The 72,089-nt window shown below is 37.0% G+C and overlaps 1 long non-coding RNA gene across 3 annotated transcripts; it reads right to left on the bottom strand.

Annotated features, from left to right (window-relative positions):
- Nucleotides 1–12,877: 12,877 nt before the first annotated feature.
- LOC113326656 lies at nucleotides 12,878–18,419 on the bottom strand. 3 transcript variants are annotated; one of them, XR_003348452.1, is made up of 9 exons: nucleotides 17,844–18,419; nucleotides 16,549–16,618; nucleotides 16,048–16,388; nucleotides 15,898–15,975; nucleotides 15,337–15,787; nucleotides 15,103–15,256; nucleotides 14,322–15,023; nucleotides 13,891–14,242; nucleotides 12,878–13,322 (listed from the first exon to the last, which is right to left on the bottom strand). It is a non-coding gene; the product is annotated as an uncharacterized LOC113326656 (long non-coding RNA). The 3 variants fall into 3 exon arrangements; XR_003348450.1 differs by having other exon boundaries at nucleotides 16,549–18,419; XR_003348453.1 differs by lacking the exon at nucleotides 16,549–16,618.
- Nucleotides 18,420–72,089: the final 53,670 nt, after the last annotated feature.

Raw genomic sequence — 72,089 nt, 5'->3', positions numbered from 1 at the left:
AGAAGACATGACGTTGGATCAGCTAAGGGAGACGCTCCGCCTTGAGAGGGAGCGAGACAGGGATCTAGCAGAGCAACATGCCCGATTGACGAGACAAAACAGGAGTACATAGCCTTGGAAGAAGAGCAGAGGCAAGTTAGCGAAGTGGCACCGATTCCAGCGAAAGAAGGAAATTTAAGCCTATTACCAAGGACAGTGCATGTCATGGAGAATGATTCGAAACATGAAAAGGGAGAGCCTTCAACTCCAGTCCCAGCAAAGCTTGTAGATGTATCAAGTGGAGATCAAGAATGGATCGATCAACAAAGGTATGAGGAGTCAAGACGAAGGAATTACGAGCCACGAAGTTACAATACAGGGTATCAACAAAGGAATAATCAAGGACCTAGATTCGGAGAGCGGAGACAAAATGCACCAGATTTCGAGGATTTGAAGCTCCCTAGGCTTAACACGACTGTGGAAAAGGTATGGGAGGAAATAGTATTAACAGAGGAGATCCCACCACCACCCAATTTGGGAAGAGAGCCACCCCCAGGGACCAGGAGTCATCAGTTCTGTAGATATCATCGTTTTCACGGGCACCACACAAGGGACTGTCGAAACATACGACGAATTATACTTCGTCTGATAGAACAGGGAAAACTTGTACATTTTCTGGAAGGGTATGTGCCACCACCACCGCTACCACTTCGTGACAATCAGCAGATATACCGAATTGAAATAGATCGGGGAGCACAAAATCCGAATTGTAATACGATAATACATGCAGCTAAGAGCATCCAAAATTTCCATGACAATATACTTAAAAGAGTACATAAGAGGGACTTCGAAGGCAATGATATATTCAATGTTACAATAAGAGAACCATTATAGGAATGGTATAAAAGAGAAATAACATTCTCAGCAAAGGATGAACCCGAAGGAGGAAATTTTCACACAAACCCCTTGGTTGTGACCCTGAATTTTGGGAAGTACTCAAAGTGGGAAGAAGATCAAGTTGAAAAGAAGAAAATCTGAGCAATTGACAGGATCTTGGTGGATACGTGGAGCTCGTTCGATATACTCTTTTATCACAGCTTTAGAACCATGGGGTACAAAGACTCGGATCTCGTGCCATCAACGTACAACATATATGGGTTTAACGGAGTTATATCTAAGCCGAAAGGAGAACTAATTGTAAAAAAATTTGCTGGCGAGCTGGAAATGAAAGTCATAGTCTGCGTGATAGACATAGACTCACCATACAATGCTCTCATAGGGAGACCATGGATACACGGGATAAAAGGGATTGCATCTACATATCATCAAGAAATACGATTTCCCATGCCAAGTGCGATTGGAGAGATAAGAGGGGATCTCATGTACGCGCAAGATTGCAGCCAGAAGGATGTCCATAACTATGAGGAGAAACGAAGAAAGAAAATCGAGCAAATGAAGAAGGCGTACGAAGAAAGAAGAGCGGAGCAACTGATGTTGTTAACAATCGGGACATGTGAAGAGTTGGACGCAACACGGAGGGACTTAGACGAGGAGAAAAAAATGACGAGTGATGGTGAGAAGGAGCGCGAGATGACTCCAGAAAAAAGATTTCAAGCTGAGGTAAAGCAAAGTGGAAAGGAAAGGAAAGGAAAAACGGATGAAAGAAGCGAGGCCTCGAGAAGTGAGAAAGAAACCCCTACCGTTAAAGAAAAACGAGCCCCGCGAGGAGGAGCAAAGATAAACACTTCTAAGTATAAAAGAACATTGAAACAAGAGGCTGATGAAAGCGTTGAGTTCCATGACTCTAAAGGTAAAGGGAAAAGGGATTACGAAGAAGAAGAAATGGATCGACTGAAGGAGGAACTCTACCAAGAAAAACGAAAGAGGGAAGACTTAGTGAAGGAACGCATAAGGTTGGAAAGACAAAATGAGAAGCTTATAATCAAGAACAATCATTTAAAAAGGAAGCAAGAGGGGAGTAGTGCACACAGAGGAGAATATGTTCCGAAAAGAATAGCTGAAGGATATCGCGACTACCGGCGAGATAACAAGGTACGAGAGGAACAAAACGAACGAGAAGACTTAAAGAAAGCCATAGAGAATCAGAGAAAGAGAGTATTTAATGCAGCAATCGATGGTGTCCGGAAGGACAATAAACAGTACCCAAATAATAGAAAAGGCAATTGGGCCGCAATCCAAACTAGTGCACAAATGCGCAAGAAGTGAACCATGCAAACCAGAAATAACAACATCGTTTTCGTTAAGGAAAAGATAAAATGAAAATCTGCAAAGTCTAGTGGCGAGATGGGAAGCGATCTGCGGAGAACTAAAAGGAAGGAGTTCAGGGGAAGATTTAGTGCGCTCATTCATCTATGCGTTGCCAACTAGGCATCCTTTATTCACGACGTTATTTAAGATCAGAAACGAAGTGCAAATGAAGGAATTAAAAAGATATCAGTATGAGAACATTTTCATGGAAGAAGCACACTGATAATCAAGGAAGAGTGATAGAAGCCAGATAAATGTACTTAATTCAATCTATCAATTGATAATGTATCAAATTTCAAAAGAATAGCAATGAAATTTCCATAAATTTTGATAAATCGTATCATGAATATGAATTTCACAAGATCAAAGTAAGACCTCACATTAGGAGGCAAATAATATTCATAAAGTAAACAGTTTCTAGGGAAACTTAATACCTTCGCCTAGGAAGGATGAGAATCCACGGCATGCACCCTAGTTCGCATGAAAGTGCAAGAGGCAAGACCTAACGCATGTCGTGAACAACTCTCAGAGAGATAAGCTAGGGGCAATGATACGACCTATCCGCTGAGGGTCCATTTTTATGATGACCTTCAGTAAGGGGTGCAGAAATATGACCAAGGCGCCGACGTATTCGGTTGAGCTGCGGGCGCCTGGGACATCTGGAGCGTTAGCGGACATGTCCGTATGACAAGTCTTGGATACGATGCACTCGATCTCAAAGAAACCTCACTTAGGGTGTGGCTTCGTAACCCCAAACCATATCGGCGAAAGTGATAAGAAGTCACGAAAACAACTGACTGTCGTAATAACTGGATAGGAGGAGACCAACATGCATGTTAGGGTTAATCTCCTTTAAGAGGCAATCAGGGGAAATATAAATGGATTGCACCCTCCATATTAGGGAGCTATGTGACCAAAAAAGACGACAATGTCATGGGGCTAATGTTCATGGGAACAGCTAGACCTGTCGCATTGTCGCCGAAAAAAAAAATAAGAAAAAAAAAAGATTAAGACGATGTAGATTGATTATTATTCTCAAGGGTAATAAGAGCCTGATATTTCGTCGAATTAAAATCCTTCAAAATGAATGAGGCAAAATAAGACCTTAATTAGGAGGCGCGCTAAGACCTTGTATAAAGTAACATATAAAAATCAGAATGTGAATAAGAACTAAAGGCGGTAAGATATTTCTTGGAAGGTAAAGGCAATAAGATGGCAAAGGTAAGGCTATCAGAACTGAAGGCGGCGAGATAATATTTTTACATTTTATGTTCAACATTATCCTTGCGAGGCTTAGCGTTTCGTCCCGACGAGAAAGGCAAGAGGCAAAAACAAGAGCAAATAACATAAGAAAGTTTAAAACAAAGACCACATGAGGAATGCATGCGAAACATAAGATAAGATGTTTCATGAACCCAAAGGAAGGGAAGCATTTGGAAAGGTTAAGGTAAAGATGGGAGGTATCAATTATCTCTACACCATACCTCAGAAACACACAAAAGAATAAGAGGCAAGTATATACTTTAAATTTCATTATTCTTTTGAATGTTTCTTCGGTAAGTATATACTTGGAGAAATAGAAAATTATAATATTGAATAAATATATACTTAGAAAAATAGAAAATAACACAAAACTCAATCAAAATACTACCCAAAGAAGTTAAAATGTTTGTCCCCCAAGCTTTGGGAGAACCCAGAAAGAAAAATTATTTCTAAAGAAGTCAGACGTAAAACCAAAATGATTGAAGAAAATTAAAGCTACTGCTGAGGGAGGGCGTCATCAGTAACGATTGTCTCTGGAATTTCATCACGCGATCCACTAAGACCAACACCATTACTAGAAGAAGCGTCCTTGGACTCTTCTTCCACGACTTTCGTGTCATCAGCCTTATGCTCATCGCAATCTTCACACTAGTGGATAATTAGTTTTTTACCACTTCCTGGGCTTTTCAAAAACAACTGTTATTGGGCTGAAGTACTTACCCATGCTGTCATTCACAGTTGTTTTATTAAAAAAAAATTAAAAAAAAATTAAACTAGTTTCAATATCAGTTGTTTTATAGAGGCGAATTTTTGGTGGTCTCTAGGTAGCTTTTGTCTGAGTTGTAAAACGACTGTGAGCAGAAGAAGATTCTATGATGCATGTTTTTGGCGGGATTTTTCGCGCCAGAAGCAATGGTTAGATGATGAGCCTAAATGGATCAACGGTGACAGATGAGAATCCTCGTTTCTATCGACTGTATATATTTCTTCTCTCTCACCTTTATCTTTTACGTTTATCTCACTTGTTCTTACACATGAAAGAAAATTCACAGACAAAAAAAAAATCAAAGAGAGAAAAATGACTTCAGATTGAAAAATACCCTGACTAACAAGTGATTCAAAACCCTATTTCTCTTTTATATCCGTAAACCCTTGTTCTCAAAACCCTATTTTTGTTCGGTGTCTATAAACCCCTTTTCTCAAACCCTAGTTCTCTTCGTATCTTCAAAATCCCTTTTCTTCATAACCCTATCTTCGATTTCAATTCTCATCAGGTAAAGTTATGGTTTTAGAAAGTCAATTTTTTTGTTTTGTTTTCAATTTATTTGATGTTAGGGTTTGAATCTAATTTTTGTGTTTTTTTTTTTTGAATGTAGAAGTCCTTCAGGTGCAGATTAATCTTCAGGTATAACAACTCCTTCACTTTGATTCTATTTGATTTGAATTTGGTAGAGGTTAATTTCGTGATAGATTGTCCAGTTCTTGTCTTCAATTTCTCTGTTAGGGTTTTAATTGAAGTTCCTTTGTTTTTAATATTGTGTAGAAGAGGTGTAGTAATTTCTCAAAGATCTCCAGGTATAACATCTCGATCAAATATTTGTTTTAATTTTTCTATGGTTTCAGAATCTTGAATAGCTTTTCATACTTTACTTTGATTCGTGTTTAGTGTGTTATCATGATGTTCTTATAGTTGAATTAGGATCTTTTTCATGTTCTTACAGTTGGCTTTTGATTTTGTGACGAAACCTCATGTTCTACTTTGAGGTAGTTGTGTTCAAGTTCTTAAATTGTGTTTGTATAGCATGGATTGATTTATATTGATGTTCTTCTTCATTCTATCATGATTTGTTACGATTTAGTTGCATAGATAGAAAGATTATTTGCAGATGTGTAAGAAGTGATTGTTTGTAATTTAGTTTTGTACTTAATATGATTTTCATAAGTTGCTTTGAACCACTGTTGCATTGTTTAAATGTATATGGTTAGATATCAATCTCTTACATGTAGGTTTTGTGTCATGATATTGTGTACCACTGCTGCAGTTTTTGTATTGTTGCTTATTATGGGTTTTTTGATCAGATAATATGGCTAGGGGACCTAGAAGTAGCAGCATATCTCGTCGGTCTGGAACTCCTACCACAAATCAACCTACCTGGACTCCTTTGGTTGATACACGAAGGTCTCCATCTACTAATGTTTCAGATAGTCATGGAAGAAGATCGAATTCAAGTGGAGGGTCTGGGTCTCATCCATCGTCTCAGGGTGAACATTCTCCTAGTGGAGGTTAAGAGCCGTGGCATGAGGCTCTATGTCAGTCAAATAGTGATAGTGAACCTGAAATTAGTGAAGAAAGCATGATTGGTAATGTAGCTGTTTTATCTTACTTCCCTAAATATGTTACTTATTTCAAATTTTCTTAGAAATTTTAATGATTTTGTATTGTTCTGTATAGGTGATGATCAGCGTCTGCCAATTGATTTTAATGACATAGGCCAACCTATAGGACCTACCAAAAAGACGTATGCCACCAAGCTGGGGAAAATAACCAGAAATATCGTCCCACCATCTATTAAAAGTTGGAAGCAAGTTCCTCTGCCATTGAAGGAAGAAATCTGGAGGAGTCTCTCCAATGCATACATGGTTCCTGAATATCTCAAGGCCAAAGCTTTGAAAATGGCAAATCTGTTATGGAAGAATGCCAAGACTAAACTAAGGGCGATGTGTGATGACTGTTCCAGTGTTGCTGAAATGAGAAAAAGGATACCCAAAAATTTGAAAAAAGAGGATGGGGATGCCTTCGTTGATATTGTGAGTAAAGGCGAAGATAAGGAGGTTAGGGAAAGAATGAAGAGAGCAAGGTCAAAGCTAAAAGCTGCACACAGTACCGGTAGGCGTGGTATTGCACAACGCCGACATGAAATGGAACAAGCAAGTCCTACTGGTAAGGTATTAAGGGTTGACCTGTACCTGGGTACACATGTGTACCAAGAAATGTCTGAAGAGGACCGTCTACACTTCGATCCCCTATCTTATGAAGTAACATCAAGAGATTATGTTGTAAGTTCTATGTTCAATGAATAAATTAGATTCACTAGTTCCGCTATTTGTTATCGTCTTATGCATAATGTTGGCTATATTGTGCAGCAAAAGGTGAGGGAGTTGAATGAAACAGATGAGTTTAGAGGTGAGACTGATCTAGATAAGGATGCAGTTGCGAAGGTGGGTTGAGCTGATTATATATTGTTGTTTTAGAGATGAATTTATATTGCTTTATCGTATAATAAAATTTTTACTAACTAATTTTATATATCTGATGATAGGTACTTGGCCGTGATGGAAGGGGTGTTGTTCGAGGCTTTGGAGGTGGGGTCTCAAAGACTGAGTTACGTGCATCTGCAGTTAGTAGAGAGCTGTTGCGTAAGGAGAAATTGAAGACTGCTGCTGTAGAAAATCGTTTCCGTAATCTTGAGGAGACTGTTGAGGAGCTAAGATCCTTAAGTGTCAGCCCTGGCACCAACAATGCTAATAATACTCAGGTCATATATTCTTAGCACCTTTAGTTAGCACTAGAAAACAATGAATGAACATCGGTCTGAATTAAACTAAAATGATTAACTTAGAACAATTAGTTTGGATTGTTTCTTATTATTGGATGTTTTTCTGTTTATAGCCAATGAATGTGGATGGTCAAAGAGTCCAGTATGTTGTATTAAGGAATATGCGCAAGGGTGCAGTTGCATTCGGACGTATTGATAGGAGTGCTGATGAAAATGATGATTTTTATTTTCTCGTCCTCATTGATGAAGTAGTGATACTCAATGAGCCGCTCTGCGTTGGAGAAGGAACTCTTTCTAGTGTGAAACATGGTGACAAGATTTTGTGGCCCAAGCACTCTGTTGGACCTTGGCTAGTAGTACTTGATGCATATTTTTGAAGTTGAAGGTTTCTGGTAGTTTAAGTGAATATTTTGGAGCTTTTTGGGACTTTTGGGGGTATACAAAGGGATGTTGTGAAGTATATGGGGAACATGTAACTATCTTGAAGAAATATATGGATATGGTTTAAGTATTTTGGGACAGTTGATACGGTGCGAGTATTTTTGGATCTAACTTGTGGTTTTGAGTCTCTTCTCTTCTTTTGTAGTCTCTTCTCTTCTTTTGTAAAGAATAAATTCAAAACTTAATCTTAATTATCGGATAATTTACAAGTTTAATGGTTTATTATGTAGCTTCAGCAGGTTTTATAGCCCTGCTATTATCTAATGAAATATTCTGATGGTCACTTATAACTTGTTCAATGTCAGGAACTTCTGTAAATGTGCTTGTACTTTAAATTGCAGTTTTCAGATTATAAGTTACTGAAAATCCAGTAGTTGCAGTTTGTATTTAAGTTTGACTTGTAGATTAAAAATGCATTCATATATCAATTTCAGTGCCTGCTGTTTATAAATTACTGAAATCCAGTAGTTGCAGTTTGTATCTTAGTTTGGCTTTATAGATTACAGATCCCATTATTTGTAGTATGTCCAGTGATCTCAAAATTTGAGTATCAGATGGACTGATTGTAGTTGGACATTATAAATTTAGATAGAAAATTCTCAAAGTTAAAGTGATTGTAGTTGTTCACTGTAACTATGAGCTTTAGTTTCTTCTTAATGTGAAACTACAATCAGTCTTAAGGTGTTGGCCAATTTCAGTTACGATTAGGTACTAACCAATTTCAGTTGCAATCAATTTTACAATTTTCCCAACATGATCCGATATATCATCCCACATGGAAAGGAGATTCAGCCCATTCAGGTGATGCTGAGTCATCTGACTCAAGTTAGACTATTATAGTCATAGTCAGGTTTTTAAACAAATCTGTAAAGAAAAACTAGACCTTATCTCGTCTTTCTCTCTCATTCTCATCTGAGAAACATTTTCTTCTCATTCTCTCTTAGATTTTGAAGATAATCAACGACACCTACTTGAGAGAAATTTATTAGGGTTGCGTATTTACTAGTCAGGTTTTGATTTCAGAGGATTTATGAAGGCTCAACAACTCAGAGCACAGTATCAGATCTCAAATCTCCTGCTCTTACATTAGAGTATGTACTTGAGTTCAAGATTATTAGGGCATATACTTAGTTCAACTTTATAATTTGTTATAGATTAATTGATTTCTATTTCAGTTGGAAACCCTTGTTAAATTCTGAGTTAATTAGGTATTTGAACTGATTTTATGTTTCTTAAATTTGGGGGTTCTGTCAAATTAAAATTGTTCTTTTACTTCTCTTCTCTTTGCCAGTTCATGGCTAGGATAATATGAGCGGAATTCTTAGGATGATTTAGATCCTGCTTCTATGTATCCTTTTTTTGGGTTAAAACTACTCCACTAGGTGAAAATAGATTTCTAATTCTTAATTGATTTCAGTTGGAAACCCTAGATAAATTCTGAGTTAATTAGGCTTTTGAACTGATTTTATATGTTTCTTAAATATGGGGGTTCTTTCAAATTAAATAATATGACTAGAATTTGTATTTGTATATATCACTGGGTTCTGCTTTATGTCCTTTTCTTACTATCTTGATCAATTACAGTTATAGAACTGATTGCTTTTGTCATTTATTTGTAGATGTCAGGACGTCGTATAAATCCTCCTTGTAAAGAATGGTTCACTGCACGTAAGGGTTCACCGAGATTTATTGAAGGTGTTAAATCTTTCATTCAATTTACAGCTGACAGTCTTGGGGAAGATATAAATCAATTTCATTGTCCTTGCATGAAATGCCAGAATTATAATAGTCGTCCAAAAACTCTTGATGAAATACATGGGGATATTCTTGATCATGGGTTCGATGTGACATACCGAACGTGGATCCATCATGGTGAGAAACCTCGTGAGAATAATTCCACTGTTAGAGCTTCCGCGTTACCCACTAATAATGTTGTGAGTGAAGCTTCTTTTCCGAGAATGGTTGACTTGTTCTTAGACACACTAGGTCGCACTGAGCTTGGTAACCATGAAAATGGTGTTATTGATGAAGATGGTTCAAATGCTAATGTTGAAGAAGGTTCTGGTGCTAATGTAGAAGGTGGTGCTGGTGCTAGTGTTGAAGATGGTGTCGATTACGATTTCAGAAAGAGGATGTTGGATGCATTACAACCCCTGTATCCAGATTGTGGTGGTGAACATACAAAACTGTCGACAATGTTTGAGCTGCTTAGTTTGAAAGCAAGGTATCAGTGTTCCAATGTTTTTTTTACAGAATTATTAAAAAATTTGAAAACTATTTTACCGGAAGGGAATACGTTAACATCTACATGTTCTAAAGCTAAGGGTATGCTCAAGCCATTTAACTTGCCGGTCGAGATTATCCATGCTTGCTCTAAGGATTGCATACTTTATCGAAAGGAGTGTGCTGATTATGAAGAGTGTCCTAAATGTCATGCAAGTAGATGGCAAGTACCTCCTGAAGGAAGTGATCCAAATGCTAGAAAAGTGCCAGTGAAGAAACTAAGGTTTTTCCCAATTACTAAAAGGTTACAGCGTTGATATGGTACTCCATGGATTGCTGAGCAGATGTACTATCACTCTAATGTTGAAGAAAATATTACACACATGCGACATCCTGTGGATTCTTCTTCTTGGAAGTCAATTGATAGGAAGTGGCTTGAGTTTGCTGCTGAGAAACGTAATGTGCGTCTAGGACTAGCCACTGATGGTTTTAATCCTTTTGGAATGATGACTACACACAGTACTTGGCCCGTCATGGTTTTTCCTTTTAACCTTCCCCCAACAGTATGCACGTCAAAATATTTTACACTGTTAGCACTACTTATTCCTGGTCCAAGTGGTCCCAATAGCAACATTGATGTTTATTTGCAGCCCTTAATTGATGAGTTAATTGAGTTATGGTTAAAAGGAAAGCTAACGTATGATGCGCACACAAAGACTTCCTTTACAATGAAAGCAATTTTAATGTGGTGTATACATGACTATCCGGCTTATGCGTATATGTCTGGTCTGCGAACATCTGGAAAATTTGGTTGTCCGGCATGTGGTGAAGATACTGAGGCTCTGAGGCTGAAATGGGGTAATAAGTTTGCATACATGGGTCATAGAAGATTTTAGAGATCGGTCTCACCCTTACAGACGTGAAACCGACAAGTTCAATGGATTTAAGGAAGATAGGGGTGCACCAATTCGTTTGAGTGGCGTTGAATTGTTTGATAGGACAGCAACAACAAACAAGGAATTCGGGAAGATGGTAAAGCGGTCACTAGTTGATTCTCCGTATTCGAAGAGATCAATTCTATACAATCTGCCATATTGGAAGGTAAGTGAATATGTGGTTATTTTCCAGCATTTGCTAACTTTAATAATTATGTTCTTGTTATTTATAAGTTTTGCTAACTTAGTTAATCTTAACTTTAGTTTCTGCAACTTCGTCATAATATGGATGTGATGCATGTAGAAAAGAACTTTGCAGAGAACATGTTTGGGACTTTCATGAACCACAAGGATAAGTCTAAGGATGGGGATCCAGCGCGCAAGGATTTGGAACTGCTGAACTTAAAACCTGACTTGTGGTTGACGGAAACAAATGGTAAAGTAGAACGCCCCCCAGCTCCTTATTGCTTGCCTAAGAATGAAAGAGAACTAGTCTGTAAAACTTTTAGCAAACTGAAAGTTCCTATTGGTTATAGTGGAAACTGGAAAAAGAAAGTGGATATGAAAGAGTTACAATTTAAGTGTTTGAAGTCCCACGACTACCACATGCTTATGCAGGGTTTGATGCCAATTTTTCTAATGTATTGTTTCAAAGATCATAAGCTTTTGCGTGTGGCAATACGTCAATTGTCATTGTTTTTCAAAGTTCTTTGTTCTAAGGTTATTGATCGTGAAGCACTTCGTCTAATGCACGAACGTGTTGTGGAGTCTTTATGTGTGTTTGAGATGTACTTCCCACGGGCTTTTTTTGTTACGATGACTCATCTTATCGCACATTTGGCCGAAGAGGCACTAACATTGGGACCAGTTCAATTTAGGTGGATGTACCCTTTTGAGAGGTATACTTCTTTAATTGTTGATACTTTCAGTTTCATTATTACTTTATGAACTTATGTATACCTTACATATATATAATTGTGTTACTAATTGCATGTGCAGGATGATAAGAACCTACAAGGTTTATGGTCGGAACAAAAACTATATTGAAGGGTCAATAACTGCACAATATGAGGTCGATGAAGGAGCGCGCCATTGGATGGAGTTCATTCCTGAGGGTAAGCAAAAGTATTATAAGTGTCATGGAAAGATAGCATTGCACGGTGAGGTTTATGAAGGTCCAGAACCGCCTAATTCACAAGGAAAACCATACCAATTAACTTCCTTACAGCATCAACAAGTTCTTCTTTGGGTATTGAGACATTCAGAAGAAAATATTGAATGGGAAGAGTAAGTAGAATCCTTAACTTTGTCTCTGAACAATTTCTTTACACCGTTTTGACCATATAATTTGTATAGTGTGAAGTAACCCTGTCATGTATAATTGTCTTTATTGTTTCACAGGAAATACAAGGCATACAGTAATACTTTTAACCGAAGATCAAGGAGCAAGCGTCAGGATTACATTCCCTGGTTAAGAGATCAACTTCTAGGCATTCCCATGACAGATTTTCATAGGCTCGTACTTGGCCCTTCCTTCAAGACAGTTTCCTATAGAGCGTATTCGATGAATGGTTATCTGTTTTATACAGCAGAGGCAGAGCAATATATGACTACACAAAACAGTGGAGTGACCATGGATGCCTTCACCATCTTCAGAGCAAGCGCCAAAGATACCAACTTGGTGGGCGATGATACTTCTTACTTTGGCATTGTGAAAAAGATACTTGAACTCGATTATGAAGATTTCACAGAAGTTGTTTTTCTCTGTGATTGGGTTCGGGTCAAAGACAAAACAACTGGATCATATGTGGATGCAGAGACAAACTCGAGGTTCGTCAAATTCGAAAAGTTTAAGAGAAGCTCTAAAGAAGTTGACGAACCCTTCATCCATGCTTCTCAAGCTTCCCAAGTCTTTTATTGCGCTGATGAGACTAGAAAGCATTGGCATTTTGTATTAGAATCTCCCAAGAGATCCGGCCTAAAGGTGAATGCTTATGAAGATCCGTATGTGTTTGCTGCATCCATGAATCAACCTTCTTTCTTCAGCATCTTTAGATGACGACGATTATTGGATGGAGATTAGTTAATATCTCTCGACTGAATGCTTGCAGCACTTATACTTGTTTATATGTTTTCAACCTGCTACCTTGATTAAAGTTATTTTTTGAGTCTGTGTATACTTGTTCCAACAAAGAAAAGAAAGATGTCCATGTAGTTTCTTACTTTCTGGTCCTTTAACTGGTAATTAACATTTTCATTCATTTATTTCATTATTTGTGAAAGCTTTACATCTTATATTACTTTTGTCAGTGACCTTCAGATCTGCTGTTGTATAACTTAGTTGCACTTTTTTTTTGCAGAGTGAAGGTGGTGCAGCTGTCTGGGTTCCTACACCAGGGAGAGAGATTTCTGGAATACGGGCTGGTTCTTTCTACAACCTGCCTTAGGGACAACACATAGCATTTTATCCATCTCAAACTGGGCATCCAGCCTTTGCTGGGATATATCACCCAACACGGACAATGGGAGGAGCACCTGTTCACCCTCTGCTTCAGCAGTCTCAAACCATGGATGGAGCTGTTGAAATGGTAGGACCTCCTGCAGGTGTTTATCAGCAGCAGCCTCAATGCACACAGGTGAATTGGACCAATACTTACTGAAATAGAAAGAAGTTTCGTTATATTTTTTGGAGTTCAGAATGCTCAAGTATAATTATAACTTAGAATGGTGTGAATTCAGTACGCATGTAAAACTTTTCGTGGTTTTTGACCTAACTATCAACTCGATTAATATAAATCGATTTACTGTTTTAAACATATTTTGAATTTGGATTGAATGGTGAATGTTTCAAATGAGCATCTATTAAAGTTCAGTTTAGTGAATTTCAAATTTTATGCCAGTCAGAAATGTGAATCAAATTTTATAAATTGTAATAAATTTCAAATTTCAGGCCAGTCAGATGAAAGCCTAGTCAGATTGGGATTCAGACGAATCATACTTTTAAAAAGTATTCAGACCATATAAACTACTGGTGGAAACAGACGATTAACTTTTATATTTTCTAATTTAAAACTTTAGAAACCACTGTTAATGTCAGTGTTATCAATTGACTGTCAGAGAAAGTAGTATTTTTAAAGATATCAACTTCTGTGAGACACAGTCGTTTTGGAAAAAACCACTAATATATTACACCTAATGATCACAGTTGTTTTTGATGATATTACCTCTTCTATTGCCAGTGGTTTAACTTCCATTTTACACTAGTGTCAGTGAGCCTATCTTCATCACCAGAGATGACATTATCATCCTTTGGTTGTTCGTCATCGGAGAATACCTCCAAGGGAAAGGTAGGATGAAGAAGGCCTTGCTCGTCACAGAAGTTTCCAAAAAGAGAGACCAGATAGCTCTGAGTGTTCTTGCGAGGTAATTTCGCCACCTTCGCAGAAGACTCAAGCATTTCGTCCATATCCTCGTTCAAGCCATTGACCTCATTTTGAAGGAGAAGAATCTATGTGCGTGACTCATCCCTTTCACGAGAAAGGCGGAGAACATGGCTCTTGTGACGCTCTTCGGACTCTGAAAAACCAAACATAACTTCATCAGGAACTAGAAGTTTGACATAATCAATGATATTTGGCATCGCACCTAAAACTACCTTCCATCTGCAAGATAGTGGTATTCAAGGTTGGTTGAATATCAGTATACAAATGATACAGCTTGGAGATCATTAGATCCGATTCGTGAAGCTGGAAACATAACTCGTGATATGCATTGTCCCAGCCGTTACCATAACCAGACTTCGAGGTATCTTTGTTGCATTGAATGACAAGAGCACCCTTGTTTTTGCGAGGTTCGATGGACTTGGCTTGAGAGGAAGATTTGATAGACTTCGGGCGAGATGAGTTATCTAGCTGAGCCTGAAGGAGTTCCACTTTCCTTTTTAGATAGTCAATCTCTTCGTTTAAACCGGCTACTTTATTACGAGACCTGCGAAGATCATCCACAACCTTACTTTTGCTATTGATCACGTGCTTGTAATCTTCTGCCATTCTCTTATAGGAAACCAATGAAGAGAAGTGGATACTCCTCGAAGTAAGGAGAGAATTGTTGACTCGTTGAAGTTCCATATTGAGACGCTCATTGTCATCATGAAGATGGTGATGCAGCTCCTCATTATGAGAACAATCAATGGACAGACGATCAACTTACAAAAAAAGAGTTTTGACCTTCTCGTTTAAAATTGTGTTCTCAGACACATAACAGTCATTCTGGGTCACGAGGTTCACTTTCTTGGCACGAAAATCTTCTAACGAGGCAGATGCTTCAGAGGCACTCGTTTGGCGTTGCATGCACCGAGCTTGACGAAATAAGAAATAAGAAAATAACAGAAATGAAAGCAAATGCAAAGAACTAATCTGGCAAGGGAAGGAACTTACTCAGGAGCTTCTCTATTTTTTGACCTTGCTTGATGGAATGGTCTCTTTCCTCTTTAATCTCTTTTGTCAAGTTCTTGATTTGAGCTTCGTCCTTCTTGGCCTTTTCGCGGATAAATATAATTTCTACGAGACTGGCCATATGACGATTGACCTCCTGTAAGTCAAAGAACCAAAAGTTAGAAGTAAGCCTCGGAGCGAGATGAAGGTCGAACTAAGGAAACACAAAGGATTCACCTGGCACATTAAGGCGGAATGTTGCTGGAGAGACAAGTTCATAGAGGCGGCACCACCGAAGAATCTTGGGAAAGAAAATCGCTAGAGCTAAAGATCACCAAGGATTCTAAGGCACGGGACCTCAGAGCTAGATCTTCACGGTTTTGTCATAAACCTCCTGGAGAAACTTCATGTCATGGTCATAGATGAGGTTAGACATCCCTGACGAAGCCGCTTGCTTCTTCTTATCGCTGGCAGAAGGGTCCTCAGTTGGCTTCTTGGGGGGCTCAACCTTGGGAAGAACAGGAGGATCAATTACTTTGGGAGATGCGATCGTACGAGGCTGAGAAGGTTGAGGATTGGGAGGAGTAGAGAGGCTTGTAAGTATGACAGATTTCGGAACTGCGGTCAAAGCAGCTAGATCCAGGACCTTCCGTTGCCTCTTATACTCGCCTGAAGGAGGGGCACCAGTCTGCGAAAAAACAAGATTAGTAGGAAGATGGCTAAGAGTTTGAAACAAGCGGGGTAGTAATGATGACGAAGTAGAATACCTGAGAAGAAAATCATAGGCGAGATGGATACCTGTTTGGGAATTGAGGACTTGGTAGTTACTACCATTTCCTTGCCCGTCCTGAGAAAGCCAACGGGGGGCATTACGAACTGAAAGAAAGGATAAACATGAGAACTAATCAAATCCCGAAACAGGGTGGATCGTAAGGAAGGAAGTCATACCTCGGCTGGCACAGATCACCGAAGTCTCCAAGGATCACAATCAGCGAGATAGCAATGTTTAGGAATAGGGCCCTGGCGAGGAACCCCTTTCTCGTCGAAACCCCAAACAAATGGGCCACCCACCACCAGAGGAAACATTTCCCATCATTATCATTAGAAAGGAGAAGCTGGGAATCCACATATAACAAGAGAGCTTCGATCGGATCCGCGACATTCTTTCAAGCAAGCTCAATGCCCCACTCCTGGTGCTCTCTCATACTTGTGAACTTCGCCGAATAGTTGGCCACGAAGGAATCCACGTTGAAATCACGAGAATCGAATTCTTCAGCCACGGATGGAACCTGCGAGACACCATTACCAAAACGGACTTTAAACTCGTTGGAGATGCGAATTGCGTTACCAGAGAGTTGAAAAGCCCCGCACTTTAGCTTTCCAAGAATCTCGAGGAAGATGGGTTTGGAAGTATCATAAAGGGGAAAAGTTAATCCAAACTCAACTGACCAATCGTGACGATCATCTTGTTGGTAGTCCAAGTATCCGACTGAATCCGCCTGTAGTTAAGCTCCATATCCTGAGTAGCAATAACAGGAGGACTCACAGAAGATTCAACAGCAGGAGTTAGGGTTAAACCCATCTTTTGAAAATCTGCTTGGAAATCCTCAAAGGATTTAAGAGAGATAGTTACTGAGACATTCTTGGAAGCCATGATAATGAGAGAAGAATAGGGGATAAGAAGCGGAGCGACAATGGCAGAAGAAAGAGAAAACACAAAAACAGATAAACGCAGAAAGGAAGAAGAGGGAAGGAAATCCCAGACTTAGGTCGAGTGGAATATAAATAGCACATGAAGGACCACTGGCTTAATGGGTTGACGACACGTTCGAGGTATACTAACCGACAATAATCGGTTACCCAGAGAACGTGGACACGTGGAGGCAGGGAAGTGGAGAACGTGGCGGCTAGGGAATCTGAATCGGTTCTTACTCCATTCTCGTATGATTCGAATAGAATAATAAAAGGCAAAATGTAGGTACACGAATTAGGTTCTCCACATGTCGGACATAAAGAGAAGAAATAGGGATAGAAAATCTCACTAAAAGATCCCAGTCAAAAACTTGTCAATTCAAATGTCAGAATTATCTCGTCGTCGATCGGCCCTGCGAAGTACAAAGAGACTGAGTGCGGAAGCAAGGAGACTCGCACCAAGTTGAAGTATCCAAAAAGATATCAAGGAGGAAGTCGAAAGGGACGAAGTAAGATTACTTGGCTGAAAAGACAATCCACGAGATAGATAAATTATGGAGCAAGAAAGAGACAGGTGTCCCGAAAAACCCATGTGAAGTTAGCGAAAGAAAGGGAAACACTTTATGGAAAACGGTCTGGGCGAAGTGAAAAGAACCACCGCGAGAATGTGACAAGATAAAATCAGCTGTGTTCCATTAGAGTTAGATGGTTTTATAAATACAGGTCCTTGGACAATGTTTTGGGGATCGGATTTTTGGAGAGTGGGAGAGCTTAACCTATGGAGAAAGATTAGGGTTTCCTTATATTCAAGAACTTGTATCTTTGTTACTTTGAATGATTCATCAATAAGAATTTTCGGTGCTTGCATTACTTAATATGTCATAGATCTAGGTTACTGTCACTTTGGGTTGGATTTCATTATACTTATTAACAATTACGGCCGAAAGAGAAGGAATAGGATTAAACAAACTACAGTTCAGAACAAGGATTCCAATGTCCTCTGGTTTAACAAAGGTTTTAGAGAAGAGATTATCTAAAACTCCAAAAATTACCTGCTCAGTTTCACCCCTTGCACTTGCCATTGAAAAATCTTGAGGTATGTCATGCAGGGATTGAGGCGCGTATGTCTCTTTCCCAAGTCCAGAAACTTCAAGAATCTTACCCATAAAATTAAACCAAGACTCGCCGTGGTAACTTATCTTTCTTGCGTTTGCTAGGAACTTTGGCATGAAATTTTGAGGTTCGAAGGTGGTTTATAACATGCATAATCAACAAGGTAAACTTTGCAAGGCCGACTCTTCCAGTAAGTTACTAAACCAAAAAGCATGAGAACTAAACAAACCATAACACAAACAACATTTTTCTGATGAACATGATAGAGCAAAAGCTGATTATACATATCTTCAGGATTTATTCGCCGTGCAGCTTCAATAAAGATTACAACACTAACTGGTACGAGAAATAGACTGATCAATAGATGACTAATCAAGTAATGGTAAATGAACGACACATAGGGTATTACCCTTTGATTCTCTTCTGTATCAGTACGAACAATAATATTTTCAGTATCATCTTGGCTCATGTTGTTTCAAAACTCAGAAGATATCTGGAACAATGCACAAAGTTGTGATAAATGAGATTCTAGCTAGCTAGCTATGGTCATACCATGTGTATATATACATATTTACATGTCAAATGAAAGTATGTAATGCACGTGTTGCATGTGGCTTGTCATATCTATAATAATCTACATACCTCGTAAACGTGGTTGGTCTACTTGTCATATATATGACCACATGTGACCATGTGATTCTACACAATCGGAACATGTTGTGTCTGTCAGTTCAACTGAGCTCTCTAGTACTGATATCATGAATGGTGCCTGTCAGTTAGTATATACTGTTACATTTTGATGTATACCTTCCCTCAGTAACGCAAACAACAAGTACAACATCGTGTTAACCATGGGTTGTCATGGCTAGACTTGTTGTGTGATGGGATGTGAATATTTCTTTCGAAGGAGTCACGACTAGTACTGTTTGCCTACTGTCAAACACACCTAGGCCCTAATATAATCGATACCCAAGACCTTTAATTCAAGCATTCTTAACTGGATCGAACATATATATATGACCAACCACTTATGTTCTCGTTTATGCAATTATTGCCCTGAGGCTGAAACCACCATATTCATTCATACAAGATTTGGCACCCATTTCCACCAAAATCAAGTTTACAAGATTTGGCACCAATTTCCACCAAAATCAAGTTTAAAAAAGGTGCTTATATATCCCTTGGAACAATCTTTCAGATGATATCATGTTGGAATTGGAACCAGCCTAATCTTCCTGACCTTGTGAACCTGTTGTGCAATCTGCTGGTCCGACCATCTGGCTATCTAGACCTTTGAATAAGGGTATTCAACAGGAAATCATCGATGCCAAATTGATATGCTTCTACAAGTGCAAGGTTACTCATCCATCTTATGAAAGAATTTACTAATAAACGAAGAACTAATAATTGTTTTATTAATCAATCTTTTGCTTGCATGTTGTGATTACGATTAGTATGTCAAACATATAATTTTCAATTGTCTTTTTCCTTTATGTCAACATACACACAACTAGAGAATAATCATAAGCACTTGTAGCATACGAGTCCTTCATATATTACACTTCTTCCCAATTTGCATACCTGCATCATTCATCAACATCATCTGACATAAGCAGAAAAGATGTTGATTAGTTAGTACTCGGCAGTCAATGGCAGTCAGTGCCCCAGCACTTATAAACTGTGGCAACATGATCTGAACCCATAGTTTAAAATAACACTAAAAATGAGCACAAATGAAACTAGATATACCTTCAAATAATCCTGATGATAGTAACATATCAGCTTCGAGTTCTCTCGCGAATATATGAATTTCCTCATCATCCAATGCATCAGGGTTTGGAGAAGTTGGTTTTGAAGATCCCTTACCCACTTTTCGCCTTTTAGAGCACTTGACGGGTCTCCTATAACCATGTTCAATGTAAAACTCAACATCTGGTAATGACTTGAACCTTTTCCGTATCCCGTCCCCTTGGTCTGGTTCAAGAAAGTACTGCAAAAACATACATGGTCAAGTATAACAAAGTTAAGATTTACATATGAGCTGCACGACCCATCAAATAGAGAAGTAGAAGCAAATCATGAATATATTCATATTTACCTTGACTATGTGACCTTTAAGAACGCCTCTTTGTCTAACTTTATAATCAATACCCCAACCTGGAGGCAGAACAAAAGGTTCTGGCGATTTCTTCTTTTTTGTAGGTTTAGGTACCGGCAATTTCAGTGTGGCTTTAGTGCATACTCTTCTTGGAGAGGCTTGAACATTTTTACCAGATATAGTTCTTGATCTACTTCTGCTTGATTTCTTCTGGCTTGCAATACGGTTGAAAACAACTGCAGTAGTAGGAGGAGTTGGGGAACAATCACTTTGAGCGACATCAAGTGAGGCTGATGCCTCGAGCAGCTGTTCCTGAGCAGGAACTTGTTTGTTGTTCTCTAGAATAGCACTCAGATTATCAGGTAAATTTGTATTTTTCTCTCTTGCAGAAAGGTTGACCACAACATTATTAGAAGAAGAAGAAGAAGCAAGAGTAGTAGCAGTAATAGTGCCAACAAATAATTCTTCCGCGTCATTCAGTTTACTCTCCATTTCAAAGAGACACTGTACTTGCTCTACACTCATGAGATTATCATAAATCTTTTGATCTACAAACCATGGCTCACAATCATGGTCGGCGAAGGTATTGAAATGAAAATTGAATTCGTTGATCTGGTGATCCATCTAGAATGGATAGGAAGAACAAAAAAAAGAAAAGAATGTACTAAACCTATGACAGATGAAATGATATATGTAGGGTTTTGAGAGTAATGAAATACTAGGAAACAATAGCCCTATAGGATATAGAAAGCGTGTGTATTTATTTTGTGATTTTTAGACATTTAAGGCTTCATTATGGGATGAAATGGAAAGAAATATTGCATTCAGAAATTTTCGTGAAAAAAATAAATGTGTTGTTGGTAAGATTTAATCTCTTCTTATTTTGGCAAATTAAGATTTTGTGTTAAGATATAGCATTTATCACATGATCCAACATTTTAGATTTTCCTTTTGGGGCACATATTTGGCAATCAAATTTGTATATGTATACCAGATGGGGCATCGTATAGATTGAGGTCCAGACCATTACGTACCATGTCAATGGAATCTTTAAATATTTTTTTTTAAAAAAAAAAAAACAATTATTTCAAGAAACCAACTTGCTTGAAATATCAGATTAGACATGTAAAAAGTTCCTTAGTAAAATGAACCTCAATGGTTTTAAAAAGATTTATGTTCTTGAAGGTTTATCTTCTGGCCATAAGAGTAAGAGGAGATGAGAATGATTCTCAGTCAAAAGCTAACTTCATCCACAAAATCATCTTTGAGGTATTTTAGGTAGAATTTTTTCACACAAGGAATTTGGGCTCTTTTCTGGTTATCTATGGGCATGTGGCTTAATATGGCCCAAGATATATACTTTGGGCCTTAAAAAGGGTTTTCATTTTTTCTAAACTAAACACGTGCCTAGCTAGTTACCATCAACAAATTGGACCCATATTTTATCCACACCCACCACCCAAGTCTTGAAGCCCCCTAATTTTCATACTCAAAATTCATCGCCAAATATGTTCCTAAATAATGAAAATCTAATTCTAAAATGTTGGAGGTGGTAAATGCTAAAATAGGAAGAAAAATAAACCTTACCACTTACCAGCAACTATTTTCCAAACTTTTGAAACTAATATCTTCTTTTATTTTCCACCCAATCACAAAATTGAGAAGTCATTTCTTTCTATATTTTCACCGAGTTTGATTATGAGTCATGCTTAATAGATCAAGAGAATGACGAGAGTCTTATGAGTGTTGGACAAATAGAGCGTCTTTTTTGAAATAGGGAGTGCACTAAATGATTTTGAAGAGTCATTTGTTTGCTCTACGAGTACTATTAGTCTCGAAATTACTCTTTCTTCTTCTGATGATGGTATGGTCCACCTTCCTGCACGAAGGGAGAATATATATAAGTCATGAGTTATGATACTTCTGTTTCAGGAATCGTTGTTGGAGGCATCAGCCCCACTAGATGTCGCTCAACGGGATTGAAATCAACCAAAAACTTTCTACATGGGTCACCGAATGAACACATTCGATTTTCCTTCTAATATCTCGACAGATAGGATTATAATCCATGTGTACGTATTCCATCAAGGAAACTATGATGGTTTGATGAATGAAGAGCAAATAGTTTCTTTTTTTCATTACTTAAACGTTGTACATAATCTTTTTGAAGAATCATCCATTGACATTGCTGTTATTTCTAGTATTATCAATAATACAAGTATTAACTTTTCGATAAAAGTTATATGTGTATTATCCCCTTCTGCAGGAAGGTTGACTATCAGTAGTATTGCTAGTACTGGCATTAACAACATCGTCAACACATGATTCTTCAAAAAGATTTAGTGCACTCTCCGTTTGAAGAAGATTTTCTATTTGCTCTACGTATCAAAGTACCATAATGTACATGATATAATAAATCTGGATCATGGTTATAAAAAAAGAAATCGTTGGGAATGGCGAGTAAGTGGGGTGTCGAGGGTGAGTGAGTGAAGAAAGGATATAGAAGAGGTATATGTATTTATTGAGTTCTTTCGGGAATAGAATGTATTGTTGGTGAGACTTTAATTTCCTCGCATCTCTTCAGAAATTAAGATTTTGATTTTAAGTATCGCATTTATCACAACCTAATTAACGTTCTAGATTCTCATCGTTAAAATTTGTATGCATTCCACGATGAAATTTAGAATCCTATTATTGGGGCTTGAACCCTCAAGAATTTTGGGGGCCTAATGTGCTTTGGCTAGCCAAAATATGAATAGAGGGAGATCTCAAGTGATTCAAAAGTCATATTTACCCTTTTCTAATAAATTAATTTTAAAATCAAATCTTATATAATTAAAATCTATTCCTAATTCAAGCCCCAAAAATTAAAACCCTTTTATTTTCTCTCTTCTTCTTCTCCAAAACACTCTCCAAAAGCTAACAATATCTCCCTCTTTTCTCCATTGATTTCTAAAGCAGCTCAACATGATTTGATTCTAAAGCTGATTCTCAAGATGGCAGCAAGATCAAGAGTTATAAGATCCGGCCAATTGAATCCTGATTCTGAAACTGGGAAAGTTATTGATGTTCCTTTTAGTGGAAATGTGGTGAACCAATCTGTTCAAACACCTGCGAATCCTCCACAAATGACTCCTACTAAGTAAGTATCGAAAAACCCACCAGTTATTTTACCATTAGATTGAAAAAATAGGTTCGATTGATGGTTTTAGGGTTTTCAAAAATGGTTTTCTGAAGCCCTTACAGCTAGAATATGTTGGAATATTTTCAACGCCGCTAACCAAAGGGGGGTCCTGGGGGGCATCGCCCCCCAGGCTGCGAATCCAAAAGACACCATTAATGTCTGTTGATGAAGGAACCTGACGTTTCGTGAATAGAAACCTGTTGGCGAATAAAAACCTATTCCCAACAGGTGCAAAACCCTTTATAAATAGCTTCTCCCAGTTTCGTTTAACATATAAGAAAAATCAATCTGTTTTCTCTGTTTCAAAAAGCATCATCAGAAATCAGAAATCTCTTTGTGTGTTCTTGATTGAATCAAGGGGTACAAACCTTGAATTCAGTTTTCGTTGCAGGGCTTTCATTGTATCCTGAAGGCAATATTTCGCATACCTGTTGTAATCGCCAATTGTTATTGGGAGGGTAGAAATATTTGTCTAAAAGAAATTTATACAAGCCTTGAAAGTTTTGGAGTGCAACACTTTCTTCTCTGATTCATTCATCCTTTGTGAAACCCAATTTTTTCCAACAGTTTTTTAGACAAATATCTTCTGGCAATGGAGGGTGAATCTTCGAATTCGAATGCTACTGCTCAATCTCTGCAAGTGATGAACCAAACCTTTACTCGATTGGAACGTTTTGATGGTGAAGGTTTTACCCGTTGGCAAGAGACTGTGAAGTTTTTCCTGATCACCATCAAGTTGTGGTACATACTTGAAGATGGATTGGAGGAAATTCCTGCTGCAACTGACAATGACACTGAGGAATTGAAGGCTAGACGAAAGCAGCGTCAGGAAGATGATTTCATGTGTCGTGGTCATATTTTGAATGCTCTGGACAAACATGTGTACAATGCACATCGGAGTATTGGGACTGCAAAGGGATTGTGGACTGCGCTTGACAACAAATACAAGATTTCTGAAGCAAGCAACAAGAAATTCCTGATTTGCAATTTCATGGATTTTAAGATGGTTGACAGTAAGTCAATCATTGCCCAGGTCAGTGAACTTTTACTCATAGTTAATCATCTTAAGGATGCTGGAATTGATCTTGTTTCTGCGTTTGTTGTTGGGGTTATTATTTCTCGTCTCCCCCCTTCTTGGAATGGTTATAAGAAGAAACTTAAGCATGCTGAGACTGACTATGATTTAGAGGCCTTACAACGTCATCTTCGCATAGAAGAGGACTCTCGTAAGCGAGAACTTAAGGATAGTCCACATTCTGAAAACCATTCTAAGGTGAATAGCGTAGAAGAATCTAAAACACCGAATTCCTTGAAACCTAAGAATGATACTCAGTTTAAGAAGCATCCCAACAAGAAGAGTAAGAAGAAGGGCGCTGTCGGCCCTTGCTACTTCTGTGACAAACCCGGCCATTTTGCTCGTGACTGTCGTCTCAAAAAGAAACAACAGCAGAACCAGAAAAAGGAGGCAAATATGGTCGATGACAAACTTGTGATCGTGGTGCAAGCCGCCAATGCTGTTGCTGAAACTGGGGGTGGATGGTGGTACGACAATGGTGCAACCATCCATATCTGTAAGGATAGAAATCTTTACAAGACATACGAACCGGTTAGTGGAGAAGGAAACGATGTTGTCTCCGCAAACGGTCAACGCAGCAAAGTTATTGGGAAAGGCACTGTTGAACTCTCGTTTACTTCGGGAAAGACTGTGACTCTTACTAATGTTTTACATGTCCCTGACATCGTGAAGAACCTTGTTTCCGGCGACCTTGTTATGAAGGCTGGATTCAAGACGACCTATGAGTCTAATAAGTTTGTGTTGTCCAAAAATGGTGTGTTTGTTGGACAAGGATATGCTTGTAATGGGATGATTAAGCTTAATTTAATAAATAATGGTTCTGCTTATATTGTTGACTCTGTTAATTTATGGCATGGTAGATTAGGGCATGTGAATTATGGTTCTCTTAGAAACATGAATCGATTAGGCTTGATTTCTGATTGCAATTTTGATCATGCTTCTAAATGTGAAATATGTGTGCAAGCAAAGATAACTAGAATTTCCCATAAGTCTGTAGTACGAAATTCTTCCTTACTTGAATTAGTACATAGTGATGTGGGTGATTTGCATGGTTCTGCCACTCGTGGTGGAAATAAGTATTATGTCACTTTTATAGAAGATAGTACTAGATATGCTTATACATATTTAATGAAATCTAAGGATGAAGTCTTTGATAAATTTAGGATTTATAAAGCAGAAGTAGAGACACAATTAGAGCACAAAATTAAGATTTTACGTTCTGATCGTGGTGGTGAATACTTTCCTACTGAATTTAATTCCTTTTGTCAAGAGCATGGTTTAGTTCATCAACGTACTGCACCTTACACACCTCAACAAAATGGTATGGCTGAAAGGAAAAATAGAACTTTGATTGATATGGTTAATTGCATGCTTATAAGTTCTGGTTTGCCTAATTCTTTGTGGGGTGAAGCTATGTTGTCTGCATGTTATATTTTGAATAGAATTCCTTTGAAAAAGAAGAGTGTTTCTCCTTATGAGTTGTGGTTTAAGAGGAAACCAAACTTGAGAAGACTTAAAGTCTGGGGTTGTTTAGCATATGTTCGAAAGCCTGATCCCAAAAGACCAAAGTTGGGAAACAGGGCTTATAAATGTGCTTTTGTGGGATACTCTCTTAATAGTATCACCTACAGATTTATAAACCTTGACACTTTTGAGATTATAGAATCTGTAGATGTGGAATTCTTTGAGAACTTAAATAGGAACAGTTCTCAAATGCAACCCATGGAGAATCCATTGTTACCTGATCTAGAACCTATGGAGATTGATAACAATGATGAAAATCCCTCTCCTACTATGACAATGATATTTCAGTGCCTACTGAAGATATCGAACCTAGAAGGAGTAAGAGAGGAAGGATTGAGAAAAAGCCTGATCCAAACTTTATTTATTACCTTGTAGAGGCAAATAAGAATAGAATTCTTAGTGTTAACCAGTATGTTATGCATACTGATGATGACCCTAAAACTTATGCTGAAGCCATGAGTTCTAGAGATGCAAATTTCTGGAAAGAAGCCATCAATGATGAAAAGCATTCGCTTTTGACTAACGGGACTTGGGTATTAGTAAATTTACCTCCTGGTGCTAAAGCAATAGGAAGTAAATGGATATTCAAGAGAAAGTTGAGAGCTGATGGTGAAGTTGATAAGTTTAAGGCAAGGCTAGTTGCCAAGGGTTATAAACAAAGACATGGTATTGATTACTTTGATACATATGCTCTTGTTGCACGCATCTCATCCATTCGTTGCTTGATTGCACTTGCTTCTATTCATAAGTTGGTTGTGCATCAAATGGATGTCAAAACTGCTTTTCTAAATGGGGATTTAGAAGAAGAGATATATATGGAACAACCTGAAGGTTTCATATTACCAGGCCAAGAGAAGAAAGTTTGCAAGTTAGTGAAATCTCTCTATGGCATGAGAAGTTTGATAAAGTAGTTTTGTCATATGGGTTTGTGGTGAATGATGCGGACAAATGTATCTATAGTAAGCATGATAGTTCTGGTTGTGTGATTCTCTGTTTGTATGTTGATGATATGTTAATATTTGGGTCTGACATATCTGTTGTGGAAGAAACAAAGAAGTTTCTTAGTTCTAACTTTGATATGAAGGATTTAGGAGAGGCTGATGTAATCTTGGGAATTAAGATCCTAAGAAAGGGAGATGAGTTGGTTTTAACTCAATCTCATTATATTGAGAAATTTCTCAAGAAATATGGTCACTTTGATGACAATCCAGCACCTACTCCTTTAGACCATACTATCAAGTTAATGAAGAACACCGGCCGTACTCATGCTCAACTTGAGTATTCTAGTGTTATTGGGAGTCTTATGTACGCTATGCATTGCACAAGACCGGACATAGCCCAAGCCGTGGGAATATTATGTCGTTTCTCAAGTAATCCAGGATATGAACACTGGAAAGCAGTTTCAAGAGTTATGGCTTACTTGAAAGGAACAATAAATTTTGGTTTGCATTACCAAGGCTATCCCGCTGCACTAGAGGGGTACAGCGATGCTAACTGGAACAATGTAGAATCAAATTCCAAGTCAACTTCTGGATGGATTTTTACATTAGGGGGTGCTGCTGTGTCTTGGAGTTCCAAGAAGCAGACTTGTATTCTGATTCAACAATGTTGTCAGAATTGATAGCTTTAACTGATGCATGTAAGGAGGCAGATTGGCTTAGAAACCTACTTATGGAAATTCCTTTTTGGAAGAAGCCAACTCCGGCGGTCTTGATTAATTGTGATAATCAAGCTACAATCTATAATGTCTCTAATAAGACTTATAATGGAAAGTCTAGACATGCAAGTCTTAGACACTACATGGTTAGGCAACTACTCAAGAGGGGAGTAGTTACGGTTAACTTTATTGAATCAAAGAGAATTTGGCAGACCCATTTACGAAAAGTCTACCAAGTTCAGTGGTTTCAATAAAAAGGAAAGAAATGGGACTAAGGTCTGTGAAGGAAGTTTGATCTCCCATAGCAGAAACCCAACCTATGTTTTGAAAAGGATAAACAAGGTTCAATGTGGTACCAACAAGTTATGGATGTGGATTATGGAGCACTAATATAAAAACTTCCCATTTCTTATTAGTGCTGGTTTCTGCAAGAAAATAGGATGGATGTAAATCCTTAATGAGTCTATGATTAGTAAAAGGTGTATCGCAGAAACACCTTCGAGACTTACCTATATGAGTATGGAAATAAGGCTGTTTCCTAAGAGAAGAAGACCGTTCTCTAAAGAAGACTCATGAACAAGGATATAAGCACATGGCCATTAACGTGCTTGGCTACAGAACACATGATTTTATGAAATCAATATGTGTGGAGACTCCGGTTTTATCATAAGGGGTACTTGGTTCAAGACTGGTTTCACCATAGAACCTCGATAAGGCTTTGAGTTTCTTACACTAAGTGAAGGTTCAAATCCAAAAAATACCTATCATTTATGTGTTGATTTCAACGATGATGCTTAGTCTCAATTGTGCTTGAACTACGTTGGCTTGATCCCACTCGGGTACGTAGGCAGTCACTTCGGTGATGCAGTCACTCTGATTTAAAAGTTTTAACTTTGTTTTATGGTTTTTGAAAATAGGGGGAGAATGTTGGAATATTTTCAACGCCGCTAACCAAAGGGGGGTCCTGGGGGGCATCGCCATTGATGTCTGTTGATGAAGGAACCTGACGTTTCGTGAATAGAAACCTGTTGGCGAATAAAAACCTATTCCCAACAGGTGCAAAACCCTTTATAAATAGCTTCTCCCAGTTTCGTTTAACATATAAGAAAAATCAATCTGTTTTCTCTGTTTCAAAAAGCATCATCAGAAATCAGAAATCTCTTTGTGTGTTCTTGATTGAATCAAGGGGTACAAACCTTGAATTCAGTTTTCGTTGCAGGGCTTTCATTGTATCCTGAAGGCAATATTTCGCATACCTGTTGTAATCGCCAATTGTTATTGGGAGGGTAGAAATATTTGTCTAAAAGAAATTTATACAAGCCTTGAAAGTTTTGGAGTGCAACACTTTCTTCTCTGATTCATTCATCCTTTGTGAAACCCAATTTTTTCCAACAGAATATCATATCATCCTGGCCATGATGTATACCTAACGGATGTGACATCAAGAACTCTCATTCGTTAATGTCTCACGCGGTTAGGAAAATTTGAGATCCCAACCGTGAAATACTTTTACGGATGGGACTTTCCCAGTCGTAAGTCGTCATGTGTTTGCAGAGTAAAATTGGGTGATGACTGTTTCGGCTGGGAGTTTCCTCACCGTAATTAAATTTTACTAATTGTTATTTATATTTCCCAGCCGATCCTATGTTTACGGTTAGGTGGTGTCACACTTCCCGGACGCAATTGTGTCAAACAGATGGGTCGTATGTATGTTTCTTAGGCGAGACTATGTTTACGGTTAGGAAGTCTCACTTTTCCCAGCCGATAGTTTGTAAAACGGATGGGTCGTCTGTTGTTTCCTAACCGTAATTTTATCACTCCATGTGAATTAGTCCTATCTTCTGATATGCTTTTCATCATATGTAGGAACCCTGAAAAGGAGAAAGAACCCCATGAACTACCAATGTGTGATATTGCTAATATATGATTTTTTTTTTGTATGCGTTTCTCAAATTATGTACCACTATTAATTGAATGATGTGGAAATAGGCCAAGCGAGCTAAGTGGATTGCCAGGGGACTGATCCGTAACATTGAGGAGGTTTTATTTTTGGATTGCGACCAACAAAAAATACTGCTTCTCAGGCTTCAGGAATTACATAATCCAGCGAAGGATGATCTCTATACTAACGACGAGGATGATTGGATGAGTGGTTCCCAAACTCCCCACAGGTCTTCATCATCTTTTGAGGATGTTCCCAAGATTGTTGGTCATAGTGGATGATTGTTTTATGTACTTGTTTAAGACATTCCATCTTTTCATTATGCAAACTTACTTTTAGCGTGTTTTAGGTTATGGATTCGGGTGATTTCGTTTGTCTTAAGTAATTATAATGGGATATTAATTTACCTTGAATGAATGGATACTAGTTTTTTTATTATTAATTTATCAGATTCTTGTTTAAATATAACGAATTGAAATTTGATACTGACAATATAGGGAGAGTTACTGTAAGGACCCTCAAACTCGTCAACGCTATTAGACTAGTCAAGAGACGTATTAGCCAATAATAACTCGATTGATTTAGCACGAACGTTAATTAATAGAAACTAATCTAACAACAATCTATATATGAAATTAGTATCACTGGATAGGTCTTGGAAAATTATGCGGAATGGACTACTCGAGCGTGTCTATGGGATACCGGACGAAGAAGATATCATCAGATTAATATGAAAGGTAAAAATAAACCGCTGGGCTGCCTTATCTTTTGGTCAGTTGCCTTTAGAAATCCTGGTCGACCTTATCCCCAACCGAGAGGATATACTCGTTCTCATCTCTTTTCTTCTTCTTCATTCTTATTTTCTCTTTCTTCTTCTCTTATTTTCTTCTTTTTCTTCTGTTCTTCTTTTATGGCGATTCTGAGAGATTTGAAGGATGAAATTAAGTTATGAGATTAGGTTATGAGATCACAGAGTAGTTTTTGGTGATGGTGCGGTTATCAGTAGTTGATTCAGATTCGAGAGAAGGGGTGAGTTGGAGAAAGAAACTAGAGTTTCTGAGTAATGATTTCAATTGAGGATTTAAGTTGTGTTGAGGATGAAGTTACACAGTTGGTGATGAGTATTATGAGTTGATATCAAGGAAGAAGATTAACAACTGATTTTCAATTCTGGGAGAAGAATTAGAAAGTTAGGGTTTCTGTAATTGATCGAGAATTCGATTAAAGGTGAGTAAGGAAAAGTTATAAGATGGGTTTGTTTTTAATTGGCGTTTGATGGAAGTTGCAGGGGTGTTTTGAAGATTGATTAAGAAATTGAAGAATTTAGGGTTCTTGAGTTAACTGAATCTTAGAAGATGAAGTTGAGGTTTTAAATGAACGATTAGAGATGGGTATGGATTGATTGAGTCAAGATACAGTTGGAATTAAATTATAATCGATGAAGTGATGGATTAATGAATTAGGGTTTCAGTGATGAGAATTGGGGATTTATAGTAAGGTTTCTGAGAAACAGTGAAGTGGATGAAGATTGGAAGATCATTTAGGATGTGTGCTGATTATTGCAAGACATGTGTGTTGTCTTGCTTGCATATGAAGTTGTTAGTGAAGACTAAATAGCTGAGGTAATGTTTATTCTCTGTAATCTCAAGTATTACAATTTCTAGTTGTTGAAGTTATGAGATGCCATGAACTAAGATGTGAGATTGTTGAGATGAGTTTAGTTGTGGTAGTGATGATGCTGATGTTACAGAGAAGGTGATTTTAGTAAGTATCATTTGCAGATTCTGGTGGTGCTGAATAAATGCAGGGTAAGTTCATTCATTTGAACTCAGTTGAGATGGATTGTTGTGTCTGTAGTGCTATGAGTTGTTGGTGGTGTTGGCTATGTTGTTGAATTTGAAGGTGGAGTTGTAATATGGAGAGTTGAAGTGTTAGAACTGAAGCTATAGGTGTAATTTGGTTGTATCTAGAATCACAGTTGGATAGTCTCTTTGAAAGCCTGTTGCTACTGCATTGCAGGTAAACTTAGTGTGCATTTGTAATTGGGATTTAAAGTTTATTTGAATGATACTATTGATAAGTTGAACTTGAGTTAGAGTTATAAAGATAGAGTTGCAGCTGTGTGAGAAGAATACTTGAGTTGTCTGACTGAACTTACTCAGTCTGATTTAATTTTGCTTAGCTGACTCAGTTCTTCTGACTGAGTTGAGTTAACCCTGTCTTGACCTGAGTTGAATCAGTTGACCCGACCTTGACTCGGTGACCGAGTTAACCTTTGACAGTTTGACCTGGACCAGTTGACCATGGACTTGACTTTGAATAAACGTTGACCATTTGTTCGACCGTTAGTGACTGTTAGATGACTTTGGTGGACTTGGGCTTAGGCAGTTTTCTTAATTAAATGTTTTGGACCTCTTGTGTTTCGAATTAGCCTTTGACTTCTTCTACAAAGTTGTAGATGTTCACAAGACTTAGCTATAGACTTATAAAATCAATCTAATTGAATTAATAAACCTTAGATTTGATAAAGATAGATAAATAAAAGATATAGAACCATAAGTGGGCTTGGAATTATTAGATAAACTTGTATGAATTATGTTATGAGCCTTATGTGAGCTTTTGGCTAAACTCTTAAAGTGTTTGTATGAATAACAGTTAATTATTAACAACGATCGATTCGAAAGATGGACCAGTGGATTGTGGATCTCGAGGTAGGCGTGGCTTGTCATCAAAAGAGGTGGGAATACTTTAACTCTTTTGTAACCATTGTTGTTATTTCTTTTATAAAAGACTTTGTTTAACAAAGTCATGCATTGCCTGATTGTGTATTCCATGCATTGTTTATTTTAAATTCCGAAAATATTGTTGATTCTTTTAATCTTTCCATTGCTTGGAAAGGAATTGTAATTCTTTGTTTGTCTTTATGATTGTCCTTGGGAAATGAGAATTTCCAACTATGGTATACAAGATACGCTCCTTCGTTATTTTACTTTTGTGCTTTATTCGGTGTGGAATTGGCATCAATATTACGGGTGTGTACATTCACCCATAGACTATCTAGGTGGTAATGGCCATCAATATTACGGTGTGTAAATGTCACCACAGAAAGTTATTAGGTGTGTAAATGTCACCGCAGAAACTAAATAAGGAGTTTAGCTCCATATACATGATTGTTTATTTCAGTGGTTTGGTAGTCTTTTAATGTTTGGGAAAACATGTATTGTTTTCCAAATCATGACAATGATTACTTTAAAGTTAAATGTGTTTCCTACTGGGAACCCTTTTTAGGGATGATGTGCTCCACTTTCAGTTTCAGAGACAGATAAGAGTTGCGCAGCGAAAGCTTCGAGGAGTTGAGTCTGTTATTAGTTAACTTCTGCTATGTTATTATGTTGTATATTCTATTTGTAAACCAAATGACTATTGTATATGTATCATTTGAGAGGAGTTCTTGTATATATATAATTCAGAGTGGGGCTAGCTTTTGGGTTAAGTTTTGTAGCATATTTCTTAAAACAATATTTAAGTATATGATTTAGATTCTTAGTGCCTCTTTATTTAGTTAATCTCTTGGATTAGTCAGCTGCTAGCTTTGGATGCGCTACAGTTACATCTAACATTTATAGCCGAAATGGGATTAACGGTTAGGTGTTTCAGCCGTAACAGAGTAAAATTTGATACTGACAATCCAGGAAGAGTTACGGCTAAGATTTATACCCGAAATGGGATTAACGGTTAGGTGTTTCAGCAATAATGGAGTAAAATCTGATATTGGCATTCCAGGGAGAGTTACGGCCAGGATTACCAGCCGTAAATTGGATGTACGGCTAGAATTACCCGCCGTAATTCTGTCAATGCCCAGAAAAACGGCTAGGATTCCTAGCCGTAAACTTGTTCATGGCTTGGTGTTTCAGCCGTAATTCTGCGAAAAGCTCACTTGGGTCATTACGGCTAGATCGTGTCAGCGTATAACCTGGTTGTAAGCACCTCTATATAACCACATTTTTATCATATTATCATTGTAAACACATAATAAGAGTAAAATTAGATTGTTCGTTTATAATGAGTGATTCAAAATACATAGGTTCACACCACATTTTTATCATATTATTATTTTAATCATCACCCTACCAAAAACATTGTTATCATATTATCACTACCTTCAAAATACATAAGTTCACACCACATTTACTCATCATCGGAACTCATTAGTAGACAAGGTACATCCCTAGAAATCTGTAACGCATCCCACAATTAAAATCTTTCCTCGAACCTATGACACCAATGATATATCGCTGTCACCACTTCCTCCCTTCCTTAAGGGAGGTAATGGGCATCCATCTTTCAATTGGAGGCCGATATAATGGTTCATGTTCACAAACCCCATGATGACTATCTTTGGTGATTCTTCTTCCGTAAAAATACGTCTTGTTGGTGCGTATGTAACACTATGGGCATAAGAGATGGAATGAATAACCCAATGGAATGAGTTGGAGAGTAGATAGCCACATATTTGCATTCTCATCCAATATTCACTTGTCAATGTAGTGTTGCCCATTAAAAGTCGTTCAAATGCTTTGAACTCCTCGTTTAGCACCGCCTTCGTGTCATTTCTTTCGAATATCATCATTGGCTTGTAGAAATCGGGGAAATCACGCAGTTCAAGCAAACACTTTTTCCTTACATAAGTAATTTGGTCGTCACCCCATTATTTTGCCTCCTCAAAATGTCCAAGTTGATCTACGAACACATGGTAACCACAATTTTCGTCGCCCTCAACATCGTCGGTATACTTGACGTACTCATGAATAAAATGTGGTAAAAAGTGCATGTAATTTTTGTATATCGTGTAAGTAGGTCGTATATAATTACCTTCCTCATCTATAGGGGGTGATTTCATCGGACCTACATCCAAAAAACCGTCTCTTTCTTACCACTAACAACTCTTTGTGGGGTGATTTGCGATGGTTCGACCATCGGTGCTTTTCCTTTGACATCATTAACTCGGCTTCTCGCTAATTGCTTAATACTAACCGCACCACCAATTTTTTTTTGGACACTACTAGCTTCTTTTGTTGTTTAACCTTGTTGGGATGGAACAACCGGGTCTTTAATTTTTATTCCACTATCAACTTTATTTTTGAACTTTCTTGGGATGCAACAACCACATTCTTCTTGGGTCCTTTTACCTTCATTTCACTATCTCGGCTAGGTCCTCCTTTTTCCATTTCCTTTCGTTTAAGTTTGTAAAACTCGTTCAACTTCTCAAAACCCGAAAAATCTCTTCGCATTGAAGCACTCAATTGTGCACCCTCTTGAACCTTTCTCTTAGCTTCTGCCCTTTCCTGTTTCTTTGTTATTCTAGTCGAAGGCCTACCATTTCCCTGCCCCTTGTTAGGTTATAAAATATCTTCTCTAGTGAATGAACGGTTGAATTTACGCAATTCATACAACCAAAGTTGTCTTTGCCCCAGTAGTAAAGAAGCATACTTCTCAAAAAGTTCCTTGTATGACTCTGTGTCGCAAAACACGTCCCCAAGACCTTGATTTGGTAATGGATTGCTAAATGTTATTTGTTTCCAAAATGGATCTATATCTTCGATCGGAATCATCCTTGTGGGATAATTTGCTACCGCATGCCTACATGGGAGCCCCAAAGCCGACTTGATGGGACAATTACATCTCATTCCCGGTGGAAAATTGTGTTCTTCCAAAGCCTCCACTTCCGTTATAATTTTTAGGATTGCCTATTGAGAAACATATAAACTTATTCCCGGAGCCAAGGGCTATCCCGGTAGTCGACAAGCTTTCTAGATCGGCTCTTTTCAAAATCCCCTTTATTTTATCGAGATAACGCTTGAAATACTCGGCCATAGCTTCAAAAACAACAATGAATTCACCATCACAACCATTTAACTTACTCTTGAACCTATAGTGGAGCCGACTCCACCGTGCTTGTGGCTTGATTGTCATAATGTCTATAACGGTTTATCCATGCACTAACAAACTTTTTTTTGTGTGGATCCAATAACTCGTTTTTCAAATTTGTTATAACATCCGGGTAGGTTGACCATTTTTCCATTACAAAACACTCCCTTATTGGTTTGGTTAGAAAACACACAAAAACTCTTGCAAGTATACAAGGCCAAGTTTTAGTATAGAAAGTAAGCAAGGGATCATTCCACAGAGACTTGGGGTGTATTGAAGTTTCCTAGACTAAAGTTATCTAAACAAGTAACTAAGTGGCAGTGAGATAGTGACAGTTACAATGGCAATGATCCAAAGGCAGTGAAGTGAAGAGTGAAGGTACTAGGGTCTTTGAATCCACTACTTGATCCTAAGCTAAGGCAGTACCTACTCAAATCATTGTTCTTGTTTCAATTCAGGGAAGATCATAATGGATGATTTTCTTGACTAATCTTTACTCACTTTCCCCTAGCATCAGCTGTCTTCTTACAGCACAGCTGATCACAGGCTTGTTGTTCAAGAAGCTATCTATCACCCTAAGACAGTTAAACACAGTCCTTCAAATGGACTGAATTCTTAGCTACCATCATTCTTTCACCCCTAGAATCAGTTGTCTTCTTACAGCACAACTGATCACAGATGCATTCACTCAAGTAGATATTATCAGTCCTATGACATTTAAGCACTACAAGAACAATTAACATGATCATGGATTAACCTAGCATACAATTCAAGAGTATCATCTAGCCCCTAGCATATGAAGTTAGAACATATTGAAACTAATTAACAACTGGAATTGAAGTTGAACTAGAACATTGAACTGAAACTAAAATTGGAATTAAACTGAAATTAACAGGACATTGAAATTAAACTGAAATTAACCCAAGTAGGGGGTATCTCGGCTAACCAAGAACACCCTTCTCTCTACACATCAATTGCCTTTTATAGTTTTACAAAATATCCCCAAATTTCGAAACCCTAACTTGCAAACCCTAATTTTTGAATTGAAAATTCCACTCACCTAATCCCTGAATTGATGTCGACCCATGCCTATTCTCTCTTCTCTGCTCCTCTCCATGTCTTCAATTGCGTCTTATAGCCTCACCTAATTTATTGATTTATCACCTAGGGTTTCAGTGGTGAAAAATCAATAAGTTAGATGGCTATAGAGGTAGGGGAGGTAACTAAGGCGTGTAGGTGGTGTTTGGTGACAGTGGAGGAAGTGGCGATGGCAGGGTGGTGTGGTTCAGCGAGGTGTAGCTGGTGGAGGTGATGGAGTTGCAGAGCAGCTCTCTGCAACAGGGTATGGAGGAGAATAGGTCGAGTGATTTTGGGTTAGGGGGCGTTTGGCTAGGGGTATAGGGTGTTCGATACTTGGGTGTTAGGCGGGTGCAGCGAGGTTTGATGATCTGCGACAAGGAGCGATGGATGGGAAGATGGTAGGTGGATCTGACGGCGATGCGGAGGCAGGCGATGAGCGACCGTCGGATGAAGAGATACAACGAAACAAACGGTACTTGATGGAGTTAGGTACTGTAGTGTAAGGCGGAGATATCAAACTTCGATGCACAGCAAGGGAGCGACCGTCGGATGCTTCTGAGAACTGATCTGACGGCTGAAGACGCAAGCGGGTATGGATTTGGGTTTTAGGCTTTTGGGTATAGAATATGGGTTTGGGAAATGAGTTTGGGCTTGGAAAACCTTGAGCCCACTTCTTCTTTAAGAACAACTTTCTTCTTCAAGCCCATTTCTATCCTTTTTTTGGTCTTCCGCACATCACTCTTCGCGGCTTCCTTGCGTAATTCCTCCTGGCTTTTCACTACTTTTCTGCTCTTTTTGCTCCGCAACTCATCCAATCTTTATTTATTACCTAAAAATGCAAAATTAAGTAAGAAAAATATTTATTCTTGAAAATAATGAAAATACAGAATATGGGATAAAATGTAGAATTAATGCACAAAAGATGAGTTAAATGCCAAGAAAAATATATACAAATATGCACTTTTTAGCACTCATCAAATACCCCCAAACCTGAATTTTACTTGTCCTCAAGTAAAACAAAACTAAGGAAATCCTACCTATACCACTGTCGCTGGTCTCTCGAATGCATTTAGCGTATGCACTAAGCCTTTTAAACCACTAAGTGTCCCTAGTGGACGAGTTGAAGTCTCGTGAAGGTTTGCTTAGAACGTACCTACAAAGTTCTAGGTCAAAATATAAGCTCAGATTCCATCAAATGTGACATGTGCAAAACAGTTTAAGCTCACAGCAAAATGGAGATGTCAATCTAGCTATCGAAGGCACAATCCTAGCACTGATAACAAAAAAAGACATGTGATAAGAGTGTAAAGTGTATCTACACATGTGTAAAGAAAGATCTGAAGTTATGACTACTAATCACCAAGAGATAGTTTCTCAGGCTAAGAACTGAGGTCGAAATCTAGCTAGCTGTCCGGACTTTACGAGAATTGTGAATGAGTTGGAGGTATTTCACAATTACTCGCGTTGTACATCAATGTCATACACCCTCCTTGCTTATTACAAAAAACAACAAAATGACTATTTACATGACTCTTATTTACATTGACTACTCTCTTTTATTTTTGGAACAAGAGATGATGGAATTGATAAATACTTGATTTTTTTGTATTTTTCTGATATATTTTTTTTTTCTTCTTCTTTTTTTTTTTTCACAAGGAAACACTTTTGATACATAACAAAAAGAAACAAAAGATTACATGACACTTTGCAAGAGGTAGCCCTTTTTGATGCACCCAGTTAAATTCGATGGTTGTCTTTCTTAATGTAACCTCCACCTTCTATCCCAACCAACCAAAGAACAAGCTAGTCAAGTTTCGTTCAGTATTCTAAAGTGATTGGCAATCGTAACTTCCTATCAAACACCTTGAAGATCGAGGCCATACATGTATTGGTAGATCGTGCGCGTGCAAATTTCTTATCACTATGTGAATTGTGCTAGAATCAGGGTGCCTAAATATCTACACTAAGACTCCTAATAAAAATACATATTTGCACAAGAGTCAACATTTCAAGGCAAATGAGCTCCATTTTTATGATTTTTTTTTCAATTTTTTAATTTTTTTTTTTGAAATTTTTCAATTTTTTCAAAAAGAAGAAGGAGTTCGTTTTCAATTATAGCATATTATCGTGGTATCTACTCTATACCCCCAAACCTAAACTAAACATTGTCCTCAATGTTTCAAAATATGGAAAGAATTAGAATGCATCATATGGAAAGGGACATGCTGAGTAGAGTAAAAGGAGAGAGAATACCCGATTTCGGCGAAAGCAGAATTAAAACTCCGTTATTCAAGGCAAAAATCCAACATATTTCAGCCGAGATCATATTGGATTAGCAAAATATATACAAAAGGAACAAAAGGGGTTTTTAAGAAATTTTATCTACTAGATTATATACAAAAATTCACCATACACTAACAATCTAAAGAGTTGAGGATCAACCCAAAAGACAAAGTGTAGAGGTTTCAACAGCTTCACACAATAATAATATGGTAGGCATGCAAGTGAAGCTGTGAAACAAAATGAGCTACCCCCAAACCTGGATTTTACAGAAGATATAATTTTGAAAACAAAATCGCGCAGTTTCGGGGGTTCATCATGCAAAAGGTCTAGCTCAAAGTGAACTGTGCTAGGGACGGGCAAACATGCAATTTCCAACTGTGGTTCCTCAAATGTATTATACTTAGAAGCAAAATAGTCCAAGAGGACTTGGGAAGCACACAGTTCCAAACCTAGATTAGGCATTCTCAGAAAAATTGGTTTTACAATATTGGTACAAACCAAATCTAAGTTGGGTGGAAGGCCATCAGATTGTGACTCATGTAGGAGAATAGGCACGTCATTATCAATCAAATCAAAATCTCCTAAATCATCTACACATGTCACATCATGCTCACAATCATCAATCAAATTAGCAAGTCCACAATCAGAATCATCAACATCATCAACAGATTTGTCCTCATGCATCGGCAATTCAATGGAAACATCATATGGAATACTAGAAGAGATATCATTCATTAAGGTCTGGGCAGAGAAGCCTAATGTATTTGAACCCAAAGGTTCCATAACATCATCAGTATAGACATGTTCTTCTAATATAATATCATAATTATTATCATCCTCAACAAAAGAAGAGTGTCCTTCCCTAAAAACTATAGTGTTTCTATTCCACTCATTTACCTCTAGATTAGGTTCATGTTCAATATGACTATCATGAGTAGGGTTAAAAACACTATTTTGATAATTAATTTCATTAGGGATAAAAATGCTGCTATGATCATTCAATGTATGCATTTCTAAACTAGCAGTGTTTTGTTTGAGGAGATTGATGTTTTCCATTATAGATTGCATACAAGGGCTCATGTGAAATTGTTCGTCCTCCCCTTGTGGTGATTGATACATGGGTGCATGGTCGTTAGGGTCTATAAATGGTTGATCGCAACCTTGAAAAGGTTGATTATGGTCCCAATAACCACCATCATAATAATCTGTAGGTTCTACAAACCTTGGAATTTCTCCAGTCCGCCTAAATTCATGGAAAATATAGCAATTCGCAATAGTGTGGTCTAAGCCATCACATGCGGGACATGCATAGATTTCAGGTTGCCTAAGAAAATTAGATGTGACAGATTCCTCATGTGATTGCATTTCTAAAGCTGCGATTCGAGCTTCTAATTGATCGATCAGAGATGATTGTGTGGGTGAGGCACTAGCAAAATGTTCATTTTCACGTTGTGGCGAATGATGCATGTGTGAATAGTCATTAGGGTTCAAGTATTGAGGCTCGGGACTTTGAAAATGTCCATAATAACTCCTATGACTATTGACATCATGGTCTATGGGAGGTTCATAACGTGAAGTATGTCCACACGCAAGTTCTCTAAGGGATTTGTTGTATTCCCCAACTGTAGACCAAGATCTAGACATGATTGGGCTCAAAAGCTAAGTAACTATATTACAAAGCCCAAAATTTGGTTTTTAATGGGTTTGGATTTTTGGGAAAAATTTGGTTTTTATGGGAATAAGCCCACTGTTTTGGTTGTGCTTTGGTGAGGCAATGGGTTTGGAGAACTGTTGTGAAACAGAGCCCAACTTTAGGCCTAGAGTTTGGGTACACGGCCCACTAACGACTTTAGTAAGCCCAGAAACTAATGAAGCCCAGCTGAGTTGGTAGGTTCAGTTAACCTTGTTTAGGTTGTTTGTTGGGTTTTTGAAACCCAAAATTTTGATAGGGACAATCCCACAGTTAAGCTCAAATACAAACCCAAAAGTTAACTTAAATTACAAGCCCAACAAAAAAAATGGGAAAAATTATTACAAGCCCACAAATTAAAAATGGAAGCCCACAGGTTGGGTTCTCTTAATGGGTTTAGGCTTACCTTTGAAGCACATCCCAGCTGCTCAGTTTGGTTGCAAAAGCCCAGTTGGGCTTTAGATCATCCTAAGCTTTGGCTTTTCTGAGGCCCAGTTGGGTATTTCAGTTGCAAAGCCCAGTTGGGCTTTGTTCTTTTTCAGCTGCTTGGAATCAGCCCAGTTGGGCTTTGGATCATAGCAACAGCAGGACCAGCAGGGGGTAGCAGCAGCTTGCCTTTGCACAGCAGCAACAGCTGAGGCACAGCAGCAGGATCAGGAGCAGCAGCAGGAGAAGCAGCTCAGCTCTATTTGGGCTTCACAGCAGCACATCAGCACCAGAGGTTTGTTCTCAGCCTCACAGCAAGGTCACAGCAACAACAGCAGGGGCAACAGCTTCAGCAACAGGAGCAATTCAGCAGCAACAGGCTGCAACAGCAGCACCACAAGCACCTGGCAACTCAGAGAAGAGGTTCAGTTCCCAGAATGATGCAGTTGAAGCAAAGGAGAAGAGATTATGCAAATGATGCAGATGCACTAGAGGTGGTACTAAGTTACCGCTACAGATGCAATATGCAAGATGAGTACACTAAGATGCTTATCATAACTACACAGCAGGTATGAGCATGCAAAGAACAGCAAGAAAAACTTCAAAAACACGGCAGCCAAGTCCCCGGCAGCGGCGCCAAAAACTTGGTTTGGTTAGAAAACACACAAAAACTCTTGCAAGTATACAAGGCCAAGTTTTAGTATAGAAAGTAAGCAAGGGATCATTCCACAGAGACTTGGGGTGTATTGAAGTTTCCTAGACTAAAGTTATCTAAACAAGTAACTAAGTGGCAGTGAGATAGTGACAGTTACAATGGCAATGAGCCAAAGGCAGTGAAGTGAAGAGTGAAGGTACTAGGGTCTTTGAATCCACTACTTGATCCTAAGCTAAGGCAGTACCTACTCAAATCATTGTTCTTGTTTCAATTCAGGGAAGATCATAATGGATGATTTTCTTGACTAATCTTTACTCACTTGCCCCTAGCATCAGCTGTCTTCTTACAGCACAGCTGATCACAGGCTTGTTGTTCAAGAAGCTATCTATCACCCTAAGACAGTTAAACACAGTCCTTCAAATGGACTGAATTCTTAGCTACCATCATTCTTTCACCCCTAGAATCAGTTGTCTTCTTACAGCACAACTGATCACAGATGCATTCACTCAAGTAGATATTATCAGTCCTATGACATTTAAGCACTACAAGAACAATTAACATGATCATGGATTAACCTAGCATACAATTCAAGAGTATCATCTAGCCCCTAGCATATGAAGTTAGAACATATTGAAACTAATTAACAACTGGAATTGAAGTTGAACTAGAACATTGAACTGAAATTAAAATTGGAATTAAACTGAAATTAACAGGACATTAAAATTAAACCTACTCAGACCCAAATTGGGGGTTAACTTGGCTAACCCAAGAACAACCTTCTCTCTACACATCAATTGCCTTTTATAGTTTTACAAAATATCCCCAAATTTCGAAACCCTAACTTGCAAACCCTAATTTTTGAATTGAAAATTCCACTCACCTAATCCCTGAATTGATGTCGACCCATGCCTATTCTCTCTTCTCTGCTCCTCTCCATGTCTTCAATTGCGTCTTATAGCCTCACCTAATTTATTGATTTATCACCTAGGGTTTCAGTGGTGAAAAATCAATAAGTTAGATGGCTATAGAGGTAGGGGAGGTAGCTAAGGCGTGTAGGTGGTGTGGTTCAGCGAGGTGTAGCTGGTGGAGGTGATGGAGTTGCAGAGCAGCTCTCTGCAACAGGGTATGGAGGAGAAGAGGTCGAGTGATTTTGGGTTAGGGGGCGTTTGGCTAGGGGTATAGGGTGTTCGATACTTGGGTGTTAGGCGGGTGCAGCGAGGTTTGATGATCTGCGACAAGGAGCGATGGATGGGAAGATGGTAGGTGGATCTGACGGCGATGCGGAGGCAGGCGATGAGCGACCGTCGGATGAAGAGATACAACGAAACAAACGGTACTTGATGGAGTTAGGTACTGTAGTGTAAGGCGGAGATATCAAACTTCGATGCACAGCAAGGGAGCGACCGTCGGATGCTTCTGAGAACTGATCTGACGGCTGAAGACGCAAGCGGGTATGGATTTGGGTTTTAGGCTTTTGGGTATAGAATATGGGTTTGGGAAATGAGTTTGGGCTTGGAAAACCTTGAGCCCACTTCTTCTTTAAGAACAACTTTCTTCTTCAAGCCCATTTCTATCCTTTTTTTGGTCTTCCGCACATCACTCTTCGCGGCTTCCTTGCGTAATTCCTCCTGGCTTTTCACTACTTTTCTGCTCTTTTTGCTCCGCAACTCATCCAATCTTTATTTATTACCTAAAAATGCAAAATTAAGTAAGAAAAATATTTATTCTTGAAAATAATGAAAATACAGAATATGGGATAAAATGTAGAATTAATGCACAAAAGATGATTTAAATGCCAAGAAAAATATATACAAATATGCACTTTTTAGCACTCATCAAATACCCCCAAACCTGAATTTTACTTGTCCTCAAGTAAAACAAAACTAAGGAAATCCTACCGATACCACTGTCGCTGGTCTCTCGAATGCATGTGGTATGGACCACATCAATACTTGCTCCTTATCCGTAATCAACACCTGTGGAGTATAACCTTCTTGATACAATAACTTCACCTTTTGCAGTTCCCACATATAACTTTCCTTCATCTCGTCTATCAAGAAACAAAACGCAACGGTAAATGTCGACTTGGTAGATGTTTTCCCAACAAAGTTCAATATCTTCATGTTTTACTTGTTAGTTTTATACATGCAATCCATAAAGAGAATTCGATGAAAGCATATTCCCAATTGTACACATTCCGGATTTGCGATGAAAATATATTGCACTTCATTTTCTTCATTCGTTTCATAGGCGATAGAGTACTTTGCCTCCTCAAACAAAAACAATAATTATTGCATAAACACTCTCTCTTCCCATGTCTCTTTTCTAAATTTTTCTCCTTCGTTATAGATAGTTGCCAATGAGGATAAGTTTTGGGGGTTTAACACCTTCACTCCACTAAGAATATCAATAGGTCTTGTGCGTCTGTTACTCAACAAGTGTACTAACTCCTTTTCTAAGGGGTTGATCCTTGTCGAATAAGGATGGTTGATCAAACTCTCCGGAATAGGATGATTATGATAACCCGAGACGACTTTCACCATAAACCACACTTTTTTATCATTGTTATATTTAAATAGAAGCTTAAAAGGGTATCTGCATTTCTTCGTATTATAACGTCCCTTCTTCCTTGTGGTTTTTCGTTTATACTCACTACCTTTTTTCCAATGGCTCTCATACTTTTCACTACACTCGCAAACCATTTGAAAGGTGGTGTCTGTAACTTGTTTATTTTGGATTATGATGCACATTGAGCCCACTTCTTTGCATCTTCCTTATGTTTCCACTCATAGTTATTTGCATAGTGAGCACTTGTGTCCTAAGAAACTTGCACAGGTGGGGGTTGATCTTCTACAAGTTCATGGTTTCCAAGACGTTATTGAACCTGAAGGTTGTAAACCGAGGGTTTTCGGAAGGAAAAAATCGAAACTTCTTGTAACTCTGAGCTTAAAAACTAAAATAAGAGTTAGAATATAGGTAATCAGGTAATATTGAGCATTTGTTTCTTCGATTAGTTCTTCTTCTTGGGTTGGTTCTTCGAAATCATATTAAGGTTCATAAGGGTTATTTTGAGTTTGACAAAAAAAATTCATGATTTTCTGAAAAATCAGCAAAGAACTGATCGTTGTTGATGGGTATTAATATGTTATCGTATTTTGAAGATGAGGGTTCACCTACATCAAAAATTTTGCTTGAAGCACTCATTTTCATTTGTTTCCCCAATTTTTTTCTCTTCTTCTTCTCTTTCCAGATTTACACTTATAGAAATGAATTAGTGTTGATTAATTAACTAATCATGATTAGTGATGCTAATCAAGTTTATTATCTCAAATCATATGGGGTCATATTAGTCATTATGTAAATATTTGAATAGGGGGTGTTCACTATCACTATTTCATGACCCAGAATAGCCCCCGAAAGCCAAGCCTTTTTAATTAAGCCCCAATAATAGGATTCAAAATTTAAGGTTAAACCTACTTTTCAATTTTTGAATATTTTTCCATATGCCAGTAGGATCTGCGTCCACTTACCCGCATTCTAGGGAGAATTATTCCCAAAAGAAAAAAAAATGAGTTTAATCGTAGATTTGACTTTATGCTGAATAAAATGATTGTTTCATATCCAGAAATGAAATTTTGTCTAGATCCAATGTGAAATCATTTTCTTAGATTCATGACTTGAATGGTAGGAATTAGGGATGAGCAACAGGTGAAATCCGTAGATTTGAAGTCGCTCGCGTCTGATCAATCTAAATGGCGGGTGCTAGATTTTTATCTGCGTCAGGTCCTTCACCAACGGATATGACATCCGCGGATGTACGGTTGGATGGATTTGGTGCAGATGGATCCGTTGATTTTTATTTAAGAAAGATGAAAACATAATTAAAATAAAGACCTAATTATAGATTTACAATATTCAAAATCATTCTTAAATAAATATACTTACATGTTTACCTAAAACTTCTTCGCATGGTTTACTGGGAACATATAAACCTAAAACTTTTTATAAATGAACAAGATCGTTTTGCACGTGCAAGCCGAAAACTTTTTTTACCTACTGTCACGCGTCAGAGAATAACAGCTACTTATCGGTTTATATTTATATTGCTGAAATTACTACTATACCATGAATTTTATGTGTAACACATTACTCATTTGGTCATGACATAAGGGAAATTTAGGAAGTTGAAATTTTTGGCAGCTTTTTTATGCACGTGCCTTCCCCTTTGTCCTTGTGTCTAAGTATTTATTTTACCTATTTATGGACCGACTTTATTTGTTTATTGGTTTTTGTTTTGTACTTTTACTATTTTAGCCTCGATTAATTTAAAAGATATCTTCGAAAGAGTTATAAAATCAAGGGCAAAATATGATTTACAAAAATTGCAGCTTCATTTCACTGTTCATACTAGTAGTAATAGATAATAGTACTATAATAGTAATAGATAATACAGTAATAGATAATAGATAATACAGTAATAGATAATAGATATTTTTGTTACTACTAGTATAGTACTCTTTCGAAGATAATAGTTATCTAAGGGGAGTTTCCTCTATAATAGTAATAGATAATACAGAGTAGATATACTACTATATACTAGGTATAAAGTAGTAAATTTATCCTCATGACTTATACAATTCTAAACGTATCCTTCATATAACGGGTCAGGGTATCCAATAGGTTTTTAGACTTGCTCCAGCACCTGATCCTATATTTAATGGAGTTTCAAAAAGTAGGAATTACTGTTTAGTCCAACTTTTCATGACCCAGTTAATGGCTAGTCCACTCGTGAAAAATATTTACTCCTTAGTCTAGATTATTTACTCTCTAGTACAAAAACTTCGTGGAGATTATAAAGTGTATTTTCTAAATGCCTAAAACACCCTTCCAGGTCTAATTAGTATCAACACATGTAAATGTTACTAGTAGTATGTTACTACATACTAGTAATATCAATACGGTGATACTACATATTAATATGTACTATACTAGTAGTAACAAAAATATCTTACTAATTTGTTACTATTAAATTAGGTAACTAGTAGTATACTATACTAGTAGTAACTAGTATACTAGTGTATAGTAACTAGTAGTAACTAGTACGTAGTATCAATACATAACATACTACATATCAATATATAACATACTACATATCAATTTGTAGTATCAATATATAACATACAACATATCAAACATATCAAACATACTACATATCAATATATAACATACTACATATTGATATGTAGTATCAATATATAACATACTCCCTCCGTTTCTTTTTAATAGGATGGTTTCTATAAATAAATATTTCAAAAAAATAGGCTGGTTTCCTAATTGGGAAAGTCAAATGTTACTTTAATTTTCTGGGACCACTTTTCTCTTAACTTCTTTTGATGACAAGTGTCATGTGGACCATCTCACTTTACTTCTTTTGCTGACATGTGTCATGGGGACCATTTCACTTCACTTCTTTTATTGACAAGTGTCATGAGGACCACTTTCAATGATTAGTTCTCTTAATTTCCTTAAATTATCAATATTAATATGTAGTATCAATATATAACCTATTACATATTAATATGTAGTATCAATATATAACATATTACTACTAGTATACTAGTTACTACATATTACTACTAGTATACTAGTTGCTTCTCGTATAATAGTTTCTACATATTACTACTACTATAATACATATTAATACTAGTTACTAGATATTACTACTAGTATACTACATACTACATATGTAGTAACATATGTATTAGTATACATAATATTATATGTTAGAGTTAGTAGAGTAATTTTACTCTTTTCAAAACTTTTTGGACTAGCGAGTAAATATGTTTTTCCGCTGGACTAGCAATTAATCCGGGTCGGGTTTACTCGACTAAACAAGAAAGTTCTCTTTCAAAAATGCGCCAATATTCAACCCACTCATAAACGGGTGGGAGGGGTTTGGGCCGAGTTGATGGGTTGGGCCACTCAAGCTGAGAGTCGACAAAAATATGGGTTCTCACTGATGAGCCTGGCCTGAATTCGTTAATGAATACAATGAGCTAAGCCCATTTATAGTTTGGAAGAAAATTCATTATGGTTTTTACGCCATTTTCTATTTCAACAATGATAATAAACGAGGATGAATTAACGAGTTATCAAATATCCTAAACCAAATAATTGGATATATGTAAAATAAAATTTCATTTTGATTGAAAAAGAGTGCTTATATAGTTAATAACCATCTCTCTCTCTCTAAACAAAAGCTAAGTGAGCTTTACATATATATAGGAGAAGTATTAAGTTCATGTGTTGCTTTCTTAGACAAAATATTGGTAGCACCAGTACTTTTTCTATACCTATGTAGAAAAATAACATGTAGCATATGACTTACCAAAAGGTGAATAACCATCTTAGGATTATTCTTTTCCTCTTTTACAAATCCAACTTGGAAACCATTAATGAGGTTGCGGAAACACTAGAATAAGTGAAAAAATATACTTGGTAAACAATTGTTTTCTAGTGATTTCAACTGGCCAAATGTCATAGATATTCTAGTTTTGTTAGGTGAAAACCACAAAGGAGAACCTATTTAATGGTGTTAATCGGGTAATTAATGCTCGCCACAGTTCATCCTTAAATTAAAACGAGTAAGAGTAATTCAGTTTCCACCAACACCCCAGAAGCTTGGTATCCTTGGCCATGAATCTACGCAATTGAATTGCCTAAAGTTTGATTGAACAAGTTCAATAGTCGGCTTTCTCAAAAATAATAAAAACTACTCTTTTACTTTCATATATATATATATATATATATATAGAAGTAGATGCTCATAAATTAACTAAGCATGTCAGTCCCAATTTTATTTCCATTCTTAATTCATTTAGTCAGTTAGACATGCAGAAATTGTGTCAAAAAGAAAACGAAATAAAAATAAAAATTGGGATAACATTCTTTCAATACTTGCGGCAACATATACAGTAAATCAAACATGCGAGGCCAAAATTGGTGAAGCTATTGGCTTCTTCCCTTCACCCAAAAGTAATTCATATCACAGCATCCAGTCGACACCGGTACAGATATAGACCACGTGACTTCACGGGGTTAGACCACTGGTCGGTGTTGATCGACCTTTAAAAAGATCAGTGAGATGGTGGTCCTTTGCTTCTATGATACCATGTACAGACATCACAAACATTCATCCATCTAGAAATCAAAGCTGACCAACAACTATCTTGTCGTGCTTGTGTGACAATCCATGCATTTATTATCCCTCTCAGCGCGAGATCAGTCATACTCATGGGCACCTAGACATTACTGACATGAGAAGCAGCTAGATGATAGAACAAATTTGGTAAAATACAATAGTACATTACCATCATATATACCAATTCTAGCAGCCGTAAGACTCTAAATAGAAAGAAAAAGCAAAAAAAGAAAGACAGGAAAAAAAACTGGCTTGATTGGGATATACCCAGATTAATTGGGGTATACCTAATGATACAAAATTTGGTCATTTTGAAGTAAAATCAAGCCACCCCTTAACCTTGTATTTTCTTAATGGCTAATATATCCTTGTATAATTAACACTTAAAATTATGATTAGGTTAATTAATTGAGTTTAGATGAATTAATTAAGTAGATTAAAACTTATGAATTTAAGTTATCAAATTTTGTTTTTGATTGAATTCATGTGGGAAGACTTTTGATGAAAAAAATTTGTTTTGAGAATTTTTTTTTGCAACGAAAATGAAAACATACTACCCAAACACTTCTAAAAAGGAGATTGCAAAGCTGATGTGTGAAATCATACTCAAAATTAAAGAAGAAATCAACACTTTCAGTTCTGAAACTATGAAAAGTCGACGATGAAGAACATGCAGACTATATCTGGCCGGCGAGATCTACGGATGAAGAACATGCCGACAACTTATGGACGGCAAGGTCGGTGAATGAAGAAGATGCGGACTATATTATTTTTGGCACACAGGAGACTGTTGTAAATGTTTCACTAGTCGGCATCTTATTGATTTTTTACCTTACCGACTATAGAATTTTTGACATACAGAGAAAGGTGTTACAAATGCATAATTAATCGGCAAGGTTTTAATTTCATAACCTTGCCGACTAAACTATAGTCGGCAAGGTATAAGGATGAATATCGTGCCGACCCTGTAAATGCTTATTTCAGAGATGAAAAGTCGGCAAGATCGTCAAAACAATACCCTTCCGGCTAATACAATTCGGCAATCTCTACAAAAAAAACCATGCCGACTTCTGATAAAATTTTGGATCTTACAGGATTGAAGATTGGGTATGATTTTGTACCCAATCTCAAACCGAGCATGTAAAACCCGTATAATACAAAAAGAAAATTCTCTTTTCGATTTGATTTCTTGGATTTGGAAACTAATCCATTTAATTTCATTGTTAGAGTTTTGGAAAAAAAATTGAACTTTTTTTTTTAGTCGGCATGGTTTTGTTTTGGGGTAATTTGGCCTTTTAACATATTTTAAACACCCCTTGATACATTAGTTTGGATGAGAATAAAATGAGTATACCCAATTAATCTGGAATAGCCCAATCAAGCCAGGAAAAAGAAACAAACAATCCAACAAGTATTGGTATATCATTATCCACTACGTAAAACAGTAGAATAGAAACATTATCTTCTATTCTTCGTACGACTATTACTATTTGTGAGACCGTGAGATAAGATTTTCATTCTTCGTTTGTCAAATACTGCTTATGATTAAGAGCATGCATCCAAGCACTCTCACAACTCTATACCGTGGGGTTGCAAAATGCGTACATCATTGGAGAGATAGACTGCCGGACATTGAGTATCCACGTATACATGTTTAATTCAATCAAAAGACCGAATTTTCAGTATTTTTTTCGCACAAGTATCCCATTCCTTGGTTCGAAAAACAAGGTAAAGAAACCATCTACAAATCTATAATAGTTATAGTTACATCACTGCAAGAGTGGTTACCAAATTTTACTGAGATTATCAAATCCATAAAAACACGATCTTCACCACCAGATTGGTAATTCCCCGCCCCCCACCACCCCCGGAATGTAGTAAAACCTATAGGCTGTAGCAGCCTTGTAATGCTTGCTATCGGACACTATTGCAGAGACAAGTTTGTACACTGAAGACGAAACTGTATACAACAATGATACACCCACCGAAACTTTGCACGACAAAGTGTACTTCGGTGGGATCCAACGGTCTGCATCGGTTCTAAATATGGGAAATTTCCTGTTTAGTCCAAAAAACCCGATCCGGGTTAATATGTAGTCCAGCGTGAGAATACATTTAATAGCTGGTCCAAAAAACATTTGAAAAAGCTAAAATTACTAAGCTAACCTTAACAACACGCGTGTTAGAGTCACAGGCAGAAAAACGCAGAAAAGAAACCACGCGTCAGTTCAGTTTTCTTCTTGTTTTCATCGACAAACAAGAACCCTAACTATTTTCAGTTTTCATTTTGCTGCTCCTGCACATTTTCAATCTTCTCTTCTTTTTTAGTTTTTCAATCTTCTTCAGAGAAAACAAAATCCACCAAACCAGATCGAAAAACTAAATCAAAACTAGGTCAAATCGAAAAACAAAATCTAAATTGAGAAAATTTCTAGGGCACCGAAGAACAAAAGCCACCTGCTGCGAAACCTGCAAATTGAAAATGGATATAATAGATATCAATAATTGTTTGATCTACAAGCACCATATCACAAAAGAAATCAAAACTAAACTGATTTCCTACTGAAATTCTCGAAGTATTGTGATTTGAAATTCTCGAAGTAAATGGTTAAAAAAGATTGAAAGAAACAAGTACTCCTGATTCTCAACCAGGGTCAAAGAATTAGAAGAAGAAAGCTACTTGTGAAACCAAATCAAGGAAGAACAACGAATCTGTTAATAAGGCGAAATCAAAGAAACCTGGTGTTTCTGCTAAAACAAGGTAATGCAATCCAACATGTGTACTGTATGATTTTTGATTTTTAGTAGAACCATTAAATCAAATAGTACATATTAATATCCTTCGACACATATTGATATGAGTTGTGTCTTGTGTATGATTCGATTGTACATATCAATATGTACTGTTGAAAGTACTTACTAGGATATGTACTGATGGTTATATTCAATAGTAAATATCGATATTTATTGGCAGTCATACTGATGTTCGTGTTGATATGTACTGTTAGTTATACTAATGTTCAAAATATCGATATGTATCCAATATGTTCTGTTGGATATCTAGTAGGTACATTTTGATATGTTCTGTTGGATATCTGGTTCTCCATTTTCGTATGGAGCCATGACTGCTGATGGTTTGCCTGATAGAAGTCATTTTGGTGGTGTTGGGGGTTGTGTTAGTGGGGGAAAATCGTATCAGGACCATATGGAGCTGGTGCGTTCAGCTAGTGTACATGGATGGTCCTCAGATCTTCTGAACAGGTCATCATTACCTGAATCACAAGGTATTTAAGTCTCCATTTATATGAATGAGATTGCTTTCTCAGAGCTTTGAGAAAAAATTCTCTGTTCTGTACCTAAAATGAAACCAAATTTTCACATTCTTGGTTAAGCCTAAAGGTCATTAATCAGCATAGGATCAATGACCATAGTTCAATCACACGATTCTCTCCTTCCAGTGGCCAGTTTTCAGAATGTATGTTATACTAAATCTTCACTTTGATATTGATCATAGTTCAATCACAAATACTGAATGCAAGAATGTTTGTGCATCTTCAAGGATTCATGGAAGAAGTTAAAATTATTGCTAGGAGTTAGATTTGGTGAGTATTTTTTTTTATAAATATGTACTTAGGGAAATAGTGATTAGTTGATGCAGTACATATAAACTCCTAGCATGGTCTTCTTGAATATATCCTACAGTACATATTGATATGTACGTTAGGTAAAATTTATTCGTTAGTGATGTACATGTCGATATGTACAGTAGTTTATGCCTGACGTGATCCTAGAGTATATATCAACATGTACTTAGGAAAAAAAGGACTTGTTGATGCAATACATATCAATATGTATTTTATGCTTAAATACAAGTAGAATCCACCAGTAGTACGTATCAACATGTACTGTTGAATACCTGGATTACATTAGTATTAGGTACATATCAACTTATACTACCTTGCAAAAATATGTACTGGAACATATCATTGTATTGAGATACTAGATTACCTTAGTATTAGGTACAGGAACATATCATTATGTACTCGTTGATCCTACACTAGATAATGATATGTAATGGGTGGAAGCAGTAGATACTAGATATTGATATAAGCTTATCAATTTGTTGATATGTACTTGTTGATGTGTACTGTTATTACTGTTTGTTTGATACTAAGTTGCTTTGTAATTTATATGTTGATGTTTCTCTTTTTCGCACAGGTCATCAAGTGGTGGAACATGTCGTATCTGGGATGTTGTAGGTACTCACAGTTTATCTTCCAAGACCTATTGACCCCGCAGACGGTGAGTTTGTTTCTTCATATATTGACTTGTTTACTAGGCGTTGGGAATTTCCAACTTAAGGAAATATGCAAACTCACCACAGGAAAGAGCAATGACCCTCCATCAAGCACTGTTATGCAGAGCCATCAAATACTATGGTGTGTGTACAATGCAAACGGAACTGTTTTTGTCATCAGAAAAGACATGGAGACTTTAAAGTAGGCTAACATTACTGACAGTGGATATTCATATGTATTGGTATGTACGACGTAATTGGGTTAGATTTTAGTTGGCAGTACATATTAGTATGGAAATTTGAAATCTTATAATGTAAATGATGGATTATGTTACATTGTTTGTATTTTTTTATTTTTTCTTTTGCCTTTTTCTCTTAACTATTATATGTAGAGTTATATTGATGTTCTATATTGTCAGTATGAAAACTGGAAAAAGAGTAAGAAGCCTTGAATACGGGCAGTACATATTTGTATGTACTGTGAAAGATGATGCACAATAAGAAAATTGGAACTTATACTCAGAATTTTTTTAGGGCAAAAGGGCAGTAATACTATAAATTATGTGCTGTTAACAATGATAAGAAGTTTTTCATTAATAAAACAAAAGATAATGCAGACAATTTCCACCATGGAAGCGGAGAAAAAGGCGTAAAATTATCCCTGATATGAAAGCCTTAACCAGACCCTGGAAAAAATATCGTTTTAAACAACTCTTACTCAGAAGTTACGTGTATTTTTACACTTATTTGAAAAAAAGAAATAAATCTGATGATCCGACTAACAAAATACATCCTCCCTGGAAACACAACAAGTTACAACATGCTCAAGTCCATTCTGTTAAGAAATATATAATGCCACCAATAATAACTAGCATGAAATTCCGCCATATGAGCCTTCTTATTCTTTTTGAGTGTGATAATCTGGTTTACCCTATTCAGGAGTTATCTCTGCCAAAGACAAGTGTGGTTGCGCAATACACTGGCACGTAGAACCTGTTTCTCCAGCTGATGACACACGTCAGGTAAGTATTACGCCAGATGAGCCAGCTGACAAGCCTTATGCTCTTCGCATTACCCTGTGTGTGATATGTCATCAACAAAATACTTAACCTGATGAAGATTGATTTTGGGAAATATAAAAATGAAAGGAACTTGTAATAAAACTCAAATAAAAACAAATTTTTTCCCATAAACGATTTGTCATTGTTTACGAGGGGGCGCTGCCTCCTCGACCCCCGTCTAAATAGACCAAGGCAAATGGTGAGTAACCCTAAGGAAACCAAGGTTCTGTGTGTGGTAACCATGTTTCTGTGTGGATAGTGAGTAACCCTGATAACATACTTCTCATGAACCTGTCAGCAAAAATTAACAAGAAAAGTTAAAACCACAATCAAGGGGATTTAGATATTTTGTATGCATATTTATTGGTAGAGAGAAACCACAAGAATGGAAACAGAATATTGCATTACAGCTTGGGACCATTTCTTCTTTTATCAGATCGGAGGCATTGAGCAAAAATATAGTACATATTCATACATATTGAGCGAAATCCACTGCATGTAACATATATATTAAAGAAGAAAACCATATTTATATGCTCAGAATCCAATGTATGATCCTATAGTACATACTACATACCAATGTGTACTAAAACCTTAGTGCATTTAAATTTTTTAGTTAAAACCTATTGATGTGTACTAAGTAAAAACCTAGTACATACCGATATGTACTTAGTTAAAACCTATTAGTAATCAGAGTACAGATACATACGTACCGAGGAAAACAAAATATGTACTGAATTTTCAGAACATGATATGTACTCTATATAATATGGAGATGTAGTTCCAAAACCTTGCAAAGATAGTGCCTTTATCTCCATGCTCGCCCCTTCTTCTGCATATTTGTTAGTCATTTCCCTGCAGTCCAATAAAAGCATAGTTCATTTCCATTCTGATACATCAAAATATGTACTCAATTGACAAAACAAAAACAACATAATAGATTTATAAACTTAGGGATCTTAGACAATAATGGATATTATTGTAGATGCACAACAAACATTACTTTTAGTATATCACATATGTACTGTTGGATAGTGGAAAAAAGGAACTTCGCTCAGTGCTTTATTATGCCTCTCACCTATTCCTAGTGACTACAATTAGTCTAGCAAGCTTGCACCGCTGAGCGCATCAATTTCTGTAAGAGATTTGATAGGAAGCTCTTGTAAACATAGTACTAATACGTTAAATATAAACAAATAACTGACTTACGGTGGACAATACTCATGTAATTGGAATGGATGTACACAAAGTTCATTCTAACTCGGTACATATGCTTGAGTGCGCTACTGCATTACCATAAGATTTATGAGTTACCCATCACTGTTCAAGAATTATGAAGGATAAAACTCAACCAAACTGATTTTCCTTAACACTAAAAGCTGTAAACATGTTTTTGGACTAGCGATTAAATTTATTTTAGGACTGGATTAACCACTAAACGGGTCTCCTAAAACTGAATTAACCAGTAATTCCTAGTCTAAATATTGGGATAGGGAGTGGGCCCCACCCCGTATCTCACACGCTGCTATACGGTACATCCCGGGGTGCACATGTTTGGTTGGTTAATCATTTTTGAACTGTATAATAGAAGTCTCTTTAGAGCACTTTTTTTTTTTATTATTTTTTTTTTCAAATGTTTAGCTATAGATTGGACCAATCCACTTGACATTTATGCTGTCTGGCACCGACTAACCGTGTCCAGTTGGTGTGTCTTTTCATATTTTTTACAAGAATTTTTTTTTTTTGGTAAAGTTTTTACAAGAATCTCGTGTCCTTGGAATTTAATAAGAATAAGGAAAAAAATACATTTAATTTTTGAGATTCACCATTACGGTGTACTAATACTCCCTAACAAATTGATATCCCCTATTTGCATTTGCAATGTGGAAAAATACTATCGTTTTTTGATCGTTCGTTAGCTTGTATTTGTTGGTGAATACTATGATCTAGGCCTATTTATTGTTTGGAAGAAGTAAATACTACTTCTGAGAACACGAATTTTCCTGGCTAGTTTGGGGAGCAGTCCAGTTATTTGGGTTTGTTACTAGATGATAAAAAAAGATTATTATAAATAAATTTTACACAATCCCTTATCCGAATATTCTCTTACTACCTATTTTACCTATGATTAATTAGCGTTAATTAATCGTATTAGATGTTAATTAATCGTGTTAGATGTGAGATCAACTAATGCAAATCGATCTTCAAAACACCAAACAACTGAAAAATTTTAATTTTTTTTCGAAAAAACTACCCAGAATCGGTTTATGTTTATGCACTCGTAAACCGATTCTGGGTAGTGTCCTTTGGTATTCATGAAGGACATCAGGAATCGGTTAATGTTGGTGTGGATAAAACCTGATTCTCTTGTTCGGTCTTTGGTGGCGACATATATAAACCGATTGTTTCATATTCGTAAGAGGAAAAAAATTCATTCATTTTAAATCTACTCCTTTTCGTAGGAATCACGGATGCACTTAGCAGGTGCATCAAGCCTTTCAACCCCTAGGTGACCCTAGTGGACGAGTTATAGTCTCGTGAGGGTTTGCTAGAGGTGTACCCACAAAACCTACACAAAATAACTAAAATTATCAATCTTCTCCTGCCCGTACTCCGGAATGTTGGATACCATGAAGTGATAGATTGCATCAAATGTGAATGCTTCCCCCTTTTCCTCCAAGTAGCACGCTTTCACGGCTTCATGCTACAAAAACTAGGGCTGAACATGGTGTCGGTTAACCGTTGGAAACCGACCGAACCAGACCAATAAGAAAGAAACCGAACCAAACCATTTAGATTTAGATTGGTTTGGTAAAAAAAGTTGAAAAACCGACATTATTGGTTTGGTTTTGGTTTGATTTGAAAACCGAACCAAAAACCATTGGGGAACCAATTAATTTTTAAACTTAGTTTCTACCGTCGATTTAAAAGTATTAGATTCTACCCATTGATTTAGAGGATAATTAGAAACCTTAAATCTAATATTTCATTATGATACTCTCCCTATTTCTCTTTCTCTCAGCCTCCTCCCTTCTCCACCCCCAACTACAGCTGCTTCTACTCGACTTTTTTCTTCCCATCTTCCTTCTTTTTTATTTGTCAATAACTAAATTAAGATATATTATATATCTTCTTTTGATCTCTAGAATTAGAGTAAGCTTTAACTATTCTTGATTTTTCTTTTTTTGTCTGTATATTTGTGTAAACCAATACTATCGGCAACTACGATTTTTTTATCTGTAAATTTGTGTATTTTTTTTTTTGATTTGACATAATTATTGGTTAACCAAAAACCACTGGGACAAACCGAAACCAACTGGAACCATTTGGAAACCGAACCAATGGTTAATGGATTGGTTTGGTTTAGATTTTTAGAAACCAATAGTATTGGTTTCGGTTTTGGTTTGGCTAGAAACCGAACCAAAACCGACCATGAACAGCCCTAACAAAAACACCATACAAATTTACCTTGTTAGTTATAAATTGATAAAAATGGATTGTGTAGAATCAACCATAAAAAAAAAACTCACAAATTGTTGAAGGTACATGCTAAAGTGGCTAGTGTTCAAAATCCATTGTTGGATAGGTATAAAGGAAACTATCGCATCTAGGATGACTTGGTGCCTATCATGGATTTGTTGAAGACTTCTTGTATTTGGGTTCCCATAATCTTGCCTAAATTTGTTATATATCTTCGGCCAAAAGTTGTCGTACGAGGAGTGATCAACTCGAATTTCGGCGTACCATGCTTTGGTGATTGCCAAATCTTCCGCGGAGTCAAACGATGTCATTTCTTGTATGTGGAAGTATGAAATGAGTAGGTTTGGAGTATATGGAGTGAGAGGGAAGAGAATGATCAATTTTGGGGAAAAATGGGTGTTTCCCTATATATAGAGAAAGACCCCAACAACTACTTTTTTTTGAAAAAAAGTGAAGTAATTTGGCACAATCGGTCTTCTCGAATGTCCATAAACACCATTGTGTTTTCATGCCAAATAGAATCGGTCTTTATGTTTGTCAACATAACCCATTTATGTGCATGTAAAAAATTTGAATTTTCACCGAAAATAATTGGTTTATATATTTTCACAGGTAATTTGATTCTTACTAAAGAAAGATCTAGAAAGACTGCATTTTTAAGGCTTAAAGAATCATATTATAATGACGCCCAGCAAAACCAATTCTATGATGAAGCCACAATAATCGGTTAATGTAGGGGTGTCGTATGGCCCGATTCTGAGTCTGTATTTGCAAAACAAAGTATGAATCATGTATATACTTGTTTTATGATAAACCCATTATACACATAATCATAATTAAACCTTTAAGTGCGTTAAGTTCAAACCATTATCATCCAAAATATAAACCATAATCATCCCAACAAAGTGTTAAAAACTTAAAACTTAAACCACCAAAATTCTTAAAAACTTAAAAGTTAAACATATAATATCTAAAAGACAGCATCAACATCATGGAGCACCAGGAGCAGCAACACCATGAGCAGCAGCGGCATCGGCAGCAGCATCTTCAGCAGCACCCGTTGCAACAGTAACGAACATTTCTTCCCACATGATATCATCCTCAGCGTCCGCCTCCCTAGGTGCTGCAATTTCATTCCTCTTCCTTCTGGCAAATCGGATGGCCTCAATCAACTATTCCATTGAAAACTGGTCCAAAATCTTCAAACCCTGCTCCAACTTGGTCTCCCTTCCAAAGGAGAACTTGTACATGCTCTTTTCCACGATTTTCGGTTTTCTAGCACCACCCTATTTCTCCATGGGGCGGTTAAAGAAGCTCAGATGACTGAAGTCCATATCTACAACAAAAAAATCAAACCACACAATCGGTCTATAAAACAATACATGTAATCCGATTCTAACTTCAAAAACACACAGCAAAATAAAACCCTAACAATCGGTTTATGGGCTACATATATAAAAACCGATTGTGAAATGGAATCTTAAGAGACAATTCCACAATCGGTATATTACTAAGAAAATAAAACCCTATTGAGGGATCACATACTTAAAAAACAATTAGCACCCAGAATCTGTTTATTATGTTCATGGAGTTATAAACCGCTTCTGGCGATGTCTTTTCATATTATGATTTCAAACACAGAATCGGTCGATGCTAGTTTCATATAAATCTATTACTCTGCATGCTCTTCATGGCCGAAGAACAAAACCCAGAATCGATTGATACGATATGTCAACATAAACCGATTGTGGGAAAATCAGAGATTTTGATTTTTCAAAATTGAACTTTTAAACATGTAAATCAATGAATAAATTCGAATAATAGAACGGGTTGATGGAGATTTACCTTTTCTTGGTTGGATCAGAAATCGTCGGAGAAGAAGATCAATTTATTTATTTTTGATTAGGGTTTATGGAATTTGGAAGGATTAGATGAGAATAGAAAGTTTTTTTGGTTTAGGTTTTTAGTTTTTTTTCTTCTAAAAATGGTAATGAATTAGTATTTATATGTGTTAGTTTTAGGAATTAATTGGGGCTAAATCAATCTTTTTATCAAGTTTGGCACCATCGTAGCCATTTGTGTAAGGTGGGAGAGGAATTTGATAGGCCCCAAATAACTGCACTAGGCCCCAAACTAGCCAGGCAAGTTTTCATGAGCACTATGTTTCAACTTGGAAGCTATCTGATAATCTAAAATAGAGATATGGTGAAGTAAAAGATGCGAGTCATGTGACGTTTACATGAAATATTTTTGATACGGCGACAAGATTTTAAAATTTAGGAACTATTTTCAAAGAATTTTTTTTTTTTTTTTAAATGTCAAATTTAGCTAGGTTTCAATGTGCATCAGTTAAACCTTGCTCTTTATTGATTGAATCGGCTGGGTTATAGATGTAAATTTTTCGAGCCAGCACGTTATGGCACAACACATCACCTTAATTAAAGTTTGAGCACAACACAGTATAACACATGATCTGGCACAACATGTATGACACAACATGTTAACCTAGTGTATTACGTTGTACTAGATTAATGGTGTAAGGATCTGTAAGTTGTGTAACACTATTTAACCGGTCAATAGACGAATTATTGTTAATGACTTAATTAATTAAATATAAATATTAATCAATATAAATTAATCAAACAATAATCTGGAGACGATACTAGTACCATTGGACAGATCTCAAAAAGTTACAGAAAATGAACTATTTTAACGTGTTGTTTGGATATCATACCAAAAAGAAATCATCCAAATTGTATGAAAGAAAAAAAATAGTCATTTTGCATATACAAGATACTAAGGCAACCGAGACTTCTTCTCAGGCAAGCCTCCATCATAGATAATAATTATATTGTTCTTGGCTACTAGTATCCAACCATCTGGGTGCCCTAGTAATAATATTTTGGTTTTATCTCAAAGACAATTCGAATAGAAAATCATTCATATCTTTTTTTTTTTCTTCCTCTTCTACTCTCTGCTGATAATTCCAAAGAATTGAGCTTCATTCGCGTGAGTGATTTATGGAAACGTTGATAATTTGACGAATCGAGGAAGAATGTGATGATGGAAGCTGATTGATCTCCAGAAGAAGATAAAAAGGGTAAGTTAAGTTAGGGTTTTGTAATCGATTGATATTTTCGTACCCCCTCAATTTTTGAAAAATAGGTTGGGTTTCCTTATTTGGATATGTCAAAAAAATAGGTTGGCTTCCATAAATGGAAAGTCAAATCTTATGAATTTGCTAATCTATCCATGGAGGGACCAATTCTATCTCTCTTTTTTCCATAATATCAAATGAATGAATAGCAGATATGATAAATTAGGAAAAAAATATGAAAAAGTGGTTATAGTGATTAGTTTTTTTAATCTTTATGCAAAATCAAACAAGCCTACTTTTTAGAAACGGGCGGAGTATGGAATTGTTATGATTTGATAATATAGGTGGGTTTGAACTTAATTAAGGTAAATAATATGGATGTGTGGTATTTACTTTTAGTTCTTTAGGAAATAGAATCTCAGATTACGGTTAATTGAGAAGAGATGATACTGTTGAATCACAGATGCAAAGGATGAAGTAAAAGGTGGTGATTCAGAGAAAAGTTGATGTGCTACAACTAGAGATGATGGTTAATTTTTGGTTATTAAGTTAGGCTTTTGAAGAGAAGAAACAAAAATTAGGGATTTGAAAGAGATTTCAGATATTGGGGGAAGAAGATGAAGAAGCGGTTGATAGTCATTATACACTATAGACTGGATGTTAAATTAATATACCTGTGAAATTCGGGGGTGGTTAGGTCAATAAAAGGAATCAGATAATTGATGATACTCCAGTGATGAATGAGGTTGTTTTTGTGCCAAGAGGTTCATATTTTTCCTCAAGGCATTTCAGGATCCGGTATCAGAAACGAAAACTAAACATTCAACGGAAGCTAATGCACATAGAACACAAGACACGGAGATTTACATGGTTCGACAATGGCCTACATCCACCGGTAACATAAATTCACTTCATTCATATATCATAGAATACACAATGTACATGAGACCTATCACCTGTTCTTCTTCTTCACATTCTCAACTCACCTTCAACTCTCTCCCAACTCTCCAACCCCAAATCTATGAGAGGATCTATATCTTGCTAATGGAGAAATTACTTCTCTTCTTTGTGAGGAGATGTCTACAACCTAAGGATTTATACAAGACTAATGTAGATGATGTAGATAACTATAACCTAAAGGTTATGCCTTTTTTTATAGGCTTACAATACTTCAATTAGGAAACCAAGCTTTAATCTAATTTAGGAAACATAAACTAGCTAAGATAGGAACCCCTTTTTTAGATAGAAGTCTAAACATAATTCTAAAAAATCAGTCAAAACTGATTTAGGAAATCACACTAGTGTTTCCTAAAATCGATCCAATATCCAACAATTCTCCATCTTGCCAAGATTTTTAGGACAACTTCAACTTAACTATTCTTTGATTTCTCCACCTTGGCATGAAACCTCAACATTCACCTTCCACGCCTTCGTACTCTACTTCCTTCAATCACCTGATGGTGCCAATCATCTTTAAATGCTTCAATTCCACTTAAGGACTTCAATACTTCACTCACCTGTAGGTGCTGATCATCCGAAGACGTTTCAATCCCTCAAAGGGCTTCATTTCTCCAATCATCTAATGATGCTTTAATACTTAATCATCCCAAAGATGTTGCACTCCCACCAATGGGATTTAATTCTTCATTCATCCGAAGACGCTGCACTGGTACAATTTCCAAAAAACCTTATCTACGGTTTGAAACTTCAAATGTGTCAACCGACATCAACACACAAAAAGGTGTTTCAAATTCCTTTTAAGGATGCAATGTGCTTCAACATGTGCTTCACAAATTCGATCCCATGGTAGGGATGCAATTGTGTCTTAAAAAACACCAACATACTAATGCACCTAAAGATGATGCAAACGTAAGTCATTGATTTAGTTCAAGATGGCCAATCCTAAAAATCACCAATTCTTTCGTAACTTAGTTGATACTTTCTCCACCAATTATTTTGTAACTTTGCTGATTTCTCGGCAATTCCAGTTACCTATGAATTCTTGACGCGTCTTCGACTTCATAGATTTTCACATGCATACATTCTTCAAACTTGCAAGATTCAATTCTTTACACATTTTCTTCAACTTGTAGGATATAGTCTTTGAGTTCAACTCACCATTTCACTTGTCAAATTTGATCTTTTCCTCCATCCCACTTCTTCAAATTCCAACACTTCGTCTTTCAATGCGGAGTTCAATATTTTATCACATGCAAATGTATGGTGTACTCTCATACCTACGAAGTTTTCTTCAAAAGATGAAATAATTCATACCTTACAAAGATGCAGTCTTTGTAAGTTCCCAAACATCTGTGTGAACACATTCCAGTATTCCATATGTGGTGATATTCATGATATTTTCATATCTTCAAAAAACTAAAACTTTTTACTCCAACTCCAAGCTTGATTCTTTCTCCACCTTCACACAATGTTCGAAACATCCTAAACTTCATGATTCTGCGTTCTTCAACTTCATGCCTTAACTTCATGAATTAGTCTTCAATCGTATTAGATTGCACACTATATATCTAATACTTCTACTTCCATAATCAACAACACCAATTTCCATTCTCCAATCCTTTCATCAATTCATCTACACTGAAAAAAAAAATCTTCAAAAGAAACTCCACCGTTTAAACAACTTTAAACCCCACGGAGTTAAATGGATCTAGTGATTTCAGATTCTTATTCAAATTTCGGTACAAACCGAACAACTTCAAATTTCTCGAGTTGCACCTAAGTACGTTAACCGAATGCTTAATATCTTCAACTTCAAACTTCAACTCTTAAAAGTCAGAAAATCATTGTCTAAAGAATGCGTATGATAAAAGCATTCTAACTCGATATTCCACACCATCATTAGATCTGCGTTTTTCAACGTTCACGTCTGAACTTGAAACTTCTTTCCTTGTTTTCTAATGCCTTTCCTTACGACAAAAGGCAATTTAATTTAATTCAATTAACATACCACATTCTTCATATAATTTGCGATTTTTTCGCATAACTATATACTTCACATGTAGTATTGTACCTTACAGTTGTGAAGTGCCACAATCATATCATGTTCCTTGCAACCGAGTTTTCACCTCAAAAACAGAAACATATCTTCACGACCTATCCGTTTTTCCACCACGGTGTTGCACTTGTTCAACTTGATGACTTCAAAAGGTAAACACCTTCATTCTCCGCCAAATATCATCAAAATAACAAAGGTAACAAACCACCTAGCTCCTCTTTCAAAAACAGCAAATCAAAGAGGTGTCTGCAAACATTCGAATGGATGATTCAAAACGTACCATATTTGTTGTGTTCAACTGTACCAAAAAAAAAACTCTGCTCCTACATTGTTGTGTAAATAACAAAAGCCTGCAGAAATCCAATGCTCATAAGTTTACTCTTCAGGTAAGTTTCACACTAAACACATTCAAACAAACCCTTCTTAAATCATATGTCCAAGGTGCATATGCCAAAAATTATGTCTACTTCATCTTTAATCGCTTCTCTTCAAAATAAAACGAGAAACTACATCCCCACCATACACAATATCTTCATATAGGAAATCTAATTACCACGTCTTCAATCGATCATTAACAATACAATATGCTTGTAGCCACCAGCTTCAAGCACTTCTTTATGAAATCAAACTCTTCAACCAGAATTTAACAACCCTGCGCTAGTGGTCTCACAAAACTAAGATATTCAAATGGTCGATAATTATCGCATGAAACCTACTAATAGGTTTCTGCAATCCTCGCTACACCTTGCAACTGAGGCAAACTTGACTTCTTCTTCAATTCCTTCGAATACGTCAAGGAAAACATGATCGAACTAATGACAATCGGTAACATTCACAATCATTCCCATTTGTGCTTCGAACAATTCTAAGGATTCTTGACGAATTAAAGTTTTGCATCTTTACCTCTTCCAACGTACAAACCATTCAACTTGTACTTCAAACACAACACTTTTGTTTCCTTGCAACTTGGCTTGCAAAACAAGTACATTCAAATGGAAACCAACAAGGTATCCCAAATAGTCCACAAAAGTCTTAAACAAGCGAGGTAAAGACCAAAAAACAACCAATCACCTTTCTCAAACTAGTTAATAAGGTTATGGAATTACTTACTCGAAGCTATGCAAAATACATAAGGTTTATTCCTCAAGAAGTATACTAACGTCAAATCCTCCCTTTAAGTAGAGCTTCAACTTCAAAAGTCTATCAATCAATGGATTTGAAACACTTCTAATACATTCGTCAATGAATAATTGATACTTCATATGGTGCTTGTCAAATCATAAAATCCACCTCTTCACCTTGATGCAATTCAAACGACATTGTCTCCAAGATTCTTCATAGGAGGATATACAACGACTTTCCGAATTCCAACGTAACTCTCTGATCTTCAAACTGATATAACTTGATTTTACAACATGTCTATTGATGCATCTTCTTCTAGGATTTTACATCAATCTCCAAGTATGTCTTCTTAGAATATCCTCTGCTGATTCAATACACCACGTTTTTTGACCAAATATTGCAACCTTGCACCACAGTTCTAAACTGTCAACAATCTTCCAATCTACCACAGTTTTCTAATTGTCATGATTCTTCACCACAATTTACAAAAGTAAGAAAAATGTCTGTGTTTTGAAAATATGGTTGTGTTTGCCTGATTGTGAATGGATTAGAGGGTATTGAATGATGTTTTAGATGTATGATAGAAATTGCAGAAAGATGCACCATGATGGTGCAAGCCTGAGGTTGTAAAGCGCCATCATGGTGCAACATTAATCACAACCTACGCAAATGGCTTAGGCCTTGGAAAATTAGACCAGTCAACTTTGCTGACTTCGACTCATCTTACTTTGACTTACCTGACTCAGTTGACCCGTAGATGACGCATTAACTTGACTCACCGATTTCCTGTCTGGACTCAGTTGACCGGACCCTGACTCGCTAGAACGTCGACCATACTTAACTAATTTTGACTAAGACCTTGTTTATTCTCGCGTGACTCGTCTGGATCTGACTGAAATCATCTGACTCGTCTGGATCTGACTCAATATGTTTGTTTTTTGAGTCAGATCTGACTGTCTGACTCAAAAATATGAGTCAATAGTTTGTTCTCATGAGTCAGGAGTATTTTATTACCTGAGTCAAACGGGTCTGAGTCAGGGATTAGGTCTGACTCAGATCGCGAGTCAGATATGACTCAAAAAAGAAAATGAACAGTCTGTCATATGACTCGGGCCGAGTCCGATTCAGACCCCGAGTCAGCAAAAAACAAACATGCTCTAAGACTTCACCTTTACTGAACTTTTACTTGACATTTATCCTGGACGTTGACTGTTCGTTTAACCTAGTCTAACCGAATGTTGTGCGTTAGCTTTGATTGTCACTTAATCGGTGTCCGTTAGATCACCAACGACTTGGGCCAGTTTTCCGGTGACTTTTCCAGTCATTTTTCCAAAGTTGTCGGATGATCAATTTTGACACAGTACTTTCAATGGATAATTTATAAAGAAAGAGTTAGGAGAATACTAGAGAGAACATTTAAAGAATCTGATGTAAGTTTATGGATTTACTTCAGATGATAAGGATAATGGTGTTGAGGACTAGGGATAAGGAATTATTTATTTTAGATCTTAAAGTGAACGTGTTTTGCCATCAAAACAAGGGGGAATTCTTATAACCTTCTTGTAATTATTAAGTTTATTTTGTATGCGACCATGATGAGTTGTTGTTATCTACGAGTCCATTTCCACTAACACGACATACAATTAGGAACTTTGGCTTATTAAAAATTGAACAGGTGAGAACTCTTAGTTTTTGTTATCCATGAATATGTACAATTGAACAAACTAAATGTAGTTCGGTTCATTAAAAATAGTACAAACTACTCTTTTACTTCAAATATATCGAGTTGATTTTCATAAAACACGCATTTCGATTTCATTTCCGTTTCCGGATTTCATTTTCGTTTCTAGATTTTCATTTTTCATTTTTAATACATTACCCAGTTGGACATTCAGAAATTGTGTCAAAAAAATATAATAAGGGTTGGGCTTGGAAAGGATGCTTTCTCATGAAACCTGTTTTGAGGCATACGGATATATTATGAGGCATACGTTCGGCTGAAAATTATCAGCCGAATCTAAGCAAAAACATAGGTTCGGATGGAAGTTGAATATGCCTCGAAACAAACTCGGTCTACCTCAAAATAGGTTTCTTTCTCATCCACCACGGACTTTCGAGGTATGCTCTCTCAGTGTAGCTTTTGAAGGTCTTATCTGCTAGAGAAAGTTTTGCGGCCACCTCCATACGTTTTATTAAATAAAAATTCACATCCTTGCAACAACATATAACCCAAGCTGCCGGGCCAAAATTAGTGAAGCTTGTCGTCTTCCGCTCACCCAAAAGCCACTCATAGGATGTTGTCCGTACGTGATTTCACAGGGTTAGACCACTTGTCGGGGTGGGTTGCAGGCAGACGTGTATGACTGCATTTCATGATGAAATTTGATAAGGATGGCATTTATACCACTTTTGGACCATCTCCAACTGCACCCATGTTCCAAAGATATGTTCCAATCCTTGATTCTCATAATTTTCTTTTCTGATTTGAGTGATTTGATGGCCCCTTGCTTCTATGCTGCATGAACAGTGCTACGGAATGAGTACATATACAGCAATCGAAAGAACAATTATTCGTTCATCTAGAACAGGGCCGGCCCTGAGATTTTGCTGTCCCGAAGCGGCAATAAAATTGTTACCCCATTTTGCAGCTCTTAAATCATGACCAGTTTCATCTTGTCTTTGTTTGTTTTTACATTTTTTAGAAGGAAGGTTACTTTAATGATAAAACGATAACAACAGCAAAAAGAGCTATGCTAACAGTCTCCCGAATAACATAAAATGTACGCTTATAGCTTAAACTTCTCCATATTAGACAGCCAAAAAACAATGGTATGTTTGATCAAAACCATCCGTTCCTCTCCGTTTTGTGTATAGCACCAAATGCGCGACCATTCCTTTCCTTCCACAATGCCAGATAATGGCATCATACATCTTCTCCCAACTTCCTGACACCTCCCTGTGAGTTCAGTAAAACTATACTTCAAAAACTTCTAACAAAGTTTCAGGTGTAACACAAGCTATCCCAAAAACCAAAACAACAGGGGGAATAGAGACATGAAAAGATAATCAACCCAAGTTCATCATTAACACCTAATTGCTTGCCATATTAGCAGTTAGAATTTCAATCAATTCAAAATGCAAGAAAACAACCAGGAAATGAAGAGATTATCACACCACTAGCGTGATCATATCCGGATGCTGCGAAGAACCTAAGTGCAATCATGGACTCCCTTCCACAAATACTTAAGCTGCATCCAAGTTAAATATTACATGTTTTAGCAGTCGAACAAATTACAGATTGGAAAGTTAATGAAAGAAATGCAACAAGACAAGTGAACAAAGTTAAAGAGCTAAACCAAATTGACAGGGCATTTACTCCAACTTGATTGCTAATTAGACTTGCTGATGCTATGATTAAAATTCTATGGTGCCAGTACTCCAAACTTCAATAAAGAACACAACAAATTAGCCTATTTTCTACCATTCAATAATTGTTGTTGGGTAGGAAAAGAGGTTGGAGATGGACCGACGGAGTTTACAGACAGATGTTTAAGAAAAAGTTTTGTTTGTTTTTGAAACACATTTGTGCTTGTTAGGTATTTAGCACTAACCCCTCTGGTAAATCTCCTTATATCAAACCCTTATAATAACTCTAATTTTATATTACGCCCTTCTTTTATGTCCTAGTATTTTTATTTAGTCACGATTTAGACCATCATAGTTTTCTTTGACACAAAACATCTCTTAGGAAAAAGTTTTTTTGTTGCCCCTGACCGTGCTGTCCCAAAATCAAACTTTGCTGACTTTGCCTCATGGCCGACCCTCATCTAGAAATTAATGCTCATCGACCAACAACTATTGTGTCGTGCAAGTGTAACAATCCACGTATGTATTATTTCTCTCAGTGCGAGATCAGTCGTGGGAACCAAGACTTTACTGGCATGAGAAGCAGCTAGATGAAAATGACCCTTTATTCCCTTTGTTCGGGTTGGGTGGTTTTGAGCATGAGCTAATCGCACCGTTTAGACCGTGAGTGTTGCAGATATTAGATGTCCCGCCGGCGTGGTCAGACCCCCTAAGCGCCCTTGTTGCCAAGGGGAACACTCTTCGCTCGACCCTTCTCGATGCCGATAGTTCGACTTTTCGTCACGTTTCAAATCTCCGCACTAATCCACTTCCTCGATGATACCCCTGCCGAGTACATTCCGCCCTACCGAAGCTGTTCAGTTCGGAGCAGCCGCCCAGGCTTGATCCATCAAGCTGCTGATCCGACCCGGTCACCAACAATAATCGACCAGTAGTATTTCAATTTTTGGAGAAGCAGCTAGATGACAGTACGAATTTGGTAAACGGAAAATGGGTCATTTGTCCAAATATTTTTAAATCACGGTTCAAATGGACGAGTAAATAATAATTTGGGTGAAATGGCCAAAAAAAAAATAGTAAGGATGAAACTGGTTTCATCCTAACTTAAATTTAAAAAATAGCAAGGATGAAACTGGATACATCCTGTGTAAATTAAAAATAAGAAAAAATATTTGAAAATGGGCACGATGAAATTGGTTACATCCTGCTTATTTTTACATTTTTGTCCATTTAAACAGTATCAAAATCTAACTGTCCATTTCACCCAGGAATTGTTGATTTTGATCTTTTTAACCAATTTTGTGGTTGGTAAAATACATTACCAATTCTAGCAGCCGTAAGTCTAAGAGCCCAACAGTGTTTACTGTTATGCCCGTGTAACCCGTGTAAGGAAAGAGCAAAATAGAAAAAAAAAAAAAAGACAGGAAAAAAACAAAGATATGTACAATTCGATTTGTCAAAATCCACTACTACAGTAAAATGAGAAACATTATATTCTGTTCTTCGTGGGACTATTACTATTGGTGATGGTGAGATAAGATTTCTATTCTACGTTTATCACATTATAGTAGAGCTGCCGCATCACATATTACGATATTTTGTCAATTTACAGTTTTCGAATCCCTCCACGAACATGAGAACCATCAGATCATTTAATAATTCTCGATCTATTAAATATGGAGTATATTAGAAAGAGAAAAAAAAAAAAAGACTTTCAACTTATTTATTTTTTGTCCAGTATTCCATTCCTTGAATGTGAATAAAAAGGTAGGCAAAAAGCTACAGCTCTATTGTTTTTCAGTTGTAGCAGGGCCTGGAGGTGTAAAATGTGTTGCTCTAGGACAGCCCAGTCCACGAAGTCACGTATTTAATGTGTTACGTGCTATGTTAGGATGTGCCGGGCTGTGCCAGAGATTCAGACGTGTTATACTGTGTCGTGTTGTGCCAGAAAAATAATCGTGTTGTGATGTGCTAGTCCATTTATTTTATGTTTAATTTTAGTCAATATATGTATTATTATAGAAATTAATCAGCATAACGAAAATAAAATGTTAAAAACTGGCTAAAATAAAGACTTTTTGGAGAAGTACGCATGAAATGTGATGTAGTCTGTTGTATATTATGCATGATTTGGCGTGCTTTTTTCACGTGCCGTACTGTGTTATCGCGTGCTTACACGTGCCACGTGATGTGCCGTGCTGATGTGCCTATTCGTCTGGCACGACACATCGCAGCACACTAAGCTAACGTTATGTGCCCGTGCTGTGCTCGAAGTTTAACGTGCTGTGATGTGCTATAAACGTGCTAGCCCACCCAATTCACACCTCTAACAGGGCTGCTCCGGAGGGGCAAGCAGGACAATGATAGACGCATTTATGTGTCTAATATAGCCCAATTGTATATTTTGTTAGTACCATTTTTTGTACTTATTATGGCTTTTTATGTCCCTGTAGGTATTTCTGGAGAAATAAGCTTTTGCGGCTAAATTGGCTAAAAAAGTGGTTTTTGCGCTCGTGGGAGAAAATTACTATACGGACTCTCACTTTGGATAAGGGGTAACCTAATTACTAAGGGGTGACCTATATCCATGCAGCTGCTAAAGGGAGACCAGCCACAGATAAGGGGAGGTCATCTTCTCAAATTCAAAAGAAAATTTTGGCGGGAAATGAAATGCTTCACGAACAGCAAACAGGGTTGGAATTTTGGGGCCCTTTGGGACAGATTCGATCACCAAATTCGTTTGGGCTGGATGTTAATGGACTAAACAGAGTTGGTACATGCGTTTTTATCAATCGAAATGGGCTGGATAATCCGGGCTGGATAAACAGAGTTGGTACAGAGATACGTATCTTCCGGATATGTACAGAGAATGGGTAAAGGATTCAGGGAGAGTTTCACGCTAGTTAGACTTTTACTTGGTCCTGTTCTAGTCTTGATAAGAGTTTGGTGGAAAATATATAGCTAACAAATGCGTACAGGGAGATTAGAGAGAGATATTTTCTCAACAGCGCAGAGAAGAGAGAAAAAGAAGAAGTCGGATTCACTTGACATTTTTGGGGGTTTGGTAGCTATATAAGTGTTGGTTCGAGTCATAAGAGGGGTTAGAAAAGTTTAGAGACAAATAGGAGAGAGTTCAGAGCCGAAACGAGGAAGATACCATTGATTGTTGCTGCTGCTGATGCTGTTCAAGGAGGAAGAAGAAGAGGAAGAACAGACCTGCTAAGGCAGTTGTTCTTCATCAGTCTTAAAACCAGAACACGCTGTGTCGCTGTTTACAGCACACGGCTTGTATCGTTCTTTCCAGCAGCTTACACCCTGTGTCGCTATTTACAGCACTTTAGTTCTATCGTTTCTTCTCAGCACTTACACCATTTGTAACAGTGACGCTGTAACACTTTTACAGCGTTGCTAATTCCTATTTCATCATATAATCATCAATAAAAACACCTATTTTAGCCATGAATTTATCTTGTGAGTGTGTTTTTGGGATGAGGAGCTAAACCCATTAGCCGAGACGACGGAGGAAGCCATTGGCACAAAATTTATTGGTATAATTCTAACTTTTACATTTATTTGCAATATTATTATTTGATTATTTGCACGAATTAAAATTGAATTAATAGTTTTTATTGAGTAATTGTGAATTGACTTGATGAAGCATGCTAGGTTTTAGTAACTTTTGATGTTTTATACTTTTTAATTACAATTATTACTTCAAAAACTTATTTGAGGCAAATATTAGAATTGATTTTAAAGATAAAATTGCATAAGAACTATTTAGAGTTTACTATTAAAATGGTCATTGGTGGAATCCTAGTCTTGGTGTTTTTCTCTATAACTTTGAACAACTCTTTTTATTTGCCTGTTTAAATTTAAATCTAAAAACTGTTTTCTTCACAAGTCTGAAAAAGACCCTGTTTACCACTATCTCTACAACCATTTGAAAATACATCAAATTTTTGGCGCCGCCGACGGGGACCTGTGTTTAGTTAGCATTTTTTTT

Source organism: Papaver somniferum, unplaced genomic scaffold (assembly GCF_003573695.1).
Source record: "Papaver somniferum cultivar HN1 unplaced genomic scaffold, ASM357369v1 unplaced-scaffold_10, whole genome shotgun sequence".
Taxonomy (NCBI): domain Eukaryota; kingdom Viridiplantae; phylum Streptophyta; class Magnoliopsida; order Ranunculales; family Papaveraceae; genus Papaver; species Papaver somniferum.
This window is presented reverse-complemented; position numbering and strand designations above follow the sequence as displayed.